Source organism: Hemiscyllium ocellatum, chromosome 30, assembly GCF_020745735.1.
Source record: "Hemiscyllium ocellatum isolate sHemOce1 chromosome 30, sHemOce1.pat.X.cur, whole genome shotgun sequence".
NCBI lineage: Eukaryota > Metazoa > Chordata > Chondrichthyes > Orectolobiformes > Hemiscylliidae > Hemiscyllium > Hemiscyllium ocellatum.
Genome location: NC_083430.1, coordinates 3,734,119 through 3,806,207, shown reverse-complemented (window position 1 = coordinate 3,806,207; position 72,089 = coordinate 3,734,119). Strand labels below are relative to the sequence as shown.

At 42.5% G+C, this 72,089-nt stretch overlaps 1 protein-coding gene across 1 annotated transcript; it reads right to left on the bottom strand.

Annotated features, from left to right (window-relative positions):
• Positions 1–34,487: 34,487 nt before the first annotated feature.
• LOC132829965 (KH domain-containing, RNA-binding, signal transduction-associated protein 1-like) lies at positions 34,488–62,984 on the bottom strand. Its single transcript, XM_060847397.1, has 9 exons — positions 62,862–62,984; positions 55,136–55,257; positions 50,531–50,647; positions 49,326–49,472; positions 45,798–45,919; positions 43,067–43,295; positions 41,968–42,035; positions 41,250–41,308; positions 34,488–36,600 (listed from the first exon to the last, which is right to left on the bottom strand). Exons 1-9 carry the CDS (start codon positions 62,950–62,952, stop codon positions 36,506–36,508), a joined length of 1,050 nt encoding a protein of 349 aa, XP_060703380.1. The 5' UTR covers positions 62,953–62,984; the 3' UTR covers positions 34,488–36,505.
• Positions 62,985–72,089: the final 9,105 nt, after the last annotated feature.

Below are 72,089 nucleotides of genomic sequence, written 5' to 3'. Positions count from 1 at the left end.
CCTGGTTCTGCAGCTGTGGTGGAGGGAGCTTGCTTGACACTGGTGTCTGTTAATCCTGGAGATTTGTTTGGGTAATCCAGGTCTGTTTGTATCTGGATGAGCCCAACATGTTGAACGTCTGGACCCTCCTTGGCTTGAACTTCCAAGAGTCTGTAAGGGAAGCAGACAGGTGGAAGGAGGGTCTGACCACCACTGTAGTGACCTGAGAGGAGACATGTGAAGGGCCTGTGTGGGGCTGGGTGACTCCTTCCCACCTCTGTCTTTGTGAGGGAGGGTCACCTAGTGCATGTGGTAGTTTTTCTATTCCTTTGTTGCTGTACCTCTGGCATGAGGACCAATGACCAGTTGGAGTACAGGTGTCTGTGCCTGAGATTGCTGGACATGTCTGTCGATGGGATCACCCAACTTCTGGTGGAATTTCTGATATGGGAGCCTGGGGATGGCTCAAGAAACAGAGTGAGAGAAGAGGTTTATAGCAATAATGATCCTTGGTTGAAGGTGGGTGAACAAACAAAGATAGAGTGAGATTGAAGATGAGTTTGTGGTATTTAAATTGGTGGACAGGAGACAAGGCACTGCTGGCCATTCCTCCAGACCTTGGTAACAGCACTCACCCAGATAGTCATCTCAGACCAGGCTACTAGAGCCTATGATATGGTCTCCAGGGAAAGGATGCTCCCACCCTGAAGCATGGCAGGCCATATGGTATAGGTACACCCATCACAAAACTGAGCCCAGCTGCTGACTCCTCACTTCTTATTCCTTTAATCACTGTTTCTAAGGGAGACTTTTCTCCATGATCAGGATCCTCATATAGAGGTGGATCTCTTATTGTCCAGGAGCTCGACTGTCACAGTCTCTGTTTGCCACATGGTAGCTGACCACCTCAATAATCTTGGTCCAGGCCACTCTCTATTATTCAGGTTTGGGTAGTATTGAATAATGGCATGAGGCTATGGTCTTTGACACAATTGTGAATTGAGGAAAGTGCATTAGATTTGAGATGTCAAGTGATGGAAGATAAGCTGGAAGGAAGCAGAAAGTTACAAAGGGCTGCAAAAGTAAATTGGCTCGACCAATCTACATAGCGTAAGGCCATGAAAGCCCTAGTGAAGAGGCTTCCTGCTTACCTCAGTAAATATTTTAAAGTCTGCACCAAGCTGCTGGATTGTTAATGCAAATCTTCCAATGGAAACCCACCTGAGCCTCAATCCTGCATTGTGTTTCAAGAACACAGTGCTGGCTTTTTAAATGTGTGTATACGTTTCTGAGAGTGCGCCTGTGTGTGCGTGCGCATGTGTATGCTCACACATAAACTCTCTCTCATATGCTCACACATTCACTCCCACATGCACCACCTCACAGACTTAATCCCTTTATACTCTCACTCACCCACACACTTGTACAGATACTCATACAGATTTCAGGTCAGGCAACAACACAAGGGGCCGAGCAGAGGCTGATAGCCAAGTTTGGTATCCATTCGGATGGCCTCAGTTGGGACCTTGGATCTCCCATCCAATGCCTCCAACCTCATCGTCCCACAACCCCGTACCACCCATTTCTACCTCATGCGCAAAAGCCACAAACCTGACTACCCGGCCAACCCATTGTCTCAACCTGCTCCTGCCCCACTGAATCCATTTCTGCACACCTTGACACAGTCCTGTCCCCCTTAGTCCAAGAACTCTCCACCTACGTTCGGGACACCACCCACGCCCTCCACCTCCTCCATGATTTTTGCTTCCCCGGCCCCCAACGCCTTATCTTCACCATGGACATCCAGTCCCTATACACCTCCATCCCCCATCACAAAGGCCTCAAATCCCTCCGCTTCTTCCTTCCCCGCCAACCCAGCCAGTACCCTTCCACTGACACCCTCCTTTGATTGACTGAACTGGTCCTCACTCTGAACAACTTCTCTTTCCAATCCTCCCACTTCCTCCTAACCAAAGTAGCAGCCATGGGCACCCGCATGGGTCCCAGCTATGCCTGCCTCTTCGTCAGATATGTGGAACAGTCCATCTTCCACAGCTACACTGGCACCCCCCCCCCACCTTTTCCTCCACTACATCGATGACTGTATCGGCGCTACATCGTGCTCCCACAAGGAGGTTGAACAGTTCATCCACTTTAACACCTTCCACCCCGACCTAAAATTTATCTGGACCATCTCAGACTCCTCCCTCCCCTTCCTAGACCGGAGAGGGGGTGGGGGCGACCGACTCAACATGGACATTCACTATAAACCGACCGACTCCCACAGCTACCTAGATTACAGGGGGCAGGGTGGGAGGTGGTGTAAAAACGCCATCCCATATAACCAATTACTTCGCCTCCGCCACATCTGCTCCCAGGAGGACGAATTCCAACACCGTACAACCCAGATGGCCTCCTTCTTCAAAGACCGCAACTTCCCCATAGACATGATTGACGATGCTTTCCACCACATCTCCTCCACTCTTGAACCACGCCCCTCCAATCACCACCAGGACAGAACCCCACTGGTCCTTACCTACCACCCAACTAACCTCCAGATACATCGTATCATCCACTGTCATTTCCGCCAACTCCAAACAGACCCCACCACCAAGGATATATTTCCCTCCCCTCCTCTATCAGCGTTCCGGAAAGACCACTCCCTCCGCGACTCCCTCATCAGGTCCACATCCCCCTCCAACCCAACCTCCACTCCTGGCACCTTCCCCGCAACCGCAGGAAATGCAAAACTTGAGCCCAAACCTCCCCCTTCACTTCCCTCCAAGGCCCCAAGCGATCCTTCCATATCAGTCACAAATTCACCTGCACCTCCACTCACGTCATTTACTGCATCCACTGTGGCCTCCTCTACATTGGGGAGACGGGCTGCCTAATTGCGGAACGTTTCAGAGAACACCTCTGGGACACCCACACCAACCAACCCAACCGCACCGCCGTGGCTGAATACTTTAACTCCCCCTCCTACTTCGCCAAGGACATGCAGGTCCTTGGCCTCTTCCATCACCTGGCAACGCGACGCCTGGAGGAAGAGCGCCTCATCTTCCGCCTAGGAACCCTCCAACCACAAGGGATGAATGCAGATTTTTCCAGCTTCCTCATTTCCCCTCCCCCAACCTTATCTCAGTTCCAACCCTCGACTCAGCACCGTCTTCTTGACCTGCAATCTTCTTTCCGACCTCTCAGTCCCACCCCCTCTCCGGTCTATCACCCTCACCTTAACCTCCTTCCACCTATCGCATTCCCAACGCCCCTCCCCTAAGTCCCTCCTCCCTACCTTTTGTCTTAGCCTGCTTGGCACACCCTCCTCATTCCTGAAGAAGGGCTTATGCCCGAAACGTCGATTCTCCTGCTCCTTGGATGCTGCCTGACCTGCTGCGCTTTTCCAGCAACACATTTTTCAGCTCACAGCACCAAGGACCCATGTTCAATTCCCACCCATTAGTTTAGTTTGGGATTATAGTCAGAATAGACTTGTTGGACAAGAAGGTGTTTCCATGCTGTATGACTGAATGTCCATGTAGTAGACTCCTGTCAGACCCCATGGTTAATGCACATCAAAATAGTAAAGCTCACTTCATCTGGAGCCTGAGGTCAAAGTCATAGTCTCCCAGACAAAGCGATTTTTCCATTGGAACTGAATATGTCACCTGCCTATGTCTGATAGATTTCCACTAAATTAATTAGAATACAAACTGTAGGAATGGCTTTTTTGTAATTCAAAACATGAAACTGGTAACTAAACCAGTTCAGCTGAAATGAGCATTGTTACACAAGGCCAGTATGTTTCAATCATCTCTATGGATTCTGCCAAACAGCCAACTTCTTCGATGAACCTTCAAAAAAAAATTACTTCTCTTGTTCTCTACCTATTAATGAAAAGCAGATCAGGATTTGTAGCAGAGACTTGAAATGATCAGTGAGATTGCCAATTTCAGAGGCTAGGATTAATCTCCACTGAGAATTTTTCAAATTCAATACACTTGTTCAAAGAAAAAATCCGAGTGTCATACACTGAGTCAAGCAAAAATGAATAGCTTTTATTTAAAACCTACTTCGTTGTCTTCCAAATGTTTCAAAAGTACAAACTGTATGAGTTTTTCCATTCAGTTATAAAAGCAAACACTGCAAAAGATGTGAAACCAGTAAATAGCTATTATTTGTATTTTTAAAATGAACTTTACCTCAATGTATGAATTGCTTGAATGGTAAGGTTTACTTGAATTAATTATACATTACAAAACATTATATAAAAATATTGAATGAAACTAGAGAAATATGTGAGAGTACTAAGGACAAAATAGTGCTCTTTAAGTATTCTGGAGATCCATGCATGTGGCTAGAATGCAGTGTTACAGATTTTTGTACAATATCGAATACGGGCTTAGGCTTTCCAGAGAAGCTGAACTTCCTGACAAAATAGGATAGGTCCAAAACAACCCAATAAATATACTTCATTAGCTATTGCATAATATGCATTTTATTAGTTCAACTATATAGCTTCCTCATACATCACAAATTTCAGTTGGAGAAATTAATTTGATGCTATTGTATCTTGAAAATGTTTCACAGGATGTTACAACAATGCGCACTGATAATTAAACAAAGATTAGCAAGTCTCAAACTCCATCCCATGGGGTGATCTGTACTTGCCCATCTTTTTGCTGTTCTAGTCACTATTGTTTACAAGTTTCTATGTGGCCTGTTTAAAATCCAATACCTTACGTGCATCCTAAATATAATTCTTCACTACTGAAAAGTACAATAATGGAACTATTCAAAAATACAACCACACATTTGTGGCCAGTGAATTCAACGAACCACTTTTACAACCCATTCCATTTTTTTTTATGTCTACTAAAGTTTAGTTGTACTTATTTTGGCATAATCTCATAAGAAACATCAGCTGAATTGTGGATAATGTAGAAGTTTGTCAAAGGGTACTGCGGGATATAGATCAGTTGTGGAAATGGGCGCAGAAATGGCAGATGGATTTTAATCAGGTTAATGTGAGTTACTGCACTTCGAGAGACAAAAATGTTAAGGGTTTTTGATAAGGGATAGCATTACAGCTGTGCTGAGGGAGGATATTCCTGAAAACACATTCAGGGAAGTTATTTGGGTGGAACTGAGAAATAAGAAAGGGATGAGCACCTTATTGGTATTGTATTATAGACCCCCTAATAGTCAGAGGGAAATTGAGAAACAAACTTGTAAGGAGATCTCAGGCTATCTGTAAAAATAATAGGGTGGTTATGATGGGGGATTTTAACTTTCCAAACATCGACTGGGACTGCGATCATGTTAAGAGTTTAGATGGAGAGGAATTTGTTTAGAGTTTGTTAATTAAGTGTTTTCTTAATTTGTTAAGAAAATTTTCTGATTCAGTATGTGGATGTACCTACTAGAGAAGGTGCAAAACTTGACCTACTCTTGGGCAGGGCAGGTGACTGAGGTGTCAGTGGGGGAGCACTTTAGGGCCAGTGACCATAATTCTATTAGATTTAAAATAATGATGGAAAAGGATAGACCAGATCTAAAAGTTGAAGTTCTAAATTGGAGAAAGGTTAATAAATTAGCCTAGAACTTTCAAAAGTTGATTGGGGCCAGATTTTTGCAGGTAAAGGGCCAACTGGAAAATGGGAAGCCTTCAGGAATGAGAGAACGAGAATTCAGAGAAAGTATATTCCTGTCAGGGTGAAAGGAAAGGCTGGTAGGTATAGGGAATGCTGGATGACAAAAGAAATTGAGGGTTTGGGTAAGAAAAAGAATGACGCAGATGCAAAGTCTAGACAGGAATGATCGAGTGAATCCTTAGAAGAGTATAAAGGCAGTAGAAGTATACTGAAGAGAGAGACATCAGGAGGGCAAAAAGGGGACATAAGACAGCTTTGACAAACAGAATGAAGGAGAATCCAAAGGGTTTTTACAAATACATTCAGGACAAAAGAGTAACTAGGGAGAGAATAGAGCCCCTCAAAGATCAGCAAAGTGGCCTTTGTGTGGAGCCTCAGAAAATGGGGAGATACAAAATGGGGGAGATACAAAACGAGTACTTTGCACAGTATTTACTGTGGAAAAGGATATGGAAGATATAGAATGTAGGGAGATAGATGGTGACATCTTGCAAAATGTCCATAGTACATAGGAGCAAGTGCTGGATGTCATGAAATGCATAAAAGTGGATAAATCAAGAGGGGAAAGATATAAAAGAGACCGAAGGGGCAACCTTTTCATGCAGCGGGTGGTACGTGTATGGAATGAGCTGCCAGAGGAAGTGGTGGAGGCTGGTACAATTGCAACATATAAAAGGCATTTGGATGGGTATATGAATAGGAAGGGTTTGGAGGGATACGGGCCGGGAGCTGGCAGGTGGGACTAGGTTGGGTTGGGATATCTGGTCTGCATGGACGTGTTGGACCGAAGGGTCCGTTTCCATGCTGTACATCTCTATGACTCTATGAGAAGTATACAGTTAATGGCAGGACACTGAACATACAAAGGAATCTTGGGGCTCAAGTCCCTATCTCCTGACAGGGTCCACGGAGGTAGATGGTGGTGAAGGTAGTGTATGGCATGCTTGTCTTTATTGGTTGGGGAATTGAGTACAAGAGTCAGGATGTATGTTGCAGCTTTGTAAGGTACAGCACTGTACTCAATTTTGGATGTGGAGGGTTTGGGAGTGTGCAGAAGTGGTTTACCAAATTGCTGTCTGGATTAAAGAGATAAAGCTATAAAGTAGAGGTTAGAAAATCTCAGGTTGTTTTCTCTGGAGCAGCACAGGCTGAGGGGAGACTTGAAAGAAGTCTACAAAATTCTGAAATGTACAGATAAAAGTTGACAGTCAGAATCTTGCCCCCCCAAGAGTTGAAATGTGTAAAACTAGGAGGCATGCATTTAAGGTGAGATGGGAAAAGTTCAAAGGAGTTGAGGGAGGCAAGTCTTTTTTTGGTACGGGTCTGGAAAATACTGCCAGAAGTGGTGGTGGAGGAAAATATGATAGAGATGTTCAAAGGAACTTTTAGATAAGCAAGGAATGAAGGAAAATGGACAAAGTGCAGGCAGAAGGTATTACTTTAACTTAGCATTGGGGATCAAAGGGCATGTTCCTGTGCTGTACAGTTCTACGTTCTGTCTGTAAGGTGTACCAATCTTTATAAACCAAATACATCCAAATCACTGACCACAAATTGAAGTGACCCTTCACTTGTGGGGATCACTCCCCCCTACATTGCAGCAAATATTAAAACCCAAACGCTTAGAACTGTATAGAATAGGAGATGGCCATTTAACCCATCACGTCTGCACAGAATCTCCAAATTTTTCTTTCGTTTATTGCCATCTGCCTGTTTTCTCCCTCTAACCCTGCACACATTCTTCCTTTTCGGATTATCTAATTCCCTTTCAAATGTTTTAATTGTACTTGCTTCTACCACTTTCCCACTCCTTTTATACTTCAAACTGATATTGAACTGTTCCTCTGTATCCCCACCCCCACCCCGCATTGCGCACACCTGAAATTTCCCATGTGACACTGCCTCTTATACGGCATTTTGCACAACACCTGAAAATCCCCAGTGTAAAAGAATGCTAAAATTTCCAACGTCACTCAAAGCTTCTGGCAAGACTGCACGCAATTTTCTAAAAATTATTTTCTGGAAAAGTTGAGTCATTGTTTTCAGAATCCTGCAATTTCAGTTACACAGGCCTTAATGGATGTAGTCGCAGTCATGGGGAGTACAAATAAATGAAAAGATTTTAGGGATTCTTTGCCACAGTCTGTTCTTTCCAAATAGATTTCTATTTTCTTTGCATTATTCTGAACAATCAATGCTTAATTACAGCTGACCAATCAGAAGGAAGTATGGTAGACAAAACATTTGCTCCACAGTCAATTATGATATTAACTCCAGATAACTACTGAGTGTGTTAACACATGCCAGATCAGTGATACTTTAAACTTTCAGCTAGTTATGCTTAAAGAAAAAATTGCCTCAATTCAGTCTTCCTTCACAAGTAATGTTTTAGCAAATGTTTACATCAGGCGCTTCAAAAACATTATAGGCACCTATACTTCATTGCTGTCTCCGAACATTTATTCTTACAGATTTCCCTCAATGCCATCTTTAATAGTTGTTCCATACTGGGACTGGGCAGTCTGGAACTTGAGAATTCTGTGCCAAATTTAGTGGAGGACTGCTTACCAAATCTTTTGAGCTCTGAAATGATACAATAACCAAAGTAAGATTTACTGTAAAAGTCTGTATAAACACCTGGGATAAATATATCAAGTCGTCTCAAAGTTGGGACTGCTGAAAATCAGTCTTTGAAAAACCTTTTAATGAACCATGGGTTTCCAGAGGAATTGAAGTTTAAGCCAGAGTTAGGTTCCTTCAGACTTTCCTCACCTGGAAAATACAATATTGATTGGAATACTGTATCATACATGGACAGTACTGAATTCTTAGCTGAAATAACTTGCAAAATTAAAATTATAGAAGATACAACATGCAATAAAAACTTCACCAGACAGTACTTTTAGATTGACTGTGCTCTATCCAGTGGCAGTGCTGTAGTTATCAGTTGAAGCCCCAGGACTACCTGCATTGAACAGGTGATGGTGTACTGGTAAATGTCACTACACTAGTAATCCAGAACTACTACTCCCGACGTGGCAGATGAAATCTGAATTCAATAAAAAATTTGAAATACAAAAGATAACCAAATGGAGACAATGCACCCATTGCTGACTGATGCAAAAGTATCTGATTCATTAATGTCCTTGAGGGAAGAAAATTTGCTCTCCTTATTTGATCTAGCCTATGACTCAACATATGGTTGACTCGTAACAATTAGGGTTACGCAATAAACACTGGCCTGGCTTGTGACGGCCATATCCCACAAATGCAGTTTTTTAAAAAAGAACTTCTGCACTGAATGGGGCCCAGGGCATCAATGCAATTTCAGAACAGAGAAACCACCAGTTATACAGAATACAGAGGAACCGCAATTATCCGAAGGACACAGGCGTTGAGAATTCTGTCTGGTTAATTGAATGCCGTATAACAGTTAGCCACACATCGGGACCTTGTGATCTTATTGGATAATGCAAACTTCGATTGATCGAATGCTGGATAATCAAGGTTCCTCTGTAGATACCTGGACCGAAGACAGGGCTTCTCACATTGGGAGGCAGGAATCTAAGAACTGAGAATACCTAGACAATGGCTACCCCAGAGCTCCACTTCCTTCCGTCACTGGTTTTTACCTTCCCTGCCCTGCTTTCTCAGAGGGGTGGTAACAACTATCAAGCCACGAAATGGGTCACATGGAATAATATTTTTACCGCTAATGGAGTCAGGTGTTACTAGGGGACATAGCTTTAAATTAAGGGGTGGTAGGTATAGGACCGATGTTAGGGGTAGATTCTTCACACAGCGGGTTGTGAGTTCATGGAATGCCCTGCCCGTATCAGTGGTGAACTCTCCTTCTTTATGGTCATTTAAGCGGGCATTGGATAGGCATTTGGAAGTTATTGGGCTAGTATAGGTTAGGTAGGATTCGGTCGGCGCAACATCGAGGGCCGAAGGGCCTGTACTGCGCTGTATCCTTCTATGTTCTAAGAACGGACCTAAATTAACAAGATGATAGGAGGCAGGGTGGCAAGCATAAGGATTGAAGAGCAAGGAGAGATTGGAGAGAAGTAGCTGTCAGAGGGAAGGGCAACTGCACATTTCTGGGGCAAGATCATAATAGAATGCAGACTACAGACATCAGAGGTCAATGCCTGTGGCAAGTGACATTTAAGAAATCTGCACAGCCTACGGGTGTATGGGGAAAATCAAAGGAGCTCTGGGCAGTCTGGACCGTTACATCTGCATGCACTACCATAGGTTTGATAAGCTTGAACGTCAGACTGTGTGCTTGAGCTTCAGTTGAAAGAACATCAGTGATTCTGTGAGGCTGAGAGTTAATGTTTTTGGACATGGTCACCCTGCAAAGGGAATGCAGCCAAGGAAGAAATGGGTGACCGGTCAGAAGAAAGAGGAACAGCAGACTGTTTGCAAAGTGTCAGGATGTATTTCACTCAAGAGGTTTTCTTGTGATGGAAAACAACAATTCCGCTGGGAACTGCAATCAAGATGTCAGCTGCACAGGGTAGGAGAAGACAGGGAGGAAGAGCTATAGTGCTGGGAGACTCAGTAAGGAGTACAGACAGGTGTGTGTTGCTTTAAGACTCTATTCCTCCAGGGTGTAGGCACTCTGGCACAGGATAAAGAATGTCACTGAATGGCTACAGAATATGCTTAAAGGGGAAGGCCAACATAGGTCATGACTCACATTTCTAAGAATGATAAGTTCAGTAGCAAACAATTCCAAAGCTGGAGAGCAAATTGAAAAGCAGGCCCTCAAAAGTTGCAATCTTTGTATTACTACACATGCCATGTGCTGGGTATACAAAAAAAAAGCAGATGGATGATTTTGTGGCTGAAGAGTTGCTGCAGGAAGCAGATTTTTAGATTGGATGATCTAAAAGCATTTTGCAAGTATATTAAGGGTTATCCAAAGAGGGTAACCAGGTAAACAGTGGACCCTATTAGGGGCAGAATAGGCAAAATGTTGGAGTCAAACAGGCTTCAGTGGGTACTTTACATCGACTCATGATGGAGACGATTGATGTAGGTGTACTGGAACACTGCATACAATTTTAGTCACTCTGCTGCAAGGATGTTATTGAACTGGCACAAAAAATATTTACAAGGATGTTTTAAAGAGACGCTGGAAAGCCTGGAACCTTTTTTCCGAGGAGCATTCGAGTGACCTTATAGAGGTTTATAAAATCACTACAGATATAGAGAAGGTAAATAACCAAATTCTTTTTCTCAGAGTAGGGGAGTTCAAAACCAGTGAGCAAAGGTTTAAGGTGAGAAGTGAAAGATTGAAAAGGGACCTATGGAGCAATCTTTTCCAGAGGGTGGTGAGTATATGGAATAGCTGCCAGAGGACGTGTGGAGGTAAGTACAATTACAATATTTAAGACATTTGGACAGGTAAGATTAATATGAAAGGTTTAGAGGGATATTGGCCAAATGCAGGCAAATGGGACTCGTTCAGTTTACAAAACTTAATTGACATGGACAAATTGGACCTAAGAGTCATATAGCGTGGAAGAAGACCATTATGTACAGAAATAAGGGAGAAGGACTAACATACTTGAACAAATTACAGTTGGTGGTTCAAAAGAACATTCAATTTTTATAGCTTTAGCAGTTTAAAACTGGATAAGTTCCCACTCCCAGATGAGATGGACCCCAGTCTGCTCTAGGAGTAAGGGAGGAAATGATATGGTCTTGAGAGGTTTTGAAAATTGTCACTACCATAGGAGAGATGCCGGAAGACTGGATGCTGCACCACTATTCAAGAAATGCTCCAGCATTTTGTCTGAAATACAGTATTTCTGCTATGGATACAGATTTAATTTCCATTTGGAGGAGGCAAGAATTAATCAAGGACATCAGGGAAAATAATGTTTGACAGATCATGATTGAGTATTTCAAAGTGTCAACTAGATGTGTAAAATGAATGGGAGGACCCTAAGTAGTATAGAGGATAAGCCAAATACTGGTGGGTTTGTCCACATGATCTTGAAAGGAATATGGCAAGTTGATAAGGTGGATCTGAAGTGTACGGGATACTTGCTGTTAATCGATAAGGAATTGAATAGATCAATGAGGTTTTGATGGAGTTGTACATTAGTTGGGCGTTAGCTGAGTACTGCATGCAATTCGGTTTGTCACAGTAAATAGGTGTGACTGGAGTAGAGTGCACAGGGGAGATTCACCAGCATGTTGCCTATACTGCAGAATTTCAGAGCGAGCAAGAGCGCGAGATTACCCAAAAGTACAAGGAGCATAGTCAAGGTAGAGGAAGAAATGCTTCTTATTGTAAGGGACACATAACCGGGATCACAGGCTAGGAGCTTTTCAGCAGATACGAGGAAGAGCTTTTCACCCACAGGGTAGTTGGTTATTGGAACTTACTGCCTGAAAGGATGCTAGCGACAGGAATAACATCATTTAGAATATGACTTATATGACCCTGACATACAAGACAATGACCAATTTATGGAAAATGCGACTGCAGTAGATGCTGATGACCAACATAGATACTGAGCCAAAGGACTCTTTTCTGAGCTGTAAAACTATTTTCCATGTCATACAGCATGGAAACAGACCCTTTGGTCCAATTATTTTCAGGTAACATGGTGGCTCAGTCTCTAACATTATAGTTTCAGTAAGAGACAACCAATGTTCCTGACTATTGGGGTGGCATGGTGACTCAGTGGTTAGCACTCTGCTTCACAGCGCCAAGAGACCAGGTTCGATTCCAGCCTCAGGTGACTGGAGTTTGCACATTCTTCCCATGTCTGCATGGGTTTCCGCCCACAGTCCAAAGGTGTGCAGTTTAGGTGAACTGGCCCTGGTAAACTGCCTGTAGTGTTCAGGGATGCGCAGGTTTATGTGCATTAGCCAGGGAAATGGGTCTGGGCGAGATACTCTTCGGAGGATCAGTGTCAACTTGTTGCGCCAAATGGCCTGTTTCCACAGTGATTCCAGTGATTCTACGACTCAGTCTAAATCGACAATGTGCCCAAACCAAAGTCACGAATAGCTGCAATTAGCCCACATCCCTCCAAACCTTTCATATTCATGCATTTATCCAAATGTCTTTTTAAGATAGATGTAAACTTCACAACTGATCTAGGATAACTTTCAACACTCCGCCTTGTAACACGGATTATGGAGTACGCAGCTAGAGACAGAACATACAGAAAAGTTTTCCACAGGTTTGTAATACATTGATCTGGCCCATTCTCTGCAATGACATAATCATCCCCACATCCCAAAGATGCTTTTCAAAAACACACTAGACCTTTGGCCAATTATGTTTATCTCTGTTTTCTGTTAGCCTGTCAATCTTCATTCCATACCAAAACACTACCTGATTAGCTCTTACTTGGCTTTGTGACCTTTCAAGTGTTTCTTACTTCCTAAAAGCTCCAGTAAATTAAACAAGTTTCATTTTACAAAAACTGCCATAATATCGAATGAACGCTGGAATCTTAAGGGCAGCAAGGTGGCTCAGTGGTTAGCACTGTTGCTTCAAAGTGCTAGGGACCCAGGTTCGATTCCAGCCTCAGGCAACCGTCTGTGTGGAGTTTGTACATTCTTCCCATGTCTGCGTGGATTTCCTGCAGGTGCTCTGGTTTCCTCCCACAATCCAAAGAAGTGATTGCTGGACCTCTTGCTGAGATATTTGTATCATCAATAGTCACAGGTGAAGTGCTGGAAGACTGGAGGTTGGCTAATGTGGTGCTACTGTGTAAGAAGGCTGATAAGGACAAGCCACGGAACTATAGACCAGTGAGCCCATCGTGGACAAGTTGTTGGAGGGAATCCTGAGGGACAGGATGAACATGTATTTGGAAAGGTGAGGACTGTTTCGGGATAGTCAACATGGCTTTGTGTGTGGGAAATAATGTCTCACAACCTTGATTGAGTTTTTTGAAGTAACAGAAGATTGATGGGGGCAGAGCGGTAGATGCGATCTATACATACTTCGATAAGGCATTCGACAAGGTTCCCCATGACAAACTGGTGAGCAACGTTCGATCTCACAAAATACAGGGAGAGCTAGCCATTTGGATACAGAACTGGCTCAAAGGTAGAAGACAGAGGGTGGTGGTGGTGGTGGTGGTGGTGGAGGGCTGTTTTTCAGACTGGAGGCCTGTGACCAATAGAGTGCCACAAGGATCGGTGCTGGGTCCTCTACTTTTTGTCATTTATATAAATGATTTGGATGTGAGCATTAGAGATACAATTATTAAGTTTGCGGATGACACCAAAATTGCTGGTGTAGTGGACAGCGAAGAGGGTTACCTCAGATTACAACAGGATCTTGACCAGATGGGCCAATGGGCTGAGAAGTGGCAGATGGGAGTTTAATTCAGATAAATGTGAGGAATTCTTGGGAAAGCAGGACTTGTACACTTAATGGTAAGGCACTAGGGAGTGTTGCTGAACAAAGACCTTGGAGTGCAGGTTCATAGCTCCTTGAAAGTGGAGTCGCAGATAGATAGGAGAGTGAAGAGGGCATTTGGTATACTTTCTTTTATTGGTCAGAGTATTGAGTACAGGAGCTGGGAGGTCATGTTGGGGCTGTACAGGACATTGGTTAGGCCACTGTTGGAATAGTGTGCGCAATGCTGGTCTCCTTCCCATCAGAAAGATGTTGTGAAACTTGAAAAGGTTCAGAAAAGATTTACAAGGATGTTGCCAGGGTTGGAGGATTTCAGTTTAGGGAGAGGCTGAACAGGCTGGGGTTGTTTTCCCTGGAGTGTCGGAGGCAGAGGGGTGACCTTATAGAGATTTACAAAATTATGAGGGGCATGGATAGGGTAACTAGACAAAGTCTTTTCCCTGGGGGCAGGGAGTCCAGAACTAGAAGGCATAGGTTTATTTAGGGTGAGAAGGGAAAGACATAAGAGACACCTCAGGGGCAACTTTTTCCACACAGAGGGTGGTACGTGTATGGAATGAGCGATCAGAGCAAGTAGTGGAGGCTGGTAGAATTGCAACATTTAAAGAGGCATTTGGATGGGTATATGAATAGGACGAGTTTGGAGGGATATGGGCGGGGTGCTAGCAGGTGGTACATGTGGTAGGCATGGACGGGTTGGACCGAAGGGTCTGTTCCACACTGTACATCTCTGACTCTATATGCACATTAGGTGAATTGGCCATGCTAAATTTATCATAGGCAGGGGTAAATACAGGGTAGGGGAATGGGTCTGAGTCGGTTACTCTTTGAAAGGTCGGTGTGTGGACTTGAGCTAAAGGGCCTATTCCCATACTGTAATCTAATCTAAATGTCTGCATTCTTCAATAGAAGACATATTTGCTAGTTTCCAATCTGATTAATCCTTATCCAAAGATTTCTGGAAAAATTGAAGCCAGTGCATCTAATTCTGCAGCCACTCCTTTTAAGATCGACGAAGAATCCAGGGCTTGCTGGCAACCTGAAAACAAAATTGGCTTGATAGCAGGAAGGAGAGGGTAATAGTGGAAGGGTGATGGAGGCCTGTGACTAGTGGAGCACCTCAGGGGTAGCTGGTGGGCTCACTACTGTTTGCTATTTATAATGAATGATTTGGATAAGAATATATAAGACACGATTAGCAAGTTTGCAGATGACACTAAAATAGGCAGTATTGTGGTCAGTGAGGAAGGTTAACAGAAATTGCAGCAGGACCTGGATCAGCTGGGGAAGTGGACCAAGAAATGGCAAATGGAGTTTAATATAGATAAGTGTGATATCTTGCATTTTGTAAAGTCAAATAAAAGGTCAGTGTTTCATGGTGAATGGTAGGGCCTTAAGGAGTATAGTGGAACAGAGGGACCTTGGAGTTCGGGTGCACAGTTCTCTAAGTGGAGTCACAGGTAGACAGGGCAGTGAATAAGGCTTTTGACACACTGGCCTTCATGAGTCAGGACACTGAGTATAGAAGTTGGAAAGTTATGTTGCAGTTATATAGCACTTTGGTGAGGCTGCACTTGGTGTATTGTGTTCAGTTTTAGTCACCTTGTTAGAAGGATGTTATTAAACTAGAAAAAGTGTGTCTGGACTCAGTTGCAGGGAGGGGTTTGATAAGCTAGGACATTTTTCCTTACAACATAGGAGACTGAAGGGGACCTTCTAGAAATGTATAAGATCATGAGAGACGTGGATAGGATGAATACACTATTTTTTCCCGGGGTTGGGGCATCAAGAACTAGAGGGCATTGGTTTAAGATTAGGAGGGAAAGAATAAAAGGGAACCTGAGGAGCAACTTTTTATTTTTAAAAAACACAGGGTGGTACACATATGGAATGAGCTGCCAGAAGTGGTTGAGGAGTACATTAACAACTTTTAAAAAGGCATTTGGACAAATACATGGATAGGAAAGGATTAGTAGGATATGGGCCAAGTCCAGCGAAATGGAATTAGCATGGACAGAAATTTTGGCTGGCATGGACTAGTTTGGCCCAAAGGGCCTGTCTCTTCAGATCTGCATAAAGAGAATGTCTGAGAAGTGGGGGATACCTGCATGTTATAAATGACTTGATAACACTTGAAAAGCATCAACAAGATTAGTCAGTCAGCACTGGATTATAAAACTTAAATCATGCTTAATAAATAAGGGAGAACCAGTGGATGTGGTATACTTGGCATTTTTAAAAGGCTTTTAGGTAAAGTTTCGCTTTAAAGATTAACAAGTATAGTTAAAGCACATGGATTAGGAAATAATATATTACCACGGATTGAGAATTAGTTGACAGACAGGATCAATGCGAGAACTTTGAATGACAGACAGTGACTAGAAGGGTAGCAAGGGTAGAGAAAACTGAAAGCTTTTCACTATACTCCTATACTTCCGTATACATGTCAAAGATATTCTATTCTGAACTGAAAGAACCTTAAACCATAAAGGAGGGGCTAGGATATTTTTCCACTGGAGTGTACGAGATTGAAGGAAGAGAAGGTTTGAGATATGTGAATAGACTGGAAATATAATACATTGCAGTATAGTAGATTGAGGGCGTGACCTTGTGGATGTTTACAAAATCACGAGCAGCATAAGGGTGAATAGCAAAAGTCTTTGCCGGGAGGGGGGGTGGTAATATTAAAGCAAAAAGGACAAAGATTTTAAAAAGGCACCAGAGGGATAGCTTTTCCATAGAGGAGGTGGTGTGTATATGGAATGAAGTGTCAGATGCAGAACTGGTAGATGTAGGTAGGCACAACATTTAAGACATTTTGATAGGTACATGAATAGGCAAGATTTAGAAGGATGTGGCCCAAATGCAGACAAATGGGACTAGTTTAGTTTGGGAAACCTGGTCGACATGGATGCAGTGGACCTAAGAGTCTGCTTTCAAGCTGTATGATTATGACAAATGCAAGGACTGAGATTCTCCACTGACAGCTTTTGCATACATATCTGCTTCACTGCCAGTCACTCCCTCCTGTCTAAGCACTAGCCCAAATTGGGAGACCACATCCTAAAGGCTGCAACTGTCCCTAATCAGGAAGGCCAGGCAGTTTCTATGATAACAGGGTGGAAGACTGGAAATATTGAATAACAGTATAGCTAATCTTACAATGCCAAAGGAAATGGTATTAACATAGCAAAATTCCTTTCTGGCCATAGGGAAAAATGCCAGAGAACTGGAAAAAAAACCAACACTGTTTCAAGGGAGAAACCAGGAAACTGGTGACAGAGAAACTATTGGAAGCAATTCACAGGGACAGAATTAATCTGCATTTGAACATGCAGGGATTAATCAAGAGTGTGTGTGCTCCTGATGAAGGGCTTTTGCTCGAAATGTCGATTTTCCGGCTCCTCGGATGCTGCCTGACCTGTTGTGCTTTTCCAGCATTACACACTCGCCTCTCATCTCCAGCATCTGCAGTCCTCATTTTCACCTAGTGATTAATCAAGAACAAATCAACTTAACTTGTTCAGAGAAAGTTATATGTGACCAACCCAACAATTTTTCAGGTAGGTGGATGAGTCTATTTGGACTGCAACAAGGCTTTTGATATGGGAGATGGATAGTAAAGCTATCAGCCCATGGGATCCAAAGAAATTTGGCAAATTGGAACCACAATTGGCTGAGTGGTAGGAAGCAGAAGATGAAGGCCGAGGGCTGTATTTATAGGTGAAAGTGAGGACTCAGTCAGATCTGGGCCCTTGCTGTTTGTGGTATGTGTAAGTGAGTTAAACTTGAATTTAGGAGTTTTGATCACCAAATCTGCAGGCAACATGTACAATTGGTGGAGTGCTAAACAGTAAAGAGGATAGCCTTAGATTACAAGATGATACAACAGGCTGGAGAAGAAAGTGAGGTCTGCAGATGCTGGAGTATCAGAGCTGAAAATGTGTTGCTGGAAAAGCACAGGTCAGGCAGCATCCAAGGAACAGGATAAGCCCTGATTCCTGAAGAAGGGCTTATGCCCAAAACGTCGAATTTCCTGTTCCTTGGATGCTGCCTGATCTGATACAACAGGCTGGTCAAATGGCCTACTTAGTGACAGTTGGAATTCAATCTGGACAAGTGTAACATGGGCAGGACAAAGAAGGGGAAACATGATAAAGCACAAAGGACTGGGGGAAGCACAGTGCACACATACACTTACGCCAATGTATCAAGACGGTTGAATAACGTAATTAAGAAAACATATGGTAAACGTTCTCTCATCAGTTGAAGCAGAGAGTTTAAGAGCAAGAAGATTACGCTGAAACCGTGTAAAACATTGGTTAAGGCAACTGCTAGAACATTGTATGCAGTTATGGAATCCACATTATAGAAGAGACATAACAGTGGAAAAATGCAGTGGAGATGGACTAATATTTTAGTTATGAAGATAGATTGGGGTTATTTTCCTTAGAACAGAGAAGATAACATGGAATATGAGAGGGGTATTAATTTAGGAAGGAAATAGTGTGACAGGAAGAAACATTTCCCCTTGATCAATGGAACAAGCAGGCGCCTTAGATTGGAAGTGCAGAAGATTGAGGAAATGCGAGGAAAAATTATTTTACTCAAAAGGGTCATGGGATTCTGGAACTCACTGCCTCTAAAGGGTGGTAGAGGCAGAAACTTTCATAACATTGAAGTAGTTTTTAGATGTGCACCTGTGATGTCAAGGCATAAGGCTATGTAGCAAATGCTGAAAAATAGGATTAAGTCAGGCAGCAATTTTTGGCTGGTACAGGTGTGATGGACTGAACAGCCTTTTTTCTGTGCTGTATATCTCTAGGACTGTATAAGAGAGAGTGTTGAATGGTCCTCTAAAGCAGTAACCCAGCTTAAATTTAGTCTTTATTACACAGGGGAGATCACTTAGTCCTGAACAAACAGTAAATTGTACAAAACGAATAAATTGCTGATTCACTTGGAATATGCATTTAGGATCTTGGACGATAAAGGGGAGGTTAAAAAGAAAGGCATTACATTTCCTATGTTTACACAGGAAGGTACACAAAGATGTGGCAACTGATAGAAGGACGTAATTTAGTTATTCTATCGGCATTCATATTACAAAGTGCAGCTATGGAAGCAGTCAATTTTACTTGGGGAGATGGGGGGGGGCCGGGGGAGGTGGGGATTAAAATAATTCAGGAGTTCACAATTTAAAAAAGGGAGGCTAGATATAGTATATGGAACTCCACAAATTAGACGATCTAAGTGGAAGATGCATAACACTAGCTATTACATGGTGGCAGAGTCAACGGGGGAGAGGAGGCAGTAGCTTAATGTTACTAGTTCAGCAATAATACCTTGAAATTGGTTTGAATTCAACAAGGCTAATGGCATAATTTGAATAACCGCAAAACCAGGTAATTGTCAGAAAAGGAGAAAGTGAGGTCTGCAGATGCTGGAGTATCAGAGCTGAAAATGTGTTGCTGGAAAAGCGCAGCAGGTCAGGCAGCAACCAAGGAACAGGAAATTCAACGTTTCGGGCATAAGCCCTTCCTGATGAAGGGTTTATGCCCAAAACGTCGAATTTCCTGTTCCCTGGATGCTGCCTGACTTGCTGCGCTTTTCCAGCAACACATTTTCAGCAATTGTCAGAAAAACCCATCTGACTCACCAATTTGCCAACCTCACCCAGTCAGCCAGTGACTCCAAAACCACAGCATTGTAGCTGAGTCACAACTGCATTTTGAAATAGCCTAGCAAGTTACTCAGTTGTAACTGCTCCAAAATCTTGATAAAGAAATGAAACCAGTGGGACCAACTGGCATCGACCTTGGCACCAGAAACAATAATGGCAAAAAAAAGTCCTGTTCACCCTGCAAGCCCCTCCTTACTAACATCTGGGGGTTAGTGCCAAAAGTGAGAGTCATCTCCTAGACTAGTCAAGCAAAATTTCCTCCGCTATGTTGATGACTGTATCAACATCACTTCATGCTCCCATGAGGAGGCTGAACAGTTCATCAACTTCACTAAAACTTTCCGCCATGAGCTTACATTCACCTGGACCAGCTCAGACACCTCTCCCCTCCCTTCCTGGACCTCTCTGTCTCTATCTCCAAAGACAGACTCAACACTGACATCTACTTCACAGGCACCAACTCCCACGGCTACCTGGATTACACCTTTGCACACCACCCCTTCTATTAAAAAAAATCTCTTTACTACCAATTCCTCTATCGTATCTGCTCCCAAGAGTAGCAATTCCACTCCAGGATGTCCCAGATGGCCCTTTTCAGGGACTGCAATTTCCCCTCCCACATGATCAACAATGCTTTCCAGCACATCTCTTCCATTTCCTGCACCTCCACTCTTGAAACCCACCCCTCCAACCACAAGGATAGAACGCCCCAGTCGTCACCTTCCACCCCACTAATCTCTGGACACTGTGCATCATCTCCTACCATCATCTCCTACCACCAGAGATATTTCCCTCCCAATGCTATCTGCATTCCGCAAAGTCCATTCCCTCAATGTCCACACTCCCCACCAACCCACCTTCCACTGCCAGCACTTTCCTTTGCTGCCTCAAAACGTATAAAATTTTACCCCCGCCCCCCACCACCTCTGTCCAAGGCGCCCAAAGGGGATCTTTTCATATCCGGCAGAGATCTTCCTGCACAGTCAAACAACTCAACTCAAGTGTCTGTTGCTCTCGATGTGGTCTCTACATTAGAGAGACAGGATGGCAACTCATGGAATATTTCAGGGAACATCTCTGGGACACACTCAAACAACCCCAGCTCTCTGCGGCCGACCACTTCAACTTCCCCTCCCACCCCTCCAAGGGCATGCAAGTTCTGAGCCTCCTCTACTGCCAAATCCAAGCTACCCAATGAACGCCTCATCATCTGCTTTGGGACCCTTCAACTGCAAAGCATCAACATAGACACCACTAGTTTCCAAATAACCCCTCCCCTCCCCCACCTCAACCCAGATCCAACTCTCCAAATTGGCACTGCCCTCCTGACATGTCCTACCTTTCAATTTTTGTTCTCAACTATCCAGTCCACCCTCCCCACTGACCTATCACAATCACCCCCCCAACTGCATCCACTTATCCCTTTCCCAGCTTCTTTTCCACCCTCCCCCCCACCTCCAGCTCAACCCTATTTATCTCTCAGCCCCCTTCCCTGCTCGTCCCCATTCCTGGTGAAGGGCTTATGCCCAAAATGTCGACCCCGTTGCTCCTCAGATGCTGCCTGACCTGCTGTGCCTTTCCAAAGCCATATTTTTCGACTCTGATCTCCAGCATCTGCAGTCCTCACTCTTTCCTAGTCAAGCAACAGTCTGAGTGATATCTTGCTGATAACTGGACGATGCCCCAAACACTACCATCCATGACACCACCACTGTCACTTGTCCAGACCCAACAGCAGGACTGACCCAGCAGATGTGGCAGCACAACAACATACAGTTGCCCTAGGAGTCCTCAGCATTTTACTTCGGACCCCATAAAGTCTCATGGCATCAGGTTAACCTTGGGTATGGAAACTACCTACTGTTTACCAAGCACTGACCTGCCAGATGAATCAGCATTATTCACATTGACCAACACTTGGAGGAAGCAACTGAGAATATAAGACCGGGTAGGGATCCAAGGCCCCCTACAACCCACCCTCTCATCCTGGCACTTTCCCCTGCCACTGCAGGAACTGTAAAACCTGTACCCACACCTCTATCCAAGGCCCTAAAGGAGACTTCCATATCCATTACCTGCACATCCATTAATATCATTTATTGTATCCGTTGCTCCCGATGCGGTCTTCTCTACACTGGGGAGACTGGACACCACCTAGCAGAGCGCTTTAGGGAACATCTCCGGGACACCCTCACCAATCAACCACACCGCCCCGTGGCCCAACATTTCAACTCCCCCTCCCACTCTGCCGAGGACATGGAGGTCCTGGGCCTCCTTCACCGTCGCTCCCTCACCACCAGACGCCTGGAGGAAGAACGCCTTATCTTCCGCCTTGGAACACTTGAACCCCAGGGCATCAATGTGGACTTCCAATAGTTTTCTCATTTCCCCTTCCCCCACCTCATCCTAGTTTCAAACTTCCAGCTCAGCACTTTCCCCATGACTTGTCCGACCTGCCTAGCTCCTTTTCCACCTATCCACCCTTTCCTCCCTGACCTATCACCTTCATCTTCTCCCCCACTCACCCATTGTACTCTATGCTACTCTCTCCCCACCCCCACCCTCCCCTAGCTTATTTCTCCATGCTTTCAGGCTCACTGCCTTTATTCCTGATGAAGGGCTTTTGCCTGAAACGTCGATTTTGCTGCTCGTTGGATGCTGCCTGAACTGCTGTGCTCTTCCAGCACCACTGATCCAGAATCTGGTTTCCAGCATCTGCAGTCATTGTTTTTACCTGGGGATTTTAATACCCATCATCAAGAATAGCTCAGTTGCACCACTACTTTTGGAGCTGGTCAGTTCCTAATTGTGTGGCAGCATCACCATGCTCAATGGGGCAGACTTCAAACAGATCTAGCATCTGAAGATTAGGCTATCATGTGGCAGTGTGGGCCAACAGCAGAACTGTACTCCAACACAACCTGCAACCTCATGACCTGGCACAACTCCAACTCAATTATTACCATCAATCCAGGGGAATCAGCCCTGCTTCTTGAGTGCAGTAAGGCACTATAAAATGAAAAGTTAGGTGCGAATCTGCTGAAGCTACCAAACAGCATTAGCAGCAAGTGACAGACAGAGCTAAGCAATCAAACAACTAATCAATCAGGTCTAAGTCCTACAATTCTACCACATCCAATCAAACAATCCTCCTCAGATACTGAAGAGGGGTATGTTCAAATGTAACAAGAATTAAACAATATCAAAGTTTAGTTTGAATGTGGCAACTAACATTTGTGGTAAACAAAAGCTACACCAATAACTATCTGCAATAAGAGATAATCTAACGACTGGCAAGGGGCAGTCAAGTGTTGTCATGAGACAGGCTTCACCTGCATTGTATGAGCATCAGAGTCTTGCAAATTGCAAGATAGGTCTGTAGATAGGTCTTCAAACTTGGGGGTGGAAGTGCGGTTTCAGTTGCATGGATAATTAACAAGTTAAAAGTTAAAGTTCCTCGAGCAAGTAATAGGACAGAGTATGGAAAGAGTCAGCAATCTAAATTCAGGTACAGCAAATAAAAGGACAAGTTTGAGAGGAGGTCAGAGGATGGAGGGTGTTGTACTTAAATACACAGTATATGAAAAATAAAAGGTAAATGACTTTGCAATGCAAATTTAAGTTGATAGGTATGTTGCTGTGGGTCTCAAATATATAGGTACAGGGGGATCAGCGCTGAGAATGAAATATCCAAAGGATTTATGTCTTATCATAAAGGACAGGAAGGAGGGGGCAGGGGTACGTTAGTGACAAATGAAATTAAAATCAATAGCAAAAAGTAGCATCAAGTCAGAAGACTCAGATAGTGTTGAGGAACTGCAAAGGGAGAGAGAAAAAGATCACACTGGGAGGTATGCAAGACCTCCTAGCAGTAAGCAGATAGTGGGGAATAAAATCAGGAGTTAGAAAAGGCTTGCACAAAAAACTATTACAATAATCATGGATGGGGACTTAATATGCAAGTGGACTGGAAAAACCATACTGTTTGCAGATTTCAAGAAAAGGAATTTGTGGAATTCCCACAAGATGGTTTTTTGAAGCAGCTTATGGTGAGACCCAGTAGGGAATAGGCAAATCTGGATTTCGTGAAGTGTTACGAGACAGGCTTGATAGGGAGGTTAAGCTTAAGGAAATAAACCATGTTAAACTGCTCAATGTTCAGGGATGTACAGGCCAGGTGAACTTACCACAGGAAATGCAACATTATCGGGGGGGAGGGGGGGGGGGGGGGGGGGGGGGGGGGGGAGGGGGGAGGAGAGAGAAGAGAGGGGAGGTCTTCCCAGGTTAAGTATGGACACGATAGGAAGCGTGGCCTGCTTCCCCACGTAGGGATTCGAAGTACCTCTAGGGGAGACACTTGAATCAGATATAACTATTAACTGATAATGGTAATGGAGGGAAGAGCTGGGCAGCACTGACTGGAAGGGAAGCCAAACAGGGAGCATGGAAGGCAGTGGAGTAATTCAGAAGGTTCAGCAGAAATTCATCCCAAGGTAGAAGAAACATACTAAGGCAAAGATGAAGTAACCATGACCAGGGAAGTCAGGGATAGCATGAAAGCAAAGAAAAAGCATATGATGTACAAACATGAATGAAAAGGTCATAGGATTGGGAAGCCTTTAAAAACTGGATTTGGAGCTGCTGGTGTTGGACTGGGGTGTACAAAGTTAGAAATCACAACACCAGGTTATAGTCCAACAGGTTTGTTTGGAAGCACGAGCTTTTAGAGCGCTGCTCCTTAACAGGTGATTGTGTCGATCGATGAAGGAGCAGGGCTCCGAAAGCTAGTGCTTACAAATAAACCTGGTGTTGTGATTACTCACTTCAAAAACTTGTACAGGATAAATGCAAAATTCAACTAAAGGAGAGAGGAGGAGATAAGACAGTAAGCTAGTTAGTAATTAAAAAACTCTTGCAATATTATAAGTTATTGAGAAAGGTAAAGAGAAGCAAGAATTGATATTGGACAGCTAGAAAATGAGACAGCAGTAGTAGTATGATAAACGAACTGAATAGGTACTTTGTATTATCCTTCAGTGAAAGATACCTGCTACATACCAGAGTTGAAAGCTGTCGAGCAAAAGTGATATGGTGGGCATCACTAATTAGGTGGTGCTGGGGAAGCTGGAAAGTGGATAAATCACAAACCAAATGGACTACACCCCTGAGTTCTGAAGATAGTGAGGAGACTGTAGAGGCGCTGATGATCTTTCAGGAATCACTGGAAGGTGACTAATAAAACATATTTGTCTAGAGGGGAGAGAGGCGGTACACAGGAAACTATAGATGTGTAAGCCTGATCTCGATCTCTTAAATTTTTACAGCCCTTTGTTAGGGACAACACTGAGCAGTACTTGGAAATGCATAATAAAATAGATTAGAGTCAACACAGCTTTGTCAAGGATAGGTCATGCCTGATAATCTACTGGAATTCTCTGAGAAGGTAAAGCAAGTTAGACAAAAGGGAACCAGTGGACAGAATCTATTTGGATTTCCAAAAGGCCATTGATGACGTACCGCACAGGAAGCTGCTAAACGAGATAAGAGCCCATGGTGGTATGGGTATGGTGCTGGGATTGGACAGAGGATTGGTTTACTGGCAAAAATTGGGTCTTTTCCAGAAAGGCAGACAAGTAGAGTTAGCATTGATACAACTACTCTAATTATACAGTAATCTGAAGGAGGAACTAAGGGCAGGAGGAGGAACTAAGCTAAGCTTGCAGAAGGCACAAAAACAGGAAGGAGGGAAGGTGCAGAAGGACTTGGACATGTCAGGCAAGTGGGCAATAGTGGTGGTAGGTAGAATACAATGTGGAGAAAGTGAGGACTACAGATGCTGAAGATCAGAGCTGAAAAATGTGTTGCTGGAAAAGCTCAGCAGGTCAGGCAGCATCCAAGGAGCAGGAGAGAAAGAGAGCTTCAAGGAAGGCATCCTTGCAAGAGGATTTACAGTTGGTTAAAATCAACTGGGAGAAAAAAAAGTGAGGACTGCAGATGCTGGAGATCAGAGCTGAAAATGGTGTTGCTGGAAAAGCACAGGTCAGGCAGCATCCAAGGAGCAGGAGAATCAACCTGAAGAGCTTATGCCTGAAACGTCGATTCTCTTGCTCCTTGGATGCTGCCTGACCTGCTGCACTCTTCCAGCAACATTTTTCAGAATACAATGTGGCAAAGTGTAGGGTTATTTGGAAAGCATTAGTATATACTATTTTCTAAATAGGCAAAGGCTTCAGAAACCTGAAGCACAAAAGAGATTTGCAAGCTCTAGTTCAGGATTCCCTTCAGGTAAGCATGCAGGTTCAGTTGGCAGATAGAAAGGCAAATGGAATTATGGCATTCATTTCAAGAGGATTAGAAAACAAGGTCAAAGATGTACTGCTGAAACAGTATAAGGCTCTGGTCAGACCGCATTTGAAATACCACAAATTGTTCTGGGCCCCACAGGTAAGGAAATGTGTGGTTTACAAGAATGATCCGAGAGACGATAAAGGTCTTGTCATGAGGTACAGAGGGCTTTTGGTCAGTATACAATGAAGTTTACATGGACAGGAGGACGAGGACGAGGAGGGAGGTTTGGAGAGAGTGCTGGACACAGTCTCAATGATAGGACGACATATCAGAATTTCTTCAGCCACAGGTCAGCAACTCAGTGGTACTGATTGACAGACATAGATCAGCTCTTGATTGGTAAGGGGATCAAAAATGACCAGAATGTAGAAGAACGGAGTTGACTGACTTGCCAAATAAACAGTGGCTACAACAGCCAAAATGGTAAGAATAAAGTGAGTAACTTCCTTAACTCGCCAAAAGCCTACCATTTATACAAATCAGGAGCGCGATGGAATACTCCCTACTTGTTTGGGAGCTGCAGCTTGAACACTCAAGAAGCTCGACATCAATCAGGAGAAAACAGCCCACTTATTTGGCATCACATCCACAAGTACCCACTCAATCTGCCACTGACGCTCAGTCACAGCAGTATGGACTGCAGAAATTCAGAAGATCTTGAAGCAGCACCTTCCAAAGCCATGATGATTTCCATTTAGAAGAACAAGGGCAGCAGATACCTTCCGAGCCACACTCAATGCTGATTTGAAAATATATGGACACTCCTTCATGGTCATTGGGTCAAAATAATTAAATTCCCTCCCTAGGATATTGTGTATCTACCCACAGCAAATGGACTGCAGAAGTTCAAGAAGACAGCTCACTATCAACACCTTCAAGGACAAATAGGGTCAGTGAATAAATGCTGGCCAGCCAGCAGTGTCCCCATCTCATGACTCAAGAAAAGGTCATACAGCACCAATGAGACCCATTAACTGACAACTTATTCATACAAATCTTACTTTCCAGATCTTGGCTCATAGCTTTCAATACTTGGACATTTCAAGTGATCATCCACTTGAGGTTCATATTTCCCACCTCTTCTGCCCCTCTGGAGGACATTCCAGACTCCCACCATCTGCTGTGTGAAAACATTCTTTTAGGTTCCCTCCAAAATTTCTGGCTTTCACCTGAACCTTATGCCCCCTCGTTATTATTCAAGCGGAAAAACTGCTTCCTATCCACCTTATCTATATCCTTCAACTTTGAGGGTTCTCCTGAAGCAGTGGTAATGTCCCTGCCTCTGAGACAAGTCATACTTGCTCTGGAGGTGTATAGTAACATCTCGGAAGAGTTTGATTAGAAAATATTTCCTTCAATTTTATACACCTAATCGGGTTCCCCATCAGCATTCTCATGCAAAACACATGAAAAAAACTGCTCCAGGAAACAAATGCAGTATAGAACTGAAAATATACTGTAAATCTAGACAGACAGTTAGTGTTGAATGGGACTGAGGTCTACAATACACCATGGAAGTTTTTTTTAAACTAACCACATTTCGTTTTATTTCAAACGACCTCATGGCCTACTGAAATATCTGACATAAAAGGTAGAGTGACAAAGAGACAGATGGCATAGGCTGTCATTTTATTAAAATGGCACAAAAATCCTAATGTGACTGGGAAGTATGTTCAGACACTCAAATTCCTAAATCAATTTTGTGTAACAGTATCGATCATCACCAGATATTCACTTTGGAAAGAGTAAAAAGAACTCCGAGTACTGGGCTAATGGTCAGATTCTTGGTAGTGTAGATGAGCAGAGAGATCTCAGTGACCGGTACATAGATCCCTGAAAGTTGCCACCCAGGTTGATAGGGTTGTTAAAGCGGCATACGGTGTGTTAGCTATTACTGGGAGAGGGATTCAGTTTTGCAGCCATGAGGTCATGCCGCAACTGCACAAAACTCTGCTGTGGCCACACTTGAAGTATTGCCTACAGTTCTGCTCACCGCATTATAGGAAGAATGTGGAAGCTTTGGAAAGGGTTCAGAGGAGATTTACCAAGATGTTGCTTGCTATGGAGAGAAGGTCTTATGAGGAAAGGTTGAGTGGACTTGAGGCTGTTTTCATTCGAGAGAAAGTGGTTGAGAGATGACTTAATTGAGACATACAAGATAATCAGAGGGTTAGATAGGGTGGACAGTGAGAGGCTTTTTTCCTCTGATGGTGACAGATAGCACAAGGGGACAGAGCTTTAAAGTGAGGGGTGATAGATTATAGGACAGACGTCAGAGGTAGTTTCTTTACTCAGTAGGGGCATGGAACAGACTGCTTGCAACATAGTGGACTCACCAACTTTAAGGGCATTTAAATGGTCATTGGATAGGCATAAGGACGATGGTGTAGGTTCAATGGGGTTCAGATTGGTTTCACAGGTCAGCACAACATCAAAGGGCCTGTGCTGCCCTGTAATGTTCTCTATTCTATATTGGAGAAAGGTAATACGAAAGTAGTTGGTATATTTTGTTGAAAACATTTCTTTTGCATTTCTGCTTGCAACCAACAACTTCCTCCTGGGATCTTACTGCATTAAGAACTGAAATTTAATGCACTTGGACGCAATACCTTTCAATCAAATAAATTTAGTACCACTAAGGAATCCAACACAGATTTATCAGCATTCGTAGTTTTATACTGATTTTAACAAAAGGTCTCAGCTTACAGACGTCTCTTATCTCTTGGCTGCAGAAGATAGATTATTCTAACTAAGAACTGCCTGCAATCTTTCCAGCACTGTAAATTTGTTGAAAATTTTTAACTCCATGGGAGGACAGAATTTAAATAAAGATATATCTTCCGTAATAAAAGGCAATTATTGCCTTTTTTTGGTGTAGTGCACATAACAGAACAAAAGTAATGCAACCCACCACATAGATCAAATGCTGATCTGAAAAGCAGAGTGCCTGCACATCCAAGAAATCTCCTGGAACGTAACAGGACACTGACTGCTCCTTCAGTAGCATTTTGCTCTTAGTATTTTACACTTCTTGCAGTAATATCAAAACAATCTTAGATTTGGAATTTTTTTTCCAAAAGGAGCACTGAAGATTGAAGAAACTACATCACCCCTTATTGTTACAAATCTTTACATATCAATCATGGATGCCCATCGCATTCTGTTCAGGGACCAACCTATCACATGGAATTGGAGAGTCACACTTGGTTTAATCAGGAATTAGTTGGGTTTTTGCAGTTTTTTAAAAAACAATCAAGATGATAGAGATTGTTTGGGGGGGGGGGGGGGGGGTTCAGCCCACTAAACATCAGATTTTTCTCAAATTCACTCACAGGATACAGGCACCAGTGGCTAAGCCAGCATTCATTACCCATTCATGTTACCCAGTGGGGAATCGAGTTAATCACATTGATGTGGGTTGAGTCATATGTAAGCCAGACCAGCTAAGGATGACAGATTTCCTTCACTAAAAAGTCAGTGAACCAGAAGGATTTTTCCTGATAATCGACAACAGTTCATGGTCACCATTAGACTCAGTTTGTTTTATTGAATCCAACCTTAAAACTTGCTACTGTGGAATTTGAATTCAATACTAGCTCAGTAACAATCACTCTTCAGATTACTGCACTGTACCTAGCCAAAAAAACCCCTCAGATCATAAATGCTAAATTCTGACAGTATTATTGTTTATTCCCTCATGGACAATTCCCTCATGGCTGCCAGGACTTATTGCCCATCCCTAGTTACTCAAGATGGGTGCTGGAGAGCAGTCTTTTTAACCACAGCCGCCCACAAGCTGTCTGGTGAGTGAATCCCAGGATTCTGACTCAGCAGTGAGGGAATGTGACGTATTTCCAACTGGCTTGGAGGGGGAATTGCAGGTAGATAGTGATGTTCTGCCCTTGGTCTTCTGAATGGAATTAAGTTGTCGATTTGAAGTTGCTGTCTCAGGATTGTCGGTGATTTTCTGCAGTGCGTCGTACATACTGCTGCTACTGAACATCAGTGGAGGAGCAACTAGATGTTTGCAGATGTAGTGCCAATCAAGTGGGCTGCTTTATTCTGGATAGTGTAAAGCTACTCGAGTATTGTTAAAGCCGCACCCTCCAAGAAGTGGAGAGGATTCTATCACAACCCTGATCTGTGCCTTTTAGACGATGGACAGGCTTTGGGGAGTCAGGAGTCATAGTTGCCACATTATGCTTTGCCTCTAACCTTCTCTTATAGCCATTGTTCAGTCATCAGCAAACACCTGACAGCAGCATAGACACTGGCTCCTGCTGCCTGCACACTACACAGCACCAGGCCAGCTGCATTCCTTTTTTCCTTTTCAACTTGACCCTCATCTTTTTATTCTGTTGGATGCCGTTTCGGCAGATTTAGATGACTCTGGGCACTTGGCACAAGAATAGGAACAGGCAACCCAGGGCCTTTGTGAGGAGAGAGCATGGCTAGCCATTTATGGACTGTTAACTATGTTTCTTTGTTTATTTTCTACTTTTTAGCAAGGACGATACTTTTAATTCTTTGAAACTTTGCTTTTCTTATTTTTCTGCTTTATAACCAAGATTCTATACCTAAGTACCATTGCATCCAGTAGACACTAAGTGGCAACTTGCAAACTTTTCACTCTACTTATAAGCGTAGATGTAACAATACACCTAATTCAATTATGACCTTAGGAAGAGTAGATCATTGAGGATGGTTGGGTCCAGGATACTAGCCTGGACCCAACTGAGATATCCCATAACTGAGATGAATGACCTCCACTAAGTACAATCATATGACTCCAACCAGCAAAAGAGAGAGCTCGCCATGATATCTACTGATCTAAGTTTTGCCAGGGCTCTCTTCATTATCACACTCTAAAGAACCTCAGTTGTTACGCTCATCTCACCTCGAATGCAGTTGTTTTGTCCATGTTTGAAGCAAGACTGTAGTGAGATCAAGAGCTGAGTGGCCACGGCAAAATCCAAACTGGGAATCACTGAGCAGATTCTCGCTGAACAGATGCTGCCATATAGCACAGTTGATGACACCTATCATTGCTTTACTGATGAATGGAATTTAGACTGGACTGAAGGAGTGGTAACTGGCCAATTTGGACTCGTCCTGCTTTTCAAATAATGGACATACCTGGCAATTTTTCGTGTTGTCTGATATATTCCAATAAGTATAGCTGTACCTGAGCAGCTGGGTTAGGAGAATCATAGAATCCCTATAACATGGAAACAGACCCTTCTGCCCAACAGGTCCACACCAACCCTCCAAAGAGTAACTTGCCCACACCCATTGCCCACCCTATTACCCCTGATTCGTGCAGCCAACTTACACATCCCTGGACACAAGGGGCAATTTACCATGGCCACTTCACCTAACCTGCACATCTTTGGACTGTCGGAAGAAACCCACGCAGACGCAGGAGAACTTGCAAACTCCACAAAGACGGTCACCAGAGGCTGGAATCAAATCAGAGTCCTGGCGCTGAGAGACAATAGTGCTAACCACCGAGCCATCATGCTGCCCCAAAATGGCAAGTTCTGGAGAAAAAAAATCTTCATTGCTATTACTGGAACATTATCAAGGCTCACAGCTTTTGCAGCATTCAGTGTCTCCAAGCATTTCTTAATATCACAACAAATAGAATAGGCTCAAGTCTGGGGCTAATGCAACATTTCTGTAACAGTGAGAAGATTACAGGTGGCTAAGATAGATCTACTCGTCACTTCTGGCTGAAGATTGCAGTGAGTGCTAATTTTCTGCACTGCTGTGCTGAGCTCTTTCATTATTAAGGATGGTGATATTGTGGTGCAGCCTCCTCCACGGAGTTATTTCACTGTCATTCAGGACATGATCTGCAGAATGTAGATCTGATCCATTGGTGTGGAATCACTTAGCTCTGTTATACTGTCTAGCAGGCTAACGGTCGTGTTTGGTAGCTTCACATTTTGTATGTAGCTATACAGGGTTTGCTTCTGGACCCCCTAACTTGATTATAATAGTCGAGTGGAAGAGATGCTGGGCATGAGGTTGCAGATTGGCTTGGAGTACAATTCTGCTGCCGTGAGGGCCCCACAGGAACTCAGGGATGCCCAGTCTTCAGTCGATAGATCTATTTTAAAATCTGTCCCAGTTAGTATTGTGATAGAACAAAGGACAATACAGCACAAGAACACGCCCTCCTTCAACCCTCCAAGCTTGCGCCAACACATTTTTCCCTTCCATATTAAAACTGTCTTCATTTACAGAGTCCACATCCCGCTAATCCCATCATTTTTATTATTTGTCCTGGTGCTTCTTGAATGCTGCTATTGTGTCTGCTTCTACCACCATCTCTGGTAATGTGTTCCAAGCACTCACCACACTTTGTATGAAAAACTTGCCTTGCACATCTTTGAAGCACCTGGAACCTGTGCCCTCTAGAAAGTGACCCCACCACTCTGGAAAAAGCCTCATACTTTCAGCCTGTCCATGCCATTCAACGATGAAGGGTATTTTCAACGTAAAGGTGGGACTTGATCACAAGGACTGTGCGGTAGTCACTCTTGCTGACAGAGTCATGGAGAGATCAATCTGCAGCTGGCAGATCAGTAAGGCTGAGGTCAAGTATGTTTTTCCTTCATGTTGGTTCCCTCACCATTGCTGCAGAGTCAGAGTCAATCTAGCAGCTATGTTCTTTAGGATCTGACCAACCCAATCAGTAATGCTGCTGCACTACATGTCCGCACTCATGTTATACAGATTGACAATGAGACCCAATTTGAATGGGGGTCCATGGCAGAACTGGGCTGTGTCTTGCATCCTTGAACCACAACATGGATCCTTAATCCAATACATTAAAGTTAGAGATCATTTGCAGGACTGTTAAAACACACTGTGATCAACTCTGTGGTGGCAAAGTGAAATATCCATTGAACGTTCAGTGGCATCTGCAAGGTCATCAGGTCCCTGTTCATTAAATCTTGATGCTACTTACATGTTTCTCATTTAATATAGCCATGAACAGTTAATCCTTATTTCAGTTCTTTCCCCAGTTAACTGAGCCCCTTTCACTAGAATTAGTTTTGAGCATTAGATTTGTTGAGCAACAAGACAGCATGCAATGCCCACAGTGAAAACCTGGGAGACATTTCCAAAACGGCAGCACGCATATGTACATACATACCCAGCAAGACATCCCAGCTCGCCAAGAATACAAACTTCAGCAGGGGTTACTACCCTGTGCCTGCAAAAAGGGAAAAATAAAATTGTTGAGCCCTGACCAGTTTAAATGTGTGCAAAGTAAAAAGTGATAGTAAAATCAACTTGAATACTTCCATGCAAACTAAACTTACATTACACAGAGGGGCAGCATGCAACTCAAGCTTTTATTTAAATTGAAACAAACTTCAGAATTAAAGTTTGAAAAATAGATACAGTAAAAATAAATTAGTTTTAAAATTGGCAAAATCTAAATATATTTTATTAGTAGTTGAGGACAGACCAATTTGCTTTTAAAGCTTTACCTGGACTGATCTATTTTTGTGTGTTGTGTTTTAAATTTAAAGCATTCAGCGTTTAGCAAGAGTTGCATTACATTCATATTATAATGGGCAAATTTAGACTCTTTAATCAAGACAGGGTTAAAACAGAACAAGTTTATCACTAGTTAACACTAATTAGAAATTTATTTGGCTGTTTTCCTATTTTAATGTTTGGAAGTTTACATTTTTAACCATTTATAACTATAATAGTTACCAAGAAAGGCTGTATATACACATCAGTGCCTTAAAATTACAGATTTAGCATTACGGTTACCTTGTGCATTTTGCGAGGTGGTTAAGGTTTAGTCATCCGTCCTGCGATATATTCCTTTAAAAAAATCAGCCATCATCTTTCATTTCATCATAAAGACATTGAGCCCTGTAAACTGACTGGGATTGCCGAGACTTAGTCACATTAACACTGAAAATTGCAAATACATTTTAAAACTCAATATAGAAAGACATTAACGTTTTGTATGCGTTAACCTTGAGGTTTTTTTTTGGTTTTGTTGTTAACTGTTACACTCAAGTATTCAGGACTCCTCTGGTTGGGCCCCGCATGGGGTAGTGTCAGACGTATAATTTAACGGTGTTAGTCACAATATAGAATCTACAAGGAATATTTTGTATTTTATTATGGTGAAGCAGTGGTCTTACCTCTATCTTCTTTACGTTTTGTTCACGGATAACATGCCGGCATAAACAAGTCCGTTATATTTATTTTAGCAAGTTGAAACCATCTGTTTGTTTATTTCACCATTTCTGTACATATTAACCAAGATTTCCCAAAATCCATGCAACAGGGTTAACAGATTTGCTTTTAACTTTCAACTCATCCCAAGGACTTTAACCAAAGCTAGTTTTTTTGGTAAAATGAAATAATTAGAACAGAGGTCTTTAAATTTTATATAGTGAGAATGTTTATTGTACTGCAGAAAAAGAAGAGTTTATATTTCTAAGGAAAAAAGGGAATTCAGTTTAGTTCTATACAAAAGAATTGAACTTTATTGACAAACTGTTGCAAACGTGTTTGACAAATGTTTAGCTACCTATTTAGGCCAGCTCACACAGGAGTGCAAAGCATATTTATGTCCAGGCACAGATTTCAAGGACAACAGACAATTGTGGTTATAAATTTCCAACTACATACATGAACTGATTTTAGCTGCAGTGTCCCTTTTTGCTTCAGCAGACAGAACATCTAGAATTGCCAGAAACATAACAGGCCAAAATAAAACTAGGGAGATTGGGAGGGAGAAATGAAAAGAAATAAACCTCCAACTTCAATAATTATTTTTGATCTTGGTGAATTATAATTACGCTGTTCAAAGTCCACTGTCAAAAGAAAATTCATCTACACTTTAACATCAGGATCCTAGTTATCCAAGCATGTGAACCACAGAAAACTTTTGTGCTGCAAAATGGCAGTGGAGGCACAACTGGAGATATTCTCCTGTTACTCCATGTTAACAAGTTCTCTCAACACCAGTAGACACAGCTTCCAAGTATAAAAAGAGAAAAAAAAAATCAAAAGCTGCTAAAGCCACAGTACTGTCAAAACAGGAGGCATATTCATTGATAACTATGACTGATGAAACACAAACCAACTATCTGTTGAACAGATGCAGTGTTGGGAAAAAAAAATCTGCTCCTTCATACTTCATTGTTTACATCACACAAGCTCAGTACATCCAGTGAGAACAGCTGAGGCCAGATGAGTGGTAAACGAAGCTGCTAGCAAAGAAAATAAACCCATTCCCACACCAAGAAAAACACTCTGATGCTGCAGCTTTTAGAAGCACAACAGAATCATATGGAGGTCACATGCTTATGGCAGCACAATAAAACATGGTGAGGCTCAGCCAGCAATCTGAATTTAATGAAAACTAAGGAAACACATGGGTCCAGTGGCTAACAGCGGGGAGCAAGTGCCAGTTGTTCTGTGCAAGTAAACCTGCCTGCTGAAAATACTAAACAATTTAGAGAAGCCCAAATCCCAGTGCACATTTACATAATTTCCATAATCCACCATCCTCAACCCAGAAAACAAAAACATTCCCCATTGGGAGAACATGATCAGCTCATCTTTGTATCAATTTACAAGGATTGCTGTGGTTTGTGTTTATTTTGCAAATCATTAGCAAGGCTTAAAAAAAAGCTTTTTGCAATCATGGCAAAGCTGCTTGTAAAAGCACTTCAAAAGTAAAACCAATGTCAACTTTGGAGGGGGCTTTAAATAAAACAAATCAAAAATCAAATGCATACACAATTCCTTCGTAAAAATCCTGAACATTGACTCCTCTGGTTTGGAAGTACTTCAAGAGACAACAAACATTGTCCAATTGAGTTAAAAACACTGGATTTACACTGAGCCCCAAAAAACAAAAAAAAACCCAAACACTTCTAATATAAATCGATGTGGTATGGAAACCAAGGACAAACGGAATGTGAAGATTTAATTTGACAGATTTAAAATGCAGCTCATGTAATCCAAATGGGATTCTGCAACGCTGAAGATTATTTAAACATTGTACGTAATCAACAGAAGTAAGTCATGGTAAACAAGTCTAAAAATACCTACACAGCAGAATGAAATTCAAATGGCAAATAGAAGCCATCTTTACAGGTACATGTAAAGTGACAGCTGCATCAACAGTATAAAAACAAAAACAAAGCATTCTAATTGTATGGGTTTAGCTGGAATTTGCTGCCCTCTAATTTATTGAAACATATCATGCCAGACTTGCACTACCATGAGTTTTAATTATCTAAACATGTACATAAACCAGTCTCCCCAATAAATGTCCAGAGTAGAAAACAAATGGACTATTACTTGTCTCACAGTTGATAACAAGATGGTGACCACAGAAGATTGAAGCAATTTATAAGGATGTACACATGGTGAGAGCCAGCTTTAGTATCTCCCATAAGGATGATCTCTGTACATTCCCTTCAGTGATCTTGCTGGTGCCTTCAGGCTTGCACGCCCTGTACTCCAATCCTCCTGCCCTGCAACACAAGAAAAAATATTTACACTACACATAAGCGCAGACCTTTTGGTACATAAACTCCATCAGTGTCTGATGTGACAAGTACATACACACACCTCGATTATCTGAATGACACAGGAGAGAAGTATTTTGTTCGGATAATCAAATCCCAGATAACACATTTAGCCAAGCATCGGGACCTTGCTCAGATAATTCTTAAGTCGGGGATAATCAAATGCCAGATAAGTGAGGTTGCCCTGTATTAACTTAAACTTTAACACTGCAGACTGCAAAGCAACTTCTTTTCTGAGCCCCAACGAGCAGCAACTCAATAGCTGGTAATAAAGGTGATGCACATGAGAATGCAACCACTGAACAAGAATCCTGTGTGGACCATCTTTTAACCTAAGACAAGTAGTTCACCAAAATAGAAAAGAAAAATATCCTAGAAATTCTTATGGGATACATACTGGACAGTCATCCTGGGAAAGGCAACAGCTCTCAAATGTGAAGTGAATGGAAACAAAAATCATCACAGCCAGTCAAATTACACGAGCACAAAAAGAACTTCACAGGTTTAGGTCAAATGACCTTGGAACATTCAGGGAAATATGTTTGCAGACAAGCAACAGTACAAGAAACCAGTCAGTAAAGAGAGGGGCATAACTAATTCCAATTCACTCCAATCAAACCTAAATGGTTCCTGGTCATCCTTGCTGCAGAAAGATCAATCTATTGAAATAGGCCAGGTGAATATTGTTATGTCATCATACTGTACATGCAGACATCCATGTATGCAGTAGTTTGGATTACATGCAGGTAGTGTTGTGCCCACATACAGTGGGTGAAAAAGGGTAGTTAACAGGATCTTCGGCTCCATGCATCTTTGGTCTTCACAGCTCAGTTACTCAGAGGCGGAGAGAAATGAAAAGCAAACAGCGAGCAAAACAAAAACCACACTGGGTTATAAACACTCCAGGGCCTACCAAAAGCACATACTATACTGCTTTAATTCTTACTATTGTTATCATTTGAAATCCGGACTAACATTTTCAAGTCAAGTCTGTCTACCAAAATTAAAATGCTATTATAATTACACTGTCACATACTGGAGCCCATTTATCATTGCTTATACCCTGATTCAGAAATACCAGCACTGCATTCATCTGAGCTGAGGTCAACTGTGAAATGTGGAAAAACAGCCCGGGTAGTTCCAAGTAATTTGTTAAATGCATACTGGCTGTTACATTACAGCCAAAAAACACAGTACTTCACAGGCTGCTCATGAAGAGCACTATACAAATCTTTTCCTTAGGCTAACTAAGCCAAAGCAGCAGAGTAGCCCGATTACCAGTTTCACTTACCCGCAGTTTACCATGGCTTTAGCATGTAAATGGGAACACTCTGGAACCAGGAAGCTGCTGGGAAAATACGTTTCCCATTTAAAATGAATGGGTTCGCTCCTATGCACAGTTTCAGCCTTTTGCAGTAGGTTCTGGAACATAACCCCCGCTGATATAGGGAGACTATTGTACTCCTGGGCATGGACAAAAGATCCGAATTCCAGAAGTGAAACGAGAGTGACTGGTCTTGACATCATTGCTCTATTCGAACAAGTGCGGTATCAAGGAGCCATAACAAAATTGGAATCAATGAGTATCGGTGCAAACTCTCCACTGTTGGAGTCATACCTAACACAAAGCAAGATGGTTGTGGTTGTTGGAGGTCAGTCATCTCAGCTCTCTGTAGGAGTTCCTCTGGATAGTATCCTACGCCAACCATCTTCAGCCTGCCCCCCCCCCCCCCCCCCCCCCCATCAATGAGTGGAAAAGTGGGGAACATTTGCCAATGGCTGCACGATGTTCAGCACCATTTGTGATTCCTCAGATATTGAAGCAGTCCATGTTCAAATGCAACAAGATCTGGATAATATCCAGACTTGGGCTGACAAGTGGCAAGTAGCATTCATGCCATACAAATGCCAGACTATGACATCTCCTAAAAAGAGATGATCTAAACACCATCCCTTGACATTCAATGATGGCATCATCAATTAATCCCCCACTATCAACATTCTGGGAGTTATGACTGACCATAAACTCAACTGGACTTGCCACATAAACAGTGGCTACAAGAGCAGGTCAGAAGCGTGGAATACTACATTAACTCACTTCCTGACAACTCAAAGCCTGCTCACCATCGACAGGGCATTAATGACAAAAGAGCTGACCATCAACTGTTCACAAAATGCAATAACTTATTCAAACTGCATGATATTTTCAGTGACAATTACTTAATGAGGTAGTGTGCAGTTTTCTGAGCAACAAACCCAAATAAGCAGACAAAACACATCCAGAAGCCCTAGCCACTCTCCCCTACAAAGACACCTCAGAAATGACTGCCAGACCACTCAAACCCTTTAGCATCATGGTAGCCCATAAACCCACCATACTAAAACAGCAGCTAATGAATTTCAAAGACCCTATATAGACAACAAGCAAAGTTAATGTCACTTACAAAATACCTTGCAAGAACTGTAACAAATAGTACATTAGACAAACAGGAGAAAACTAGCCACAGAACAACATGACCCACTCTCACTAGTATCCTTATGTACAGATGAGAAAGGACACCACTTTGACTGGGACAACACATCCATCCTAGGACATGCCAAAACAGAGAGACACACGAGCATTCCTAGAAGCATGACATTTCAACTAGAACAAACACATTGAGGTGGATCCCATTTACCCAGAGAAAAAGAAGAAATGACATTACCATATGATGTCACCACAGGAAGTGACATCACCAACCCAAACATATAAATAGAAAGCAGGCTACACCACCAGTGCTTCATTTGAAGGCTCACTGACGACATTACCTAGTATGGTTACAAACGTCTAAAAATGAACCTTCTAGCTCAGCGAGCAAACCTACATCAGGATTTATCCAGAAAGGAATAATTTGATTAGGGACAGTCAACATGGTTTTGTGAAGGGTACGTCATGCCTCACAAACTCTTATTGAATTCTTTGAGATGGTGACCATACAGGTGGATGAGGGTAAATCGGTTGATGTGGTGTTTGTGGGTTTCAGTAAAGTGTTTGATAAGGTTCCCCACGGTAGCCTATTGCAGAAAATACAGAGGCATGGGATTAAGGGTGGTTGAGCAGTTTGGATCAGAAATTGGCTAGCTGAAACATGGCAGAGGTCGGTGGTTGTTGATGGAAATGTTCATCCTGAGTTCAGTTACTAGTGGTGTATCGTAAGTATCTGCGTTGGGGCCACTGCTGTTTGTCATTTTTATAAAGAACCTGTATGAGAACATAAAAGGTTTGTTTAGTAAATCTGCAAATGACAAGTCAGTGGAGTTGTGGACAGTGCAGAGTTAGTGGATGTTGCAGGTTACAGAGGGACATAGATAAGCTGGAGAGCCAGGGTGAGGGGTGGTAAATGGAATTTAATGCGGAAAAACGTGACGTGAGTCATTTGGAAGGAGTAACAGGAATACACAGGACTGGGAATAATGGTAAGATTCTTGACAACATAAAATGAGCAAAGAGATCGGTGTCCACGTGCATAGCCCCTGAAAGGTGCCACCCAGGTTAACAGTGTTGTTAAAGTGGCTTACGATGTGTTAGCTTTTATTGGTAGAAGGATTGAGCTTCGGAGTCACAAGGTCATGTGCAGTTGTACAAAGTTCTGGTGCCGCTGCACTTGAGTATTGCATACAGTTCTGATTGCCACATTGCAGGAAGGATGTGGAAGCCTTGGAAAGGGTGCAAAGGAGATTTACTAGGATGTTGCCTGATATGGAGGGCAGGTCTTACGAGGAAACGCTGAGGGACCTGAGGCTGCTTTCATCAGAGAGAAAGTTGAGAGGTAACTTAAAGGCATACAAGATGCTCAGAATTAAATAGGGTGGAAATTGAGGGCCTTTTTCCTCAGATGGAGATGACTAGCACGAGGGAACAAAACTTTAAATTGAGGATTGATAGATATAGGACAGATGTCAGAGGTGGGTTTATTACTCAGATTAATAAGGGCATGGAATGCCCTGCTTGCAAGAGTAGTGGACTTGCCAAATTCAAGGACATTTAAGTGGTCATTAGATAAACATATGGATGAAAATGGAATGGTGTGTGTAGGTTAGTTGGGCTTCAGATTGGTTTGACAGGTCAGTGCAGACAGCCAACTGGTCTGAACTGCGTTGTAATATTCGATGTTAACATCCTGCTCCATCAGGAGAAAGTGAGGACTGCAGCGGATGGAGATCAGAGTTGAAGAGTGTGCAAGCTCCCTGACCAGCTGTGCTTTTCCAGCACCATAATCTTCAATCCTGCCCCATCAGCGTGGATGTTTGCGGATCTAGACTGTCCTGTTCACTGACATGAAAACCATTGGCTGAAACAGGTGACCCAGAGTAGACAAAATCTTTAAAATTTTCAAATAGATTTACAGCAAACAATGAGACAGTAGCCACACGTACAGCTTGTAATAAACCACAGTGGATGACAAAACTATCAACAAAGCACTTCAGTTTCCTGGCAATCATACAGCTTGTTTTTACATCAATGTTGGAGGGAAAAAAAACCAATGGCTCACTTTCAAAGGTATATCAATGCATCAATGGACCAGCTTAAAAGGAGATAACTGTTATTCACTCACCATAATCTTCATAGGTTTCCTGCACTTCTCCATGTCCATAGTCAAAATATTCAGCGTCGCTGAAGCAAATAGAAATACACAAAAAAATTGTCACTGGGCAAAGTGTTTAAATCTTTGAGTAGCATTAATCTGTCAGTTCTTAAAGACAAAAAATGTTCAATTTGTGGCACATTATGAGGCCTATGTTTAAATAACTTCTAATGATGACTGGAATATCAACATGCTGCAAATATTGCAGACCACAAAAATGTAGATCTAATCACATTCATAACTTAAATCCCACAGATGCATTCTTCAAGTGTACACATGCAATAATGAATACCACCACTGAGACTGGCTTTCAGTATCAAATTGCAAATCTACTGCAATCTGGATCATAGTCTCAACAAAGGAAGTCTCAGGACTGAGTCTTAAACTCTGCAGCAATACGTTGTGACACCATTTCACAGAAAAACTGTAGGAATTTGATGGAAGATATGTGACTGCAGGATTCAGTGCTAGGATAGCCTGTATCATTTCAATACAAATGACTGGACTCAAACTATTTCAAAATACGGGCTAATGCATCCCAGTGACAAGTCAAATTTCTGTAAGACAGTTTGAACTCTACAACCTGGAAGGATTTTTTCTATATAATGCATGTACAGTTATAGGTGGAATTATTTAATTATAGAAAACATTCCAATGAAGTCATCAAAAACAATCCAACTCTACTCACCCCTGAGCTTGATCATAATAGTTTTCGTAACTGTCATAACTCTGCTCTGCATAACCATCATCATAACCCTGCAATGTTGAAAAAAGTTGTTACCTCCACCATCATACCTCATTCACAACACTGATCATTATAATTTGAGTAATCTACTTTCAAGAACAGTCTTCCCTCTCCTTTCAGAATAAAACACAAGAAACTCCAGGTCACAGCAGACTTTCATAATTAAACATCTGAAATGCTGACATGAAGTTATTCTATGTTACACAAAAGGATGAGGTTCAACCACAATATTTTAAACTACAAAATACACAAAGCAGAATAAAAAATAAAATATTCTAATCAAGCAACATCTGAAACACCTGCCTGTATCAGAATCTGACAGAAACCAAGGTAAATCCAATACTAAATTTTGATTTAATAGACTAGCTATAGATATGCCATTATAGCTTTAAAATATCTGTTTATAATATGCTATCAAATAAATTCTTAATTTGAAAAAAATAAACAGCTTTTACCCAATCTTTAACAGTCATTAAAGGCAAAACTATAACATCTTGCAGCATATTGATGAGATCAATTACATCAAATGCGCAGCAGCACCAAATGCCAGGCAAAACCTGGGAGTTCACTCTCCATAGAAATACAGCTTCCATTTAAACACTAATTAGACATGCGATCCAATGCAATACAGAACAGTGATTAATCCCATGTTAGCATGGTAATACTTTGAATTTTAGTACAAAAGCAAAACATATTGAAAATCTGAATTAACAGCAAAACAAAATTGGAAAAACTCACCTTGTCAGGCAACATCTATGGGAGAAAATATTAACGTTTCAAGTCAACAGAACTGATAAAAGACATGAAATGTTAATTGTTTCTCCTCACAGTTTCTTCCCCATTGGACAATAGAAAAAAAAATCTAGTTACAAAGGGTAATGTGAAAACAACAGATCTATCCAAGGTTTTTTAATAACAATTAAATTCAACACCAAGATCTCCAATTTACCTCCGAAATATCTGAAAGTACTACAAGAAGCCCAAAACTTTAACACACAAGATAACCCAACCCTTGCATTAGAATTCATATTTATGGTCTTACATATTCATCATAGCTTTCCTGAGCAGGTGGAGGGTGCAGTGCCGGTCTGTATGCTGCAGGTGCACCGCGGGTGCGAGGTGCTGGGGCACCCCTCTGGACTGGTGTGGCACCACGTCCACTTGCTACTTCCCTGCGTCCTCCAGGTGCTCCTCTCACAGCTGCCCCACGTGTTATTGCACCTCGTGGTCCATACTGAGATGTAGAAAGTGGTGGTGCTGCACCACGGCCCCTAAAAAGAAAAACCTTACACTGAGAAACATGCTGGTAAGTAACTGGCAATGTGCAAGACATCCTGCTGTTTAACCAAAACTCTGGAAAAATAGATGCTTTTGAAACTTTCACAAGCAGAATTCAAGAAATTAGCAATTTGGACTTGAAATAAATTTACAAAGTGACTGTTTGCAAATTGCTGACATTCATTTGCCACCTAGGTAAATAGTTCTGTGAAGGCGACATATGGCGTACTGGCTTTTATTGGTAGAGGAATTGAGTTCCGGAGTCCTGAGGTCATGTTGCAGTTGTATAAGACTCTGGTGCGGCCTCATCTGGAGTATTGGGTGCAGTTTTGGTTGCCATACTATAGGAAGGATGTGGAGGCATTGGAACTTGTGCAAAGGAGGTTTACCAGGATGTTGCCTGGTATGGTAGGAAGATCGTATGAGGAAGGTTGAGGCATTTGGGGCTGTTTTCACTGGAGAAAAGAAGGTTTAGGGGTGACTTGATAGAGGTGTACAAGATGATTAGGGGTTTAGATAGGGTTGACCATGAGAATCTTTTTCCACGTATGGAGTCAGATATTACGAGCGGTCATAGCTTTAAATTAAGGAGTGGTAGGTATAGGACAGATGTTAGGGGTAGATTCTTTACTCAGCAAGTCGTGAGTTCATGGAATGCCATGCCAGTAACAGTGGTCGACTCTCCCTCTTTATGGGCATTTAAACGGGCATTGGATAGGCATATGGAGGAAAGTGGGCTAGTGTAGGTTAGGTGGGCTTGGATCGGCGCAACATCGAGGGCCGAAGGGCCTGTACTGCGCTGTATTTTTTCTATGTTCATCAGCTAGAGCTTCAGATATCATTGCCCCCCGCCCCCCCTCCCCCCACCACTCAGATGGCTGCTCTTTGTCCCACAGTAGTATTTGTGCATCGAGTGACACTTAACCAATGCTTTTAAATGAGGCTTGTAGACAGAATGAGGACTGGCTTTTTAACTACTCAATGCTACTTTACATTCAAAACAAAATTTCGAGTGTGGTAACATACAGGTCCAAATGGAAGACTGGACAAAAAAAATTTCACGCTAAAGAGGGCAGAGTGACAGAAAATTCACTGCCAGGCAACATGCATGAAATTTACATCATTTTAATGAGTGGGTGACATTGCTACCTCTCAGCACTAGGGACCCAGTTTCGATATCACTCTCTCCAGAATAATGAAACCCTTAAGTCGAACAGCCAGTCTCTCAATGTTTCCATAATGGCCACAACATCATGGCCCCATGTACTGATCCAGGTTCTAAGCTCACCACCTTACCTACAAAGGCATCTTTGAGTAGAAATAAATACTTCAGCCCATTTCTATCATCACACTCATTTGCTAGTCCTTTCTTTCTGGTCCTAACACATCTTCCCCTCGATACCTCCACTTGTTGCACTGGTTCCCAGCCTCATCACTAGTTTAAACCCTCCCAAGTAGCACTACTCAGGACGGTATAATGAATAAAACGTGCTAGTTAATCCTGATCATAGTAATGGGAAAAATTATCAGCATCATTAAAAACCCACTAATACATTTTACTAATCCTTACCTGGTCTACACGGCTCCAGATTCTTAACTATCCACTAAAATTGCCTAATAAGCCACTGAACTCAAAAAGAGTTAAGAACTGCACATCCCATTCAAGAATAAAGGGAGGTTATTCTTAGTATAATTGATGTGGAGGTGCCAGTGGTGCATCAGTCTGGACCAAGTCACATGACACCAGGATATCACCCAACAGGCTTATTTGAAAATCATGAGGTTTCGAAGCGCTGCTCCTTTGAGGTCTTGACAGTAATTGCTGGAAACCCAATTTGCCACACCTGACAAAACAGCAGTGCTCCAAAGCTCGTGATTGCAAATAAACCTGTTGGACGATAGCCTGGTGCTGTGCAATTTCCAACTTTGTATCATTGAGCACACCAGTTTGCAACCCTTGGAAATCAGACTGGAAAACAGGAAATGAATTCCTCTAGCTCCCCAGCTCTAACCTCAAAATATCATTCTCAATCACTACCAAATCTTCCCATCAGAATAAAACATACTGCAGGGAAGAGAATTCAAAAAGGATTCATCTGATTCTCCACAACAAGTTTTATTTTCTGTCACTGTGTGGTATGCAGGATGAAAGCAATGGGACAGTTTCCACAATGTGAGAATGCAGTGTTTGAAATGATTGGTGTGGTACTAAGCAAATCAAAACCATGGAGGTCTCAAAGGCAATTCCATTCTACTCCACCCTCCTGTGTCAGTTTAACCGATTTACACTGAGCCAGCTGTTGAAATGGTACAATTTACTTCAACAAGCTGATAGTAAGGAATGGATATTGGGTGGGTGGAGGAGGGGAGGGGGAGAGAAGAGGAATTGCTAGGATTTTATTTACATCTTATCATGAGATCTTATGGATTGTTGATCTGTATTTCAAGTGCTAAGCAGTAGCTTTTTCTAAACCCAGTAATTCCTGAACCTTTACCTTGTAAGTGGTACAGGCAGAGCTCCACGGCCACGTACACCTCTCCCACGGGATGCTTCTTGCCCACCATTCAAGTATGCCAGCTCAGTTAACTGCTCCTGTCTTATTTCATCATTGTAATCCTGTCAAATGATGAAACATTATAAACCAAATATAGATAAATAATTGTCGAAAACTACAGCTCGAATTTAAAATGCCTGTTCTTTGCCAATTTTTCATCTATTAGAGCTCTCAGAAACCAAACCAATGTGATATTTTATCCATTTTTCTTTACTGCCTCCATTACAGTAGTTATGTATTAGGCCAGAGAAACAGCAAGCTTCAATGATCCTGTGGGTTTACAGTTAATGTCCTCTTTAATGATCTTTGCTTGATAACATTAGTCTTCCCCAGGTCAGAAAGTTAAATGCAAGCAATTAAAGGAAAACAAAACCTGCATTAGCCTTTATTACAATGGAGCAAGAAAGCAAGACTGCTTACCTGCAATTACAAAGGGCTTTTGTTTTGGTCTCATTTTAAAGAGGGTATAAGAAATACAACAAAGGCTCACCAGATTAATTCCAAAGTTGACTCAAAGAGACATTGAATAGCTTAGAAATATTACCTAAAGTTCACAAGATTGACAAGTAAAGAAGGGCTTATGCCCGAAACGTAGATTCTCCTTCTCCTTTGATGCTGCCTGACCTGCTGCGCTTTCCCAGCAACACATTAAGCTCTGATCCCCAGCATCTGCAGTCCTCACTTTCTCCTCAGTGAACACATTGTCATATCTGTGCGTATTTTGTGTTTCAAACTACTGAAATCTAGAACGTGGTCAGTCTCAATGCAGACTCAACCATTTTGTATTGCCATCAGGGGATCTTTTTCACACAAAATCTTTGGTACTATCACAGTATATAAAACTAGATGCTGGTTTCCAGCATCTGCAGTCATTGTTTTTACCTCGTTGATTTTAACCCTACTGCGAATCCTCTTGCAAGGATGCCTACCTTGAAGAAGTTTTCCTCCTCTCTCTACAAGAGTCTCAGGGAGCCCCGCTCCCACTGCAACTCCCAGGTCATTTCCTTTGCCCTGAAGCTCTTCAACCATGCTTTATTCCTGATGAAGGGCTTTGCCCAAAACGTCGATTTCGCTGATCCTTGGATGCTGCCTGAACTGCTGTGCTCTTCCAGCACCACTAATCCAGAATATATAAAACTAGAAGCTAGCAGATTTTTAGAAATCAGGGAAACTAAAGCATTATGGACATGACTCAAAAGGTGCACCTGAATTAGAGAACATCCACGATATTACTGAATGCTGGCCGGGGTCCTGCTTCTACATTCTTATAATTCAGAACAATTCCCAATAAATGTGTGTACAGATTTTATTCCACACCTGAAATTAGTATGTTGTAATACAAAAGCTTGACGAAAGAAGGTTAAGAAGGCGTTTCACGAGTGCAAGTAATTGAGGCAGTATCAAGCTGGATCTTTATAAAGGTACCTAAGTGCAGAATGAACAGAACTGATGGGCAAATTTGCACAGATAAGAAGGGAGTTTGAGCAGAAGACTTGTTAAGTCTTACATCCAGCAATGATATTTTAAGCACGATTTCTCATCTTTCTTGCTTTCTCACAGCACGTCGTATAATTCTTCCATTATTTGTGACATGATTTTAATAATAAAACTCCCATTAGGTCTGGCAGACCAGTAAAGAATGGACTCTTCAACAACTGCTGTTTCATAGCACCAGGGACCCAGGTTCAATTCCCACACTGGATGACTGTGTGTGGAATCTGCACGTTCTTCCCATGTCTGTGTGGGTTTCCTTCCACAGACCAAGGATGTGCAGATCAGGTGAATTGGCCATGCTAAATTGCCCATAGTTTTAGGTGCGTTAGTCAGCGGTAAATAATGGATAGGGGAATGGATCTGTAAGGGTTAATCTTCGGAGGGTTGGTGTAGACTTGTTGGGCCAAAAGGGCCTGTTTCCATACTGTAGGGAATCTAGTCTAATCTAAGCTAAAACTAGAAAAAATGTGAATGCCATCCTTGCTCTTCATGTACATTAAACTTTATGGACATTCAGCATTGCATTTTACAAAACCAAACAATCAGTACAGTGTGGAAGCAGAGTATTCGGGCCACTGAGTCCAGTCTGACCTCCCGAAGAGCATTCCAGCTAAAGTGACAACCCCCCCCCCACCCAATCCCTGTAACCCTGTTATCACTGTCAAAATAAACAACATGCACTCATACACTAGAGACACTTCAGTCCAAAGATAACCTTTCACTTGTTTCTTCACGGCAGGTTTTGCCAAAGCAGTGGGAGAGTGAGGACAGACCACTTTACACAGCTGCACAGACATTTATCCATGCTACACCCAAGAGCAAGCCACATTTCTTGCTTATGTTTGCCGTTTGAGGCCTGTGTGTAGAAAGTAGATGAAGGAGAGAAAACAGGCACATACAGCATCCTCCTGATGACAAAAAAAAAGTTTTCCTGAGATACAAGTAATGCAATTGTAAGGACTGCACTGAAATTTTGTGCATGTTTATAACTAAGCTTGCAATTCAATTACACATTTACTGAATTTTCCTTGAAATGATATATTTTGCTCAATTTGAGGCTGACTGATGGGATAAAATTCTCCTCCTTGCTTCAAGAAAACATGATTGGACACTCTAATGGCACTATTGGGGAATATCTTAAATTGCACATAACTGACAAGTAAGGGGAAGCAGATGTGGGAATTCACTATCTCCTTCTCAGGTTTAAACCACACAATAAAGACAAAAATTATTCTGGTGTGAGCATGCAGTCCTCGAGCTAAAAGGTCAAAGCGTGTGAAATGGAAGGAAGTGTTTCATTTCAATGGTTATCCACTGTACTAAACAGAACCACAAGTTTTAAAAAGCTAGCATGTCAAAGTTGTTCAATTTTATAAATTGTTTGAAAATCAGGGAAGAGTTCTTCATGGAAAGATTCCAATAGGAATAACGACAAAACCGGATTTGCAATGAAGTCTATTTAAATTGATCGCCTTCAAAAATCTTGCTTCTGTGCACATTAACGTTGGCAAAGCAAGTGGCACATTTGCAAAACATAATTAACTTGTTCCTTAAACAAGAGTAATGAGAATTTATAACAGGATGTGAAAAGTTATAACATATTTACCAGAAAATCATTGAGTGAGGAAAGAGCACCCACCTCAAGGGTTCCTGCTCACAGAATGGGAGACACACATCTACATAACGTACATAATGCCTTAAAGCTTTTCTGCATTTACCGTGTTTAGATAAATCTGTCTTGATTCACAGCTAATTCAAGCCATCTTGTGTGCAAAAATCATTCTCCAATAGATGCACTCGATCCACATATATAATATAATCCTAAGCTATAATGTTCAATCAGCTAAAAGACAACAATTCTTTTCTTTCAACAACTACATTTTGGGGTAGTCAAGTGCAATAAACAAGGGGAGTAATGTTGACACTTGAAAATACGCAATAGTCTGAGCTATCAAGATGAAAAGTGGGACTCACAGGAATAAGGAATTTTTTGAGCTCTTCCATGGCATGGTACATTCGTGAATAGGCCTCGGTTGGGGGTGCAAAGACTTCAACAAGAACGTGTAGATCAGTGTTCAAGTGTGCATATTTAGCTTCTCCTCCTTTACGAAGCTCATCTTCCTAATAAGATGGAATAAGAAGCACGATTAATCTGTAATAATATCATACATATCTGAGCACCAACCAGTTACCAGACTCCTATGATTTGTTGCTAATCTTGTCAATGGCAAGTTTCATAGATTTTCCTACTCTGCATCAGGTTAGGGTACAAGTTCACTGATGACAGCCAACCTCAACCACAATCAGCCTCAATGCAGATTGACAGCTAACAATCCGCATCCATGAACATCAGCTAGCCACAAAACGATACGACCAGCTATCCCTAGTAGCCATACACTCAGACAACCAGGAACATGAATTTGACTGGGAAAACACTACCATCATAGGACAAGCCAGACAGAGAACAGCCAGGGAATTCTTAGAGGCATGGCATTCATCCACAAAACTCCATTAACAGACACATAGACCCGGACCCCATATACAAACCACTACAGCTGAAACTGACACCCGGAAACGGCAAGAACATCCATCAACAGACACATCGACCTGGACCCCACATACAAACTACTACAGCTGAAACTGACACCCGGAAGCGGCAAGAACAAACCACTATAAATACCGGAAGAAACATCAAAGCAGCGCTTCACAGGAGGCTCCAATAGCACTGATGATGTTCCCTAGCCAGGGAACGAAACGTTTGCAGCAAAAACTTCCAGCTCGGCGAACAGAACCACAACAACAGACACCCGAGCTACAAATCTTCAACCAGACTTTATATACGTTCCTACCAGTTTCTCACTCATTGCCAGCTTATCAACCATTCGTTATCTGCTCTCACTGCAACTGGTTACGAAACATACAGAGGAACAGAAGTTATAACTGTTCTCTTGTCCAAATCTTTCAGAATCGGCTCATGTCATTGCAACTTTGAGTTTGTGGAGTTTTGTTTGCAGAATGGTTGCATTCATATGCACAGATATGAACTCCACAAGCTTGCATAAATTCTACAGAACTGTGATCAGTGAAACCATTTTAATAGAGGCACAATCTTTTGATCCTATTTGCCATTCTAATCAGATTGCACAATTATCAAGTTATTCCTTTTTAAGTTTTCATACCTTGGACTTATCTCGCATTGACCCTTTCCCAAGGATGGACATCTTTGTGCCAGTATCTTCCTGCAGTCTCTTCAATGAATTTCCTCTAGGTCCAAGCAGCTTTCCTACAAAGTTGAACTACAAAAGCATTTCAAATTACATGAAGAACTTCATTATAAATAAATATTACATTAAAAAGTATTTATTTAGTTGTAAAGCATTCTGGAACATCTTGAGCGCATGAAGTGTGGTTCGTTTTTTAATTCTACCCAACTTGAGGAAATAATTCACAACCTTTCCTGTGAAGTACACATCTCAGATCAACCGAAAATGAGTGATTTATACATCAATGCATCCCCACCCTACTCACATCGAAGCATCTGACAAAGTGGAGGACGAAACAAAAGATTCATCGAACTTCAATCTAGATACAGCAAGTCTTCCAAAACTGTCTACAGTCTGTTTGGATGAGACACGACCAAAGGTATATTAAGCAAGTTCTTCACAATTACACTTGAAGTCCACATTTGAGATTAATGTATACTGATCAGCAATAAATAGTTTCTCCCTTACCAAAAATCAAGTACATATGCTAAGTTCAACATGCCACCAGTGGATACTGAATGGACCGCTGATTTACAGCATCTGCAATTCTTTCATATCTTACACAATGTTGGAATATCATTTCAGGGATAAAAACAAATTGCTAGAAAAGCTCAGCAGGTGCTGCAACATCTGTGGAGAGAAATCAGAGTTCATGTCAAAAAGCTGCTGTGCTCTTCCAGCAATTTCTGCTTTTATTTCTGACTTCCAGCATCTGCAACTCTTTTGGTTTTATTGCCACTTCAGGGTTTGCATTAGAGTACAGCACCAAAGCAGCACTTTACTGGAATCAGGTCAACTACACAGAAAAAGGCTCATTGGCATGGAGTAATGACCAATCAAAAACCACCTGACTATTCCAATCTCATTATCAAGCATTTGACCCATAGCCTTGGAATAGCTAGTGCACATCTTAACACCTCTCCAATATTTTAGGGGTTCTGCCCCTATACTCTTATAGGCAGTGAGCTCCAAATTCTCACCACCATCTGAGTCAAGAGGTGCTGCATTTTGGGAAAGCAACTCTTAGCAGGACTTGTACACTTAATGGTAAGGTCCTAGGGAGTGTCAATGAACAGAGACATGGAGTGCAGGATCATAGTTCCTTGAAAGTGGAATCGCAGGTAGATAGGATAGTGAAGAGGGATTTGGTATGCTTTCCTTTATTGGTCAGAGTATTGAGTACAGGAGCTGGGAGGTCATGTTGCAGCTGTACAGGACATTGGTTAGGCCACTGTTGGAATAGTGTGTGTAATTCCGGCCTCCTTCCTATCAGAAATATGTTGCCAAACTTGAAAGGGTTCAGAAAAGATTTACATATTGCCAGGGTTGGAAGATTTGAGCTATAATGAGGTGCTAATCAGGCTGGGGCTGTTTTCCCTGGAGCGGAGGCTGAGGGGTGACCTTATAGAGGTTTACAAAGTCATGAGGGGCATAGATAGGATAAATAGACAAAGCCTTTTCCCTGAGGTGGAGTCGTCCAGAGCTAGACGGCATAGGTTTTGGCTGGCGGGGGGGGGGGGTGAGGAGAAGAGAGAAAGACATATAAAAGGGACCTAAGGGGCAATTTTTTCACACAGAGGGTGGTACGTGCATGGAATCAGCTGCCACAGGAAGTGGTGGGGGCTAGTACAATTGCAACATTTAAAAAGGCATTTGAATGGGTATGTGAAAAGGAAGGGTTTGGAGGGATACGGGCCAAGTGCTACCAGGTGGGACTAGATTGGGTTGGGATATCTGGTCGGCATGGACAGGTTGGACCGAAGGGTCTGTTTCCATGCTATACATTTCTATGTCTCTATATCCTCTAAACCTTCTGCCCTTTCACCTAAATCTATGCCTCCTGGTTAATGATTCTCCCTCATCAAGGGGAAGTGTTTCTTCCCATCTGTGCTCTTCAATTTTATACATCTCAATCATGTCCTCTTCAATCTTCTCTACTATAAGGATAACTCCAATCTTCCTTCATAAGTGAAACTCTTAGGTTGGGCAACATCCTGTAAATCTCCTCTGCACGGTCTCCAATGCTATCACATCCCCACTTCTGGATTCCAAAATGGCACACAATACACTAGTTGTGGTGTAATCAACATTAAAATTTCCACAAACTCCAGGGACTTAAAACTCGGTGCCTCAGTTAAGAGGCTGGTATACCTTGTCAACCACTTTATCCACTGGTCCTAAAACCTTCAGTAACCATGTACATACACACCAAGGTCTCTGATCCTCTGTGCTTCCCATGGTCCTACCATTCATCTGTATCCCATTGCCTTGTTTACCGTGCTCAAATGCATCATCTTGCATTTATCCAAATTGAATTTCACTTGCCACCAATTAGCCCATTTGACCAGCTTGTCTATATCCCCCTCACTATTTTCCACACAACTTTTTTTTTATTATCCACAAACGTACTTTCTTGTGATCATTTCAGGTCAGAAACTTGTCATTTTTTGAACATTAAGTTCCTTAAAAGTACTCTGCTGGAGAAAACGTACAGTTCCAAGATGCAATTTTCAAACCCAACTGCAATCATAGCCAGGTGAGATTTGGAAGTGCAAAATTTATTCTAGAATCCCTACAGTGTGGAAACAGGCCCACACCGATCCTCCAAAGAGTATCCCATCCAAACCCATTCCCCTACCCTATTACCCAACATTTTATCCGACTAATGCACCTAATCTACACATCCCTGAACACTATGGGCAATTTAGCATGGCCAATTCACGTAATGTGCACATCATTAGATTGTGGGAGGAAACTGGAGCACCCAGAGGAAACCCAGACATGGGGAAAATGTGCAAACTCCACACAGACAGTTGCCTGAGGATGGAACTGAACTCAGATCCCTGGCACCGAGAGGCAGCAGTGCTAACCACTGAGCCATCATGCTGCCCCTTTAGACATCTCTGGGATACTCTCAGCTTAGGGGAGATTGAAATCCATGATGAAAAGCTGACAGAATGTTTATCTGGGGAGGCGTTTTCTGCCCAGTTGTCCTCAAGATTTTGACAGTGTTACGCAGTCAGCCTGAGGAAGTTTTGTAGAACTTGTGGGACTTATCCAGATTGAACATTAGAGTTTTCCCCAAACCTTTGAGTCTTGATATCTGTCACCTGTCCAGAAGAATTGGAGGAAGTTGGGAGTCACAAGATAAATTTAAGCAGCAGTCAATTCGAAGTTATAGAAATTTCACTCTCTCCAAAGGATAGTATTCTGCTTACCATCTGCGCTCCACACTCACTCAGACACTAGTCACAGACAGAGTAAAGCACAAATCTTCCCACAGTCATAAAATTAGAATGTTGTTCAGCAGCATTGTAGCTTAACAGACAGGGAAACAAAGAATAAATAGTCGAGCGTCCTCCTAGGTGGTGCGCCCTGACTATGTATTTTTTCCACCAGGTGCGTAACCTCAACTACGACACGCAGCTCCTGTTCGTCTACCATGACGGTTTGGACATCGCCCTCAAGACACTGCCGGTCTTTTACCAGGACCTGATCACTGTCTGGAACATGGTTGAATCACGTTGCACCTACCCTCCAGTAGGAGGTAGCAGCTGTCGTCAGGGAGCCGTTACTCAGGAATCCACACCTCCGTACTCGCAGGTTCGAGTGGCTGTCGGACGGGAGGGCCGTGGCAGCGAGTGTGACCAGGGTCGGGGGCGTACTAGGTGGTAGGGGCCTGGACTGGATGCTGCCGCAGGACATAGCAAGCAGGGCAGTGGTAGACGTCTGGTACGTGGCCACCGCCATCTGAAGTTGGGTGTGGGCATTTGCACTCCCTTTTTGATTTTCCTAAAAACCACCACCTCTGCTTTTGGTTGCACTTCAGTCCCACGCTCCTGATCTTTGGGCACTCGGTACAGAGGAGGGAGAGCAGGTTTGAAGACCTCCTCGTAGGTCTGCTCCTGGGCCTGGCCAAACTGGCCATAAACAGGTCCAGGCAGCGGGCCATGGAGGGGTCCTGCCTGCCCCTCTTCCACGGTTATGTTAGAGCCCGGATGTCTCTGGAGAGGGAGCACATGGTGGCCACCAACACCCTGGAGTCATTCAGGGAGAGGTGGGAACTGCAAGGAGTGGAGTGCATTATTTCCCCCAACTCTATTTTGATTTAATCTCTGCCCTCCCCTTCACTGTTTGATCACACAGCATTGCCCTTTGATGTGAAGGGCACTGCTTATCACAGGCCACTCAGGTGCTTCCTATCCTCCTGGTGGTGGAAACTGAATAAAGATTCATGCACTTGTGTCTATCACTGTGTCTCATACCTGCACACACACAACATGGGTGCCGGGGGAAAAAATAAGCATTACCGCAGTTAGGCAGTAGTGTGGGGGTTAAGAAGGAAAAAAGAAAAAAAATAATTAAACAGGAGTGTCAAACTTTCTGTAAAAAATAAAAGTCACAGTAACAAGAACAAATCTCACCTCCACAATGGAAACTGAATCTTTCCGCCAAAGCATAAGCATTGCAAAGCATTACTCTAATTCAACTGAGACACACACAGTATATCAGAAGCCTTACCTTTGGGAATTGTGCAACTGGTATCAGACAACGCTCAGAAAGCTTTATGCTCTTCTGTGTCAAGACATCAAGGAATCTTTTTTCCTCCTCTTTTTTCTCTCCCTTCTGAACTTTTTCTATTTCTAAAGGGAGAAAAGTTTAAATTAAAATTCCTCTACATGCCACAGTGGTGATGAAACAGCATGTAAGTTGATTTGTAATTAGTTAATTTGCAGGAAAGTACATATGAATGGTCGCGGAACTGTCACTAAAATTCCAATTTCCAATAAATCTCTGAATGCATTGCAATTTGTGAGCAGCAAGCCGCTGAGATGGCAAAAGTGCAAGTTGCAGACAACAAGGCAGGTGTTTGTCAGTGCTGAATGACCCAAGCTTGCAGTATCTTGGCAAAGTGTGATCTGGGCAGTTCACAGTGGGGTACTGCTAGACTCAGTGATGGCACCACAACAGTTCACAAGCTACATCAATAGCTTAGATATAGAGACAAAATATATTAATTGCAAATTTGATAACCCAAAAACTAGGTGGTAATATAATTCGTGAAGACACAAGGATACTTCAGTCTACTGGGATAGGCTAAGTGAATAGGCAAGAATATAGCAGGTGTTAATATAACATTAATAACTGTGAAACTACTTACTTTGGCGCCAAATGATAGGTCAGTATTTCTTGGAGAAAGAGATTGGGAAATGATGCCCAAAGGGATGTGGGTGTTCTTATTTATAGGTCTGAAAGCCAGCATGCAGATGCAGCAAGCAATAAGAAAGATTAATGGTGTTTTGGCCTTCATTCTAAAGGGACAGGAATGCAGGAGTAAAGATGTCTTGCTGTAACTGTATAACGCTCTGGTGAGTCCATATCTGGAGTATTGTCTTCAGATTTGTTCTTTTACTAAGGAAGAAATGCTTGCTAAATGGTGGGTGATGGAGTCCCCCAGGCTAATCCCTGAAACGAAGGGCTGATTTGCAAGAGAAGATTAAGGAAAATGGGTCAACGTTCGAGAGTTTCGAAAAGAGGTACTCTCATTTAAACTTACACTATTTATAGAATGGACGTAGATAGGCTGTTTCCAACCATTTGAGGGTTTAGAACCAGAGGCAAATTTCAGGATAAATTGCACATTATTGAGAGGAATTTTATTATTGAGAGAGGAGAGTTTTACCTCAGTGGAAGGTCAAGTATTGAACAGGTTCAAAAAAATAGATAGAATTTAGAATGCCGATATTAACAGATGTAGAATACCTGGGAAAATTACACTGCAAAACGATCAGCCATTATCTAATCGAATGGCAGAGCAGGTTTGACAGGCTGAGTTGTCTACTTCTGCTACTATGCCAGATGAGTAACAAGGAAAATGGAATCTAACTTCCATAGTCCTTTTCGATCCTTGCACAAACTTCAAATCAATAGGCAGAAAAATCACATGCCAAGACTATACAATCTCCTAGCAACTTTTAGGTCCTCTAGAAATACAGATAAGGAAAATGTAATGTTTAGTGCAGTACTGAAGAGTTTGCTTACTTAATGTTTAACAATGTACCCAATTCCCATGGAACAATCAAGCTGCTCGCTTATGCAATTTCCAAATCTCATTTTAAAAATCCCATTTGCCTCAAAAATGGGTAATGATAAGTAATTAAATTTTATAAAGTTTTGATGATCAGAGTCAAGAGTGTAGTGCTGGAAAAGCACAGCAGGCCAGGCAGCATCAGAAGATAATAAGAGCAGGAGAATCTACATTTCCGGCAAAACTTCTTCATCAGGTGAAGGGCTTAAGCCCGAAACAGACCCTCCTGCTCCTCAGATGCTGCCTGACCTGTGCTATTCCAGCACCACTCTCCACTCTGATCTCCAGCATCTGCAGTCCTCACTTTCTTCTGCTTGGTTCTTTATGAACACATTCCATAACCTCCCTAAGAAAGACATGGCATATTCATTTAAAATTTCTTCGAAGTTATTTGTGACTTAAAACTGCAGGACAGACGTGGCAGAACATGGATGATACATAATTTTAGCTGTTTATTATTTACCTTGCATTCTACAGTGGTTGTTTTGGTATATATGCATATCAGTGGAGAAGCTCCAGCCAGCAATTTAAAAAACTGTGCTTTAATCCCAATACAGGGCAACTGTTTTCAGTGGAATCGTTTTCCATGGTTTCAATCACCTGCAGCCCAAACACAATGTAGGAAACCTCCAGGACCAGGGGCTGCCGGGAAGGTAAATATGGGTTCACTACTATCCACAGTTTCGGGCTTCCACAGTAGGTCTTGGAACATATCCCCTGTGGGTACTTGGTGGTGGGGGGGGGGGGGGGGGGAAACTACTGTACCAGCTTTCAAGAACTGTTTATCAGAAGCTTCAGAAATGTTAAGGAACCCTACTTAAAACCAAGAATGGGTATCATTTAACAGTTATGGATGTTTGGACAAGGTTTCCTAAAACAGTGCCATTAAGAAAAATGGTTGCAAAATGGTAATGGTAGTGCAAAAAAGTTAGTTCAATTTTCTTTTGCACGTTATGGGTTATCCAAAGAAATGAGGGTTCAAATTTTGCTTCACAAATACTGAATGCACTGATTGGTGCTGTTCCACAGGAATCTGTACTGGGTCCACTTTTGTCTATCTGAGGAGGCAAAGTTAATAAGTTTGCAGACGACACCAAAATTGGTAGTATAGTGGACAGTGGTGGTGGTTATCCAAGACTACAAAAGGATCTTAATCAACAGGTCAATAAGCTGAAGAATAATGGGAATTTGGATAAGTGGGAGATATTGCATATTGGTAATACAAACCAGGACAGGACTTGTATAATTAACGTTAGGGCCCTAGATAGTGTTATAGCAGACAGACTTTGGGGTTCAGGTATATAATTCTTTAAAATTTGCAGCACAGGTAGATGAGCATTTATGAAGGCATTTAGCATGATTGCCTTCATTACTCAGATCTTTGAATATAGGATTTTGAACATTGCGTTGGGGTTGTCCAGGACGTTGGCGAGGCCTCTTCTGGAGCACTGTGTGCAGGTATGACTGCGCCATCATATGAAGGAAAAGATTTACGATGTTACAAAAATGGAAGGGCCATCAGTTCTGAAACATTTAACTGATTTATCTTCACAGATGCTGCCAGAACCGCTGAGCTTTGCCAACAACTTCTATTATTGTTTCTGATTTACAGCATTCGCAGCTCTTTCGGTTTTTACCAGGAAGTTGCTGGGAATAGAGGGTTTAAGATATAAAAATAGACTGGAAAGACTTGGACTTTTATCACTGGAGTACAGGAAGTTGAGGGGTGACCTTGAGGTTTATAAAAATCACAAGGGGCAAAGATAAGGTGAGTGACAAGTCTTTCCCTAGTAGAGGGCAGCCAAATGCAGGCAAGCAAGAATAGTTTAGAGTTTGGTACATGGTCAGCGTGGACTGATTGGAAATAGACCACCAGGTCCATACTGTAAGACGATGATCCTCTGCTCCTCCACCCCATTAATTATCATATTGTCATAGAATCCCTAATGTGGAATCAGGCATCTGGCCCAACAAGTCCACACCAACCCTCAAAACAGTAACCGGATCCCGCCCCCCCCCCCCCTTACTACTCTCCATTTACCCCTGACTAATGCACTTAACCTATGCATCCCAGAACACTATGGGCAATTCACCTAACCTACACATCTTTGGAGTGTGGGAGGAAACTGGATGCTTTATTTTAGATTGCTTTTCCCTATTAATCATACCGTCTATAACTCCAGAATAATGTAGCTTTGCACTGCTGTACTCACAGGCATCTTAAGTATAAGAGATAGGTATAACATTGAAATAAGCAATAAGCTGGTGTAACAAACTGCAGCAGACCAAAACAAATCCACACCCCAGGAAACAAAAGCATTTTGTGACTCAATGCCAAAAATTTGAAATATAAATAAATTTGGCACAAATCGTGCAAGAACCGAAAGCATGCCTACCCTAGATGACATAACTACTAGAACAGGCGGAAGATCTTGTAACCTGGTTACAAGACTAAAATGGTTTCCAGATTACTTTGACTAGCTGTTTAGAATTAGAAAATAATTCCATGTAGCTGAAAACCTATGTTGGTCTGCAACACAGCATGAAATCATATCACTAAGGTTTCATAGTGACATAAAATTAATGACGCTCCCAGTCCCAAAAGAAAGCAAAATAGTGCACTGATTGCAAGATTAAAACAATGGATCTTTACTTCACCATTGTATAAAAACTTGTCCTTTCTCCTAGAGATCTGCTTTTATATTTATCTAGCTTTGATATTTATCCACTTTAAATTCTGAAGGCGCAAACTCACACTCAAGCTTGGAAAAGTGCCAAGCAAGGTCACCACTCACCGAGTCTTTGAAAAAACCGCAAATGCTGTGTATTATTCATTGTTCCTACATGATAGCTACTGCACACTGCTTCAGACCTCACAAATTCCCACTATGTTTTAGGCACTACTAGAATCAGATATTAAGTTAAATGATATATCTTCTCCCAAGTTTATTACGCATGCCTGCTGCACGAATGCACCCGTCATCTCTCTGAACTGACTGTAAATTAATGTAACCTAAAGCAATAACTGAAACTAAAATAAATTCTCATTTAACGGAGAGTTCCTGCTGATTCTGTTAAAAAAATTCTCATGAACATTTTAATTCAAATCCCAGTCAGTCTCAGCAGAACGACAGGTTTATGTTTCTATAGTACATTGTACAACTCAATTCTGAAAGATCTTCACTGCCAATTTGCAAATCAACTCCACAAACAGCAATATGATTAAGTGCTGGTTGACCATTTGATACATTAATGGAAGGTTACATATTGACCGTAGCCCAACAACATCCCTGCTCTTAAAAATAATCAAACTAGCATCCACCTGAGTGACCAGGAGCCTGTGTTTAACAACTGAGACTCCAGTACCGTACTGCAGTGTTAGTCTACTTCGTTGAGTCAGACCTGGAGAGGGATTTGAACTCAACCAGAGTCAAACAGAGAGTGGCAAACACTAAAGCAACAACTAAATCCTTCTCATCAGTCAGATAAATAAAAGCACTGTCAAGAAAAGCTTCATAAAGTTAAGGGTCATTAAAAAAAACTTTTAGATTATATAAAAAAGTTAACCTTATGAAGCTAGCTTAATGGAACATGAACACTGATTTGCCTTTGTATAGTCTCCAGTAAAGCTGAAGCCAGTACTCCTGTTTCAACAGGAAAGCAGCATAACTTTCCATTAATACAAATGCTGTCAGCTGATAATTTAGTACATATCTTCAGACTTAATTTGCTAAGATGGAATGTGCAATAAATAACTGCAGGAAGTGTCACATGACTCAAAACATTGACAATTTTCACTCCACAGTTGCTGCCAGACCTCCAGCATATTGTGTTTTTGTTTGCTTCAAACCATCACAGCATTGGTTAAGTATTGTCATCTATACCACAATCTGTTTTATAGTCTCAGACAATTGTACCCCACAGGTGACATGACATTTCTAGACAGAAAGACACAGCAATTCACCCCATCATGTTGCCCTGGCGCTACAAATGAGAACTTAACTGTGCCTATTTCAGCTTCTCCACATAACCCTGCTGACTGTTTCAAATAATACTTGAATTCCCTTTAAATGCCTCAGATTAGATTAGATTACTTAGTGTGGAAACAGGCCCTTCGGCCCAACAATTCCACACTGACCTGCCAAAGCACAACCCACCCCGAACCTAAATTTACCCCTTCACCTAACACTATAGGCAATTTAGCATGGCCAATTCACTTAACCTGCACATTTTTGGATTGTTGGAGGAAACCGAATCACCCAGAGGAAACCCAAGCAGACAGGGAGAATGTGCAAACTCCACACAGAGTCACCTGAGGCAGGAATTGAACCCAGGTCTCTGGCGCTGAGAGGCAGCAGTGCCACTGTGCCGAACATGCCTGAACCACAGACAGTGCATTCCATATCAAAACCACTTGCTAAGTGGAAAGGTTTTTCTCCAGATGCCTTCACTTTTCAAACAAGAAAAATATTTAATTCTAAGCCTTCTCATTCTTGATCCTTTGAGTACCAACAGTCACTCCCTATCTCATCTATCCAGAGTTCTCATGATTTAGAATGTTCTCAATCTTCTTTCCTTCAAGATAAAGTCATAATTTCTTAAATATATTTACAGAGAAAAGTCCTGTTCTTTGGAACAATTTTCCTTAATCTTTTCTGCACTCTTACCAGTTTCTTTGTATAAGCAAAAGTGAGGTCTGCAGATGCTGCAAACCAGAGTTTAGATTAGAGTGGTGCTGGAAAAGCACAGCAGGTCCAGCAGCATCTGAGGAGCAGCCCCCACCCTTATCTGTCCACCCTGGAGGCTCTCTGCCTCCATTCCTGATAAAAGGCTTTTGCCTGAAATGTCCACTTTCCTACTACTCAGTCCAACTGAGAGGCCAAACTTGCACCCCAAGTTCAACTATACACTGCTCCCAAATTATATGCCCCTATAATAATGTCTAGGGTATTATCAATTCCTTATTAAACAAAGTTAAAAATCACAACACCAGGTTATAGTCCAACAGGTTTAATTGGAAGCACAATTGTGTACTCCACAACCACTTGAAGGAGCGGCACTCCGAAAACTAACGTGTTTCCAATTTAAACCTGTTGGACTATAACCTGTTGTTGCGATTTTTAAACTTTGTACACCCCAGTCCAACACCGGCATCTCCAAATCATGCTTGTTAAACGAGTTCTCAACGTGCCTGCCACCATCAAGGCCCTATGCAAATACATACAGGAGTCCCTCTGTTCCTGCCCTTCATTTTACAGTCTCACTCCAGGGCCTTCAACAAAAAAAACTCGTCACATTTCTCCAGACTGAACTTCATCTGCCACCTGTCCATCCGCTCCACCACTTGTCCCCATCCTTTTGAAGTTCTACAACACCATGCTTTAAAATTTTATTTCACCTGCAAATGGGGCCCTGTACGCCAAAGTCTAAGTCATTAATATATATCAGGAAACGCCAGAAGAGTGCAGGGGGAGGGGGGTGTAAGCGGGGACTGGGGCCGGGTAGCGGGGACTGGGGCCGGGTAGCGGGGACTGGGGCCGGGTAGCGGGGACTGGGGCCGGGTAGCGGGGACTGGGGCCGGGTAGCGGGGACTGGGGCCGGGTAGCGGGGACTGGGGCCGGGTAGCGGGGACTGGGGCCGGGTAGCGGGGACTGGGGCCGGGTAGCGGGGACTGGGGCCGGGTAGCGGGGACTGGGGCCGGGTAGCGGGGACTGGGGCCGGGTAGCGGGGACTGGGGCCGGGTAGCGGGGACTGGGGCCGGGTAGCGGGGACTGGGGCCGGGTAGCGGGGACTGGGGCCGGGTAGCGGGGACTGGGGCCGGGTAGCGGGGACTGGGGCCGGGTAGCGGGGACTGGGGCCGGGTAGCGGGGACTGGGGCCGGGTAGCGGGGACTGGGGCCGGGTAGCGGGGACTGGGGCCGGGTAGCGGGGACTGGGGCCGGGTAGCGGGGACTGGGGCCGGGTAGCGGGGACTGGGGCCGGGTAGCGGGGACTGGGGCCGGGTAGCGGGGACTGGGGCCGGGGATTTCAGGATCGGTTTCGAACCCCTCCCCCACGCTCCACCCTTTGTTCTCCACGGGGCCGACGCCATCGCGGCTCCGAGCCTTAAAATCCTAATCCCGCCCGCCCGCAAGGCGCCAGCCACTGCCCCGCTCTTCACCTGCAGCCAGCAACCTGCTGGCGTGGACAAAGGACGGATCCAGGCTGTCCTTCTCCGCCATGAGCTCGGGCAGGTATTTCTCATTCGCCATGACCGCTCACTCCGCTTCCTCGCACCGCGATAATGCGCCTGCGCACCAACTGCCGCCCGCCTAGTGGCCCGGGTCCCACCTCTAGATGCCCATTGGGCAACTAGTTGTCGATCAGAGGTGTTCTACATACCTATTCGTTTAAATATCTGCCAATCATATATTATACCACCCATTTCCATGACTTGGTCTCCCGCTCTAACTTCCCGATACCTAAATGGCTAGCTGCACTGTCAATCAAGAGCTTCCTCACCAACAGTCAACCAACTGACATCAACTGCAACTCCACACGATCTACTGGAAACCAATTAGTTTACTGCTTCACCACCTTGTCCCGCCCCTCACCGACCATTGTGGAGGAGGGGAAGAGGAAGACAGCGAGACCGGGTGGCAGTGGCAGTGGCAGGGGCAGGGGCAGGGGCAGGGGCAGGGGGGACTATCCCATTAGTTGCATAAGGAATGGTCCGAAGATAAAATCGGAACTGGGACAGTTTCATACCCAGTGAAGCTAAGACTTACTTTAAGCCTCCCTTAATGTTTTTGCTGCCAGAAGCATTAGACAATGGATGGTATGGGGCAGTCCTTATATGCCAAATGATATTCGACTTTAGGAAATATTTGAATTCCCAGCTGGTAAATAATGGCCAGTTGTTTGTGACCAACACCTCCTGGAATCCATGTATTCTAAAAGATGCTCTCAACTTTTCAGTTGTTGTCCCAGTCTGACGAATGAACTCTAAACGTTTCCAACCACTTTGGTCATCCACAATCACTAAAAACAGTCATGAAAGGACCAGCATAGCCGATGTAATCGAATTCAGGGTTTATCTGGCCATTCCCACGAATGGGGAGTTGCTGGCAGTAATTTTTGTCCTTGACACACTAGGCACTGACGTACCTTGCATCTATGTCTGCATCTGTTCCTGGCCACCAGGCTTAACTTCTTGCCAACATCTTCATTTTAGATACTCCAAGTTGGCACTGGTGGATTTCAGCCGATATCTGGCAGCGACATTTGCTGGCTCCCCAGCATAATATGCTGTCTGGTGGTCTGGTCTAGCCAAGTCAGCAGGTTTCAATTCTGGTTGTGATGGCCCTTTTGTTTCCCCATCACCTCCAGCTGTTTTAGTTTTGCCAGGATGGAATCTTTTTGTGTCCACAGTCGGAAGGGAGTCTAGAAAGTTTAAAATCAGAATGGACACTTCCCAGTGGTGCCCTTATGAGTTGTCAGTCTGCCAGTGGGAGGCAGCCCAAGGCATCCGCATTTGCTACTTGATCTCTCAGGTGGTGTTCCAATTTATAGTTCTATATATTTAGAATGAGAGTCGACTGCTGAATTCAACCTAAAGCCTTATCCTCTTTGAGAAGCCCTACCAGGGGTTTGTGGTCTGTTACTATTACAAATTTACATCTGTTAAAGGTACTGGTGGAACTTTCTCAAATCAAAGATAACTGCCAAGCCTTTCTTTCCTGTCTGAGTGTATTTGCATTCTGCATCAGCCAAAGTTTGGGAAGCATAGGTCATTAGGTATTCGGCCAGCACTACCCCAATACTGTACAAGGAAACATTGCATGCCAGCACCACATCTCGCTTGGGATCACAGTGTGGCAACACCTTAGACGATGACAGCTGCTGCTTCACTTCCCTAAGGCTACATCTTGACTCAGAGACTATTTCTCAGGCTGACCCCTTTTAGAATAGCAGGTGTAAGGGTGCCAGGATGGAGGCCAGGTTATGCATGAATTTCCTGTCATAATTATCAACACAAAGAAAGACCTAAGCTCCATTACAGATGTGGTAGCCCTCACTTTATCTTACAACTATGGAACCTGATCTTGATGACTCTGTAGCCCAAGGAGGTCACTTGGGTACTTGGAACACCCATTTTCCCCTCGTATGGAGTATAACTGCCTTGGAAAAACATTTAAGCACAATGTTTTTATTAGTTTTCCCAGTTATTAGCACCTCATCCAGATAAGTAATGACCTGAGATTCCTAAAGGGCTTGACAGGTTAAATGCTGAAAGGATTTCTCCCCTTGTGGGCGAGTCTCGGACCAGAGGACACAGTCTCAGATTACATGGGCCTTAATTTAGGACTGAGATGAGGAGGGATTTCTTCTGTCAGAAGTTTTAAAAAAAATCTGGAATTCAACTGTAACTCATAGTTTCAAACTAAAATTGAAAAAGAGTAAAATAAAAATAAGATGATCTCGGCCATATGCTGATCACTGCTATCCATTACAAACCCAATTACCCACACAGTTACTTTCACTATCCACATCCTCGCCTCCTTTAATGATTCCATTCTCCCAGTTTCATCATCTGTTTCGATGATGCCACCTTCTGCTGGGGCAGTAGGCATGTCTCAGACATCCAAAATTTTCCTCAACCAAGGATCCCCTGCCACTATGGTCAACAGAGCCCTCAGCCATGTCCAACCCATTTCTGAACTTCTGCCCTCACTACTTTCTTCCCACAACTCAATATGGTCCTCTGGCTCTTAATTACAGCTCTATCAGCATCCACATCCAAAGGAGCAAAAACCATTATATAAACCACCTTCGGCATGGTGCCACCACTAGACACAAATTTCCCTCCCATCCCTTGTCAGCCTTCTCGGACACCCTGGTCCACTCCTCCTCCACTCCCAAAACCTCTTCACACTCCCATAGTGCCTTCCCATGCAATCGCAGAAAGTGGAACACTTACCTGTTTACCTTCTCACTATCCAAGGATCCCAGACACATCTTCCTGGTGAAGCAGCAAGTTACCTGCTCTTCATTCAATCTAGAAAACTGCATTTGCTGCTCATAATGTGCTCTCCCATATACAGGAAAGACTGAAAGCAGACTTTGCAGAACACCTTGATCTCAGAATTGCTGCATTGCTTCAGTGAAGTTCAGTGCAAACCTCATCGTCCACCTTACAACCTTCAGGAGTCAACATCGAATTTAACAATTTCAGACTATGAAAACCTTCCATGTTCGTTACCAACTCGCAGATCCTGTTCTATATGGGTTGCTCCAAGCACAGCCAACATATTTTCAACAGTTTGCATATTCCATTAGCACTCATACAGCATTTAATTTTCTCAGGGCTCACTATCCCTTTTCTGGCCTTTCTCTTTCCCCTTTATGAACACTGCCTCGTTCTATTTGACTCACTCAACCCCAAACCACCCACCTCCATCATAAGTATTATTAACATCATTTTGTAGCTGTCTTCAGTTCTGAAGAAAGGTCAATGGGTTCAAAACATTAACTGTTTTCCCTTCCACAGATGCTGCCAGCCCTGCTGAATTACTCCATAATATCTGTTTTGTTTCAAATCTCCAATACCCGTAGTTCTTTGTTTTATCCTCAGAACATCAGCCTGGCATTCTGCATTATCAATCCTGTGACACTGCCACCACACCACAATCTTCCCAAGACCAACGCTGTTCAACTAGTATACAAAGGACCTGTCAAAAGTCATATGGATGGCCAGAGAATAAGCATGATCCGATGTAATTGCCAATAGATAATCGAGAATAAATCAATCAACAGATTGCTGTAAACCCCTATAGAGCTATAAATAACATTGGCAGGTTAATGAGATATTATTTGAGTGTGTCACCAAATCCTTTGAAGATTGTACTGCCGAAGAGCTGTTTTATTGGAACAAAGCCTGATGGTGTGTCAAGGCAGAACTTTCTCTGTCAAAATACGCTCATCTATTAATGAAGCATTCATGAACAATCGCTATGAGATTGTTACGTTATGGGAAACTGAAAATCAAAACCAAAAGCTTTGCAGCAACCATCATCATGGGTTTGGATTTATAATTGATTAGTAATGTGTGCTCAGAGGGAGTAATGCACATTATGGACTTCTCATAAAATACGTATTAGATTAACTAAACTGGGATGACTAAGATAGAGATATTTAGGAAGCAACATTCCTTCAAGAAGTCACAGCGTCTGTGTAGTTCAGGAATTAGGGCAATAGTGATTTTAAATTAAATACTAAAATCTAGAAACATAGAAAATAGGAGCAAGAGTGGGCCAGTCAGCCCTTTGAGTCTTCTGCACCATTCAATATGATCATGGCTGATCATCCAACTTGAGTTAAAAATCACACAGGTTATAGTCCAACAGGTTCATTTGGAAGCACTAACTTTCAGAGCGCTGTCCTTCAGGTGGTTGTGAAGCAAGACCATAAGACACAAAATTTATAGCAAAAGATTACAGTGTCATGCAGCTGAAATTATATATTTAACAAACTTAGATTGTTGTAATACAACTACAGTAGCTTGTTATAGCTGATTAATGTGAATGTGAGCAACTTAACCATGGTGCAATTGAATCTGCTGATTGCACAGCTACTTCGTAAATGGCCGCTGTGTGCTCTCTGTAGTTGCCTGGATGGAAAGTCTTAAACGGGGAAGTGTGTAATGGGGCTTCCAGCAGGACGTGGAAATAGTAAATGAGGGCTCAAAGCATGGAGTTCGACCATCTTGTGACATTGCCACCACATCACAATCTTCCCCAGACCAACAATGTTCAACTAATATACAAAGGACCTGTCAAAAGTCATTTGAATGGCCAGAGAATAAGCATGATTTGATGTAATAGCCATAGAATCCTATCTGGAGGAAAGAATGTCTTTATCAGAAAGAGGCGTCATGGAGAATGGGATAGATGGACAAAGGATTACTTCAACCAGACGTAAAATACAGGGTTAATTCCATGTAAATATCTTCTTTTTAATTGAACCTTTTACGCTTTAATTTCTCTTCAGGCTTATCATGACATGATGCCAATGGAAAAAAGAAACCTTGCTTCATGATCTTCAGTCTGTTTGTGAACTTAAACCTCATGTTGTACCTCAAGTTCAGTGACTAGAACTGTATGCTGTATTCCAGCTCTACTCTTATTTGTGTTTTATAGTGTCTCAACATATCCTTTCTGCTCTTATAAAAATTTGTGTAATAAAGGCATGTGTCCCATGTCCCTTCTTAACCACATTTTTTTAATCTACCTAATTCAGACTCCTTCAGCGATCTGTGGATGTACATTCCAATGTTTCTTCTGCTCCTCCACACTCGTCAATGTGTTAATATATATTGTATATTGATTTGTTATCTTTCCCTAAATGAATTATCTCAAATTTCTTTGAAGTGAACTCCATTCATCATTGACTAGTTCATTGATTACTTTCTTCTGTTTACAGCTTTCTTCCTCATTATCAAGCATACAGATGAAATTTGTCATCTACAAACTTCCTAATCAGATCCCAATATCTAAGTCCTAGATGTGAACATGTGCGACCTTTTAAACAAGGGATCCAGAGAGCCTAAAGAGCCCCAGTCGAAACAGTTTTCTAATCATAAAAACACCCATTGACCTTTACGCCTTGCTTTCCTGACTCTGAACCAATTTTGATTCCAAATTGCCTTAGATCATGTGGGTTTTCATCTCTATATACAATTTGCCATCTGAGATCTTGTACCAAGATCCACATAGATCATATGCACTACTCTCATCAACCTTCCTTGTTAACTCCTCAAAATTCACTCATATTAGACAAGACTTCTCTTAATAAATTTGTGTAATTGATTAATTCATGTCGTTCCGAATTAAAATGTATCCTATCTTCTAGAAATGTTTCCAATAATTTTTCACCACTAAGGTTAGGCTGCCTGGCCAATTTACTTTGTCAATCTCCTTCTGTCCTTCTAAGAAATCTGAACAGTGCTTTGGTACTATAATTTGTAACTGGGATTGAAAAATGATATGCAAAGGTTCAGTAATTTGTTCTTGCTTCTGTTAACTGCTGAATAATTTATCCAATTTAAAAGATGCTCAAGCTGTCATTCTGTTAATTTTATTTGGACGTTTACACACTTTCTATCACTTTCTCATTCACTGATCTGGCACTGATTTACTTTGAAGCTGACTGGAAACAATTACCACTGCTGAAACACATCTCCACTTAAAATTGGTCTTTTTCCCAACTGAAAACTACATTTGACTTCTTCTGCAACTATGCCAAATTTAATTGAATTATAAGCACTTCCAGCACACTATCCCCTACTGATGCACCTACCACCTAACCAGCTTAACTTTCCAAGACAAAGTCCAGAGCTACCCACTCTCTTGGACTTGTTACAAATTGAGTAAAAATGTTCGCCTGAGTATGTTTTAAGAATCCTGTTTCTTCTATGTTTTGCACACTAATTCTACCTCAGTTAAAATTAGGATAGTTGCAATCCCCAGGAAGGTGGCATTATTGCTGGAATCTTGAGCCAGAGACCCAGGTAATGGTATGGGGGACTGGGGTTCAAAACCTGCCATGGCAGATGGTGGAATTATGAGTCTAATGATGACCATGAAACCATTGTCGATTGTTGGAAAAAACAACCTACTATTCTACCAAAACAAATATATCTACTTAACTTAAACTAAGCTACAAACATATTAAGTAAATACTAACTTAAACTAAATTCAAATAACTTAAATTAAATAATATCTCACAACTTTATTCTATCTCATTGTCACACTTCCCCCGAGGCTCCCATCCCTGGGAGCACCATCTACAGTACCCATATTTTTTTCCCCCCAGTCTCCTCCTCCCGGGGCTCCACAGGCACCATACTGATTCCCACAGCTATACCATGGCCCTAATTAATATTGATGATAAGTCTGTGTCAATATAGTTTAAAAGGGGCCACCATGTCTTGTAAAACTGCTCCATTTTGTCTTGGGGGAGATGCCCTGTCACCAGCCTGTGCCACCCCATAAGATCTGGTGGTTTCTCTAACGTCCAGTTTACCAAAATATTCCTCCTTGCACAGTGGGTAAGAATATTACACAATCTCTTCCCATGTTCCCCCAGAGAGGGCAAATTTGGCAACCCCAAAAGAAGAAATATTGGATCCACGATAATTTCAATTCCCAGGATAACCTTTAGCTCCCTTACTGTAACATTCCAGTATCTCTGGATCTTGCAACAGGACCAATAACAGTGTATGAGTGCTTATACTAATGTTACATTTGGGACACCCTGATGATACTCCTCTCTTGAACTTAGCTAGCCTCTCTGACGCCATATGAGGCCTGTATAAGATCTTGAATTGCATGACCTGTGCTCTGTTACATACTGAGATTTTCCTTACATTCCCCTAAATGTCTTCCCATACCTCCGATGGGATATCCTCTCCTAACTCTTGATTCCATGTCCTACAGAATCCTTCCAGGTTCCCAGGGCGTGACCTTTCTGTTAATGATATTAAGTACTGAGTGAAAGAGCACCAGTACACTGGAGTATTCTTTGCTCCACGTCTGATTTGTAACACTGACCCAGGAGTGTGGTCTTCCTCTGTATATAGTCCCCTATCTGGAAATATTGGAAAAGGTTCCAATTAAACAATCCATATTTCTGACTTAACAGACTAAGTGACATCAGGACCTCGCCCTCAAATACATCTCCCAGACAGAAGATTCCCTTATTCTCCCATGCCTTAAAGCTGGAGTCCATTGTCCCAGGTTTAAATCTTTGGGCTCCCACCAACAGGGTAAATGGCGAAATCTTAGACCAATTGCCCTCGTCTTGTTTCATTATCCTCCAGGCTGTTACCGTATTTAAAATAGTTGGACTTTTACACTGCTGGGTCACAGATTCCATCTTGTCTATGAATAATAAATTAATTAAATGATATCTCGACTGCAAGGCTTCAATATCAAGCCAGATTGATTCCAAATTCCCCCATACCCAGTCACCAACACATGTTAACAAAGCACTTATTTGATATTTCTTCAAATCCGAAATATCCACTCCTCCCACATTGCGAAAGCTGCAATTTAGTGAATTTAATTAGAGGACACTTGTCGCACCAGATGAAGGACCCTAACCAACTATTATGCCTCCGTAACACTTGTCTAGGTAACAACAATGGGAGCATTCTCAAGGGGTACAACGGTCGAGGAAGAACATTCATCTTAATCAGGACTATTCGGCCCAACCATGATAACGATAACCCCTCCTACCCCTGCAAATCCTGTTTTATCCTCTCTAGTAGTTGTACATAGTTAGCTTTATACAGCTGGTGGAAGGAAGGGGTAATAAAAATTCCCAAATGCAAAAAACCTTTTGGCAACCATCTAAATGGGAATTGCATTCCATCCTTTAGATTAGGCACCACGACTAATCCCCCCCCTCATCGGCATGGCTTCCGATTTTGTAAAATTGATCCTGTAACCCAAGAAACCACCGTATGAATTAACTGTTTGAATCAGTAGAGGGACAGACTTCTCTGGATTGGCCAAAAATAAAAGGACGTCGTCAGCATATAGGGTGATCTTATGCTCCCCCATTCCCACCTTTTATTTCAGGATCCCTCCAGATAGTTTTGGCTAGCGGCTTAATCGCCAAGATAAATAAACAGTGGTGATAAAGGACACCCCTGTCCACTACCTCTTCCAATATGAAAGTTATTTGACTTAATACCATTTGTAATGACTGCCACCTTAGGATCATTATACAGTACTACTACCCATCCAGCAAAGGATCCCCCCAAACCAAAACACTCTAGAACCTCAAATTCTATCCAATCAAACGCCTTTTCTGCATCTAGAGAGACCACCAAACCCAGAATCAATCTTTGCTGGAATAACTGTACTGTGTTCGGAACTGTCCTGATATTGTTGGAGGAGCTACGGCCCTTAACAATACCTGTCTGATCTTCTTTTTTAATATAGGGCCAACCTCAGAGCTAGCATCCTGAATAAAATTTTGAAGTCTGCATTCAACAGCGAAATTGGTCTATATGAAGCACATTTCTTGGGATCATTCCCTTTCTTTAAAATAAGGGAGATATTAGCCTCCCTAAGAGTAGGCAGCAAACAATCCTGTGTATAATATTTGTACATCCCCAGAAGTGGCTTCACTAACATGCTTATGAATTCCTTATAGAATTCAATTGGGAAGCAATCTGGCTCCTGGTGCTTTGCCTTATTGCTTCCTGCATTTTCTGTACCATTAAAGATTAGATTACTGACAATAGTGGAAACAGGCCCTTCGGCCCAACAAGTCCACACTGATCCTCTGAAGAGCAACCCACCCAGACCTATTCCCCTACATTTACCCCTTCATCTAACAC

Bases quoted from the DNA above. Each gene is read 5' to 3' on its own strand.
- LOC132829965 (XM_060847397.1), bottom strand. From the start codon at position 62,952: ATGGCGAATGAGAAATACCTGCCCGAGCTCATGGCGGAGAAGGACAGC. The intron at 42,036-43,066 runs GTAAGACCATAA...TCAACATTGCAG, and splicing joins AGGAAAGCTATGATGAATAT to GGTTATGATGATGGTTATGC. The intron at 41,309-41,967 runs GTGAGTAGAGTT...TATTTGCTTCAG, and splicing joins TATTATGATCAAGCTCAGGG to CGACGCTGAATATTTTGACT.